Source organism: Peromyscus maniculatus, chromosome 1, assembly GCF_049852395.1.
Source record: "Peromyscus maniculatus bairdii isolate BWxNUB_F1_BW_parent chromosome 1, HU_Pman_BW_mat_3.1, whole genome shotgun sequence".
NCBI classification, from domain to species: domain Eukaryota; kingdom Metazoa; phylum Chordata; class Mammalia; order Rodentia; family Cricetidae; genus Peromyscus; species Peromyscus maniculatus.
In genome coordinates this window covers 19,311,474-19,383,562 of record NC_134852.1, presented here as the reverse complement: position 1 = coordinate 19,383,562, position 72,089 = coordinate 19,311,474, and the positions used below count along the sequence as shown (strand labels likewise).

Below are 72,089 nucleotides of genomic sequence, written 5' to 3'. Positions count from 1 at the left end.
TTTTCCTTGGCTGCTCTTAATATTCTTTCTTTATTCTGTACATTTAGTTGTTTAATTATTATGTGTCGAGGGGACTTTTTTGGGGGGTCTAGTCTGTTTGGTGTTCTATAGGCTTCTTGTATCTTCATAGGCATTTCCTTCTTTAAGTTGGGAAAGTTTTCTTCTATAATTTTGTTGAATATATTTTCTGTGCCTTTGAGTTGGTATTCTTCACCTTCTTCTATCCCTATAATTCATAGGTTTGGTCTTTTCATGGTGTCCCAAATTTCTTGGACATTTTGGTTCATGACTTTGTTGGCTTTACTGTTTCCTTCGACTGATTTCTTCTACTGTGTCTTCAATGCCAGAAATCCTCTCTTCCATCTCTTGCATTCTGTTGGTTATACTTGCATGTGAAGTTCCCGATCTTTTCCTCAGGTTTTCAATTTCCAGCATTCCCTCTGTTTGTGTCTTCTTTATTTTTTCAGTTTCCCTTTTCAGTTCTTGGACTGTTTCCTTTGTTTGTTTCATTCCTTTTTCATGATTTTCTTTCAGTGCTTTATTGTTTTCTTGCAGGACTTTATTGTTTTCTTCCAGGAGTTTATTGTTTTCTTGGAGGGCTTTATTGTTTTCTTGGAGGGCTTTATTGTTTTCTTCTAATTTGTTTGCCCTTTCCTCTAGTTGTTTACAGCGTTCTTCAAATTTTCTTGTCTTTTCCTCTACACAAACCTCTACCTTCTTCATGAAGTTACTCATAAGGCTACTTTCTTCTGCTTCTTCCAATTTTTGGTGTTCAGGTCTAGATGTTGGAGGGGGGCTAGGTTCTGGTGATGCTGTATTGCTCTTCATTTTGTTGTATGTACTTCTGCCTTGACGTCTGCCCATCTCCTCGTGGTTCCTTCTTGGTCTTATCAGTGTACTTGTTTCAGAAAGAGCTGACAGATTCAGGAAGTCTCTCTCTCTTGTCCAAAAGGGAGTTCTCTTGTCCAACTCTCTGGTCCAGAAGGGAAGTCGGGGGCAGGATGGGAGCTGGGGGCCGGTCTCTAAGTCTCAGGAAGTGGCTGGGGTCTCGGGCAGATGGGCGTGGGGCAGGGCGCGGAGATTGCAGGGGCTGCCGGGGGGCTTGGAGAAGGGGATCCCTCCCAGTGGGGCTAGAAGGGGACCCGCCCGGTGGCCAGAGCCTGTGGCCAAGTTGGGTAGGATTTCCCGGAGTGGCTGGTGCCCAGGGATGGGGTCCGGGTTGGAGCCGGATACTCACCTCTGGTCCAGAAGGGAAGTCGGGGACAGGATGGGAGCTGGGGGCTGGTCTCTAAGTCTCAGGAAGTGGCTGGGGTCTCGGGCAGATGGGAGTGGGGGCAGGGCGCGGAGATTGCAGGGGCTGCTGGGGGGCTTGGAGAAGGGGATCCCTCCCGGTGGGGCTAGAAGGGGACCCGCCCGGTGGCCAGAGCCTGTGGCCAAGTTGGGCAGGTCTTCCCGGAGTGGCTGGTGCCCAGGGATGGGGTCCGGGTTGGAGCCGGATACTCACCTCTGGTCCAGAAGGGAAGTCGGGGCAGATTTCAGAGTTTTTAATCACTGAACTTCTTGCCTTCTTTGGGATTATGGCATTTAGGGTTCTGTCTTTAGTGCTGAGGCCAAGGGGTTTTTGAAATCAAACCACAGTCTTTGTGGTTCAAATTTCAAGATATTAATTTCAAGGCATACAGTTCAAACTAACCAATAGAGTGCTTGTAGAAAACCAGTCAGGTGGCTGTGGTAGTTTGAATGTAAATGGCTTCCAAAAATCTCATGAGGAGTGGCACTATTAGGAGGTGTGGCTTTTTTGGACAGAATATGGCCTTGTTGGAGGAAGTGTGTCACTGTCGGCTGGGCAGCTTTGAGGTCTCCTGTACCATGAATCTTAAAAGGTCTTATTAATAAAAAACCCAGAGCCAGATATTGGGGTAAATTCTGAAAGATCAGAGAGGCAGAGAGCAAACCACTAGTTCTTACCTCTATGAAATCCCCCACCGAAAGAAAGCAAGTTACTATTTTATCACGCCTTATATGCCTTTCTGTGTCCTGACATATTACTTCCTCTTATGAAAGGCGTGTGTCCTTCCCAAGCAAAGTCGTGAGATCTTAAGTCCTGGGATTAAAGGTGTGTGCCACCATTGCCTGGCTCTTTTTGCAGTGTGGCCTTGAACTCACAGAGGTCCAAGTGGATCTCTACCTCCCAAATGATAGGATTAAGGGTGTATGCCACCACTATCTGGCCTCTATGTCTAATCTAGTGCCTGGCTCTGTCCTCTGATCCCCAGATAAGTTTATTAGGGTATAATATATCACCACAGTTTCCCATGCTGAATATACCACCCAGTGTCAGTTGACTTCCTGTTGCCGGGAAGATGTAGCACTCTCAGCCCCAACACCATGTCTGCATGCATGCCACAATGCTCCCTGCCATGATGATAATGAACAGAACTTCTAAAGCTGGAAGTGAACCTCCCCAGTTAGATATTTTCTTTATAAAAGTCATGGTGTCTCTTCACAACAATCAAAACACTAACTAAGACAGTAGTTGGTACCAGGGACTGGGGTATTGCTGTGATAGGCCTGACCTTGTGTTTATTTTTAGTAATATGGACTTTCGTCCAGTATTTCCTCACTATGCCCGCTTTCCTATGTTTTAGAATGGTAAAGTATATCCTGTGTCATTATACGTTTGAAGTATGTGATCTGTTTTTTTTTTAATGATGGTTTTATAGGGGATTAAATTTTAGAGCTTGTATGAATCTCAAGAGACTGAACTTTGGGCTTTTAACGTTGTTGAGACTGTGATAGACTATTGGGACTTTAGAAGATGGACTAAATGAATTTTACATTATGATATTGTTATGAGGTTATGGGGGCCAGGGAGTGCATTGTAGTAGATTGAATATGATTGTCCCCATAATCTCATAGGGATTGGTACTATTAGAAGGTTGGCTTAGTTGGAGTGAGTATGGCCATATTGGAGGAAGTGTGTCATTCTAGAGGAAAGCTTTGAGGTTTCCTATGCTCAGGATACCACCATTGTGTCAGTCAACTTCCTGTTGCCTGCAAGATGTAGCACTCTCAGCTCCAGTACCACATTTGCCTGCATGCCTCCATGCTCTCTGTAAAGGTGATAATGTAATGAACTTCTGAAAGGGTAAGCAAGCTATACCAATTAAACATTTTCTCTGTAACAGTTGCTGAGGTCATGGTGTCTCTTCATAGCAATAAAAAGTCTAACTAGGACAGTGGCACGGAATTTTAATTCCAGCACTTGGGGTACAGAGGCAGGTGAATCTCTGTAAGTATGAAGCTGGTCTGGTCTACATACAAGTTCCAGGAGAGCCAAGGCTATATAGAGAGAGACTGCATCAAAAAGACAAAATAAAACAAAATAGACCAACAAAAATGAGGTTGCTTGAAGTGGCAGAACAGCACTGGAATCCCAGAACTGGGGATGTAGAAGCCATAGAATTAGAGTCCAAGGTCATTCTCAATTACTTAGTGAGTTTGTATGCAGACTAGCTTCAAGACACCCTTATGCAAAAACAAGCGAACACCAAAAAATAGAAAAGGAAAGAAAAAGATGAAGGAACATAAAACCACCTATTTTTGGCCACAACACTTTAATTTCTCCCCAGAGTAGAGTCCTCAAATCATATCTATCAAACATTGTCTGTTCCCAAAATGAAATACAGTCACCTCTCTGTGCCTACACAGCTTAGCCTGGTCCAGGCTATCTTTTCAATGTAGGGCTGCAGACACCTCCTGGGAGCTGTCTTCTGTCTAATTCCACTGCCAGAGGTTTTCCCCTCTGGGAATCATTGCAGCATTTGGGATCCAAACTATGGAAATCAGGAACTTCTGACAGGTTTGGAATGAACACTATATGAGAGCACAGGATCAGAGTTCCTGGAGATGGAAGTCAGTCTTGATGCTCCCTCAGTGTGGTACTGTCCCCTTTCATTATCATGAGGTGCAATCCTTGCTTCGGATGCGATCTCCTTCCAGAGAAGCCTCAAGCATTGTATGTGAGACACAGAGCTGGGCCTGAGTTAGGATTCCATCTGTGACTGAACCATCTGGAAAGGTTAATTTCAGCTGTTATGTTTCCTTGCTTGTTTTTGCTGCTGTTATTTATGCATTTGTCAGGTAACAACGAAACCAGCTATAACTTTAATCACATGTCTCTTCTCTTTTTAATTCATAGATTTTATACATCCACAAATTGTTGAAACAGATCCTTAAGTCACAGATACAGAACTGCCATGGTTGACTTTTTCTGAGGATCCTCACTAGAATGGCTTCACTGTTCAGAAAATCTTTTAAGCCAGAGTCACTAGCACATGACCTTGAATTAGACAATGCAGAATTCTTTCCAAGCCAGTCTGGAGAAGAAATCTCTAACTCCTCAGGTACACAGCTCAACTTTCCCTCAAATAATTGTGCAAAGCAGGGGCTGCAAAGATCCTGGGAGATGTTTCCCTCATGGTTGCAGCCAGAAAAGCAGAGCAAGAAGCAGGTGATTTCTCAACTGGTCTTGGAGTTTTTTTTTTCTCAATACAGGAAACTGTAGCAGGAATCTTAAAGAGTCTTTATTAATAAAATCAAACCTGAGCCAGGTATTGGGGTGAACAGGTAGATCAGAGAACCAGAACAAGCCACAGCTACCTCACCTCACCAGAGGTCTTGTTTCCTCAGACTGGAGGCCTCTGAGCCCTTATCCAGAATGGGTCTCAGCTGAACTGCTGCTCAAAAGCCTGAATGCTTAACCAGGCCAAATGCTTCTAGTTACTGATCCTCACGCCTCATATACCTTTCTGCCTTTTACCACCACTCCCTGGGATTAAAGGCTCGCTTTCTGAGATTAAAGGCATGAGTCACCATGCTTGGCTGTATCCTTGAACCCATGGATTTCTGCCTAGCGCTGCCTCCCAATTGCTGGGATTAAAGGCGTGTGCTACCACTGCCTCTCTCTTTGTTTAATATTGTGGCTGTTCTGTCTCTGACCCCAGATGAGTTTATTAGGGTGAACAATAATTCTGGGAACACAATACCACAACAGTAAACTATAAGGACAAATTTGCCTTAAAGAGAAGTGGGAATCAAGTGGCAGGAACCCTGGGAGTTTCACAGAGGGCCTCTTTGTTGAGTGTTAGAGCCTCCTGTCAAGAGGAGTTCCTGGGGTGAGAGATGGCTAACTCAGGAAGACAGTCATTTTGAGAAGAAGTACTGAGAAGGTGTTGTAGTTTTTATTATTCATGAGAATGTACTGCCCCCAACAAAACCCTTACCAGGGAAAATATCCAGTGCCCTAAATTAGCATGAATAAAGCAAAATGAACCCTTTGCTATTTTGATGGACACACTTAAATGCAATTTATTTACATGGTGACAGAGAGACTGCGGAATTAATATTGGGGAACTTAATTCTTTAGAGGAGATACCCCGGTCTTAGAGATGGCTCAGTCAGGGAGGTGCTTACAATGTAATCATGAGGTCTGAGTTGCAACCTCAGCACACACTTAAAAATATGGCTTGAGACATGTGATATGACATGTGATCCCAATACATGGGATGCAGAAACTGGAGATCAAAGAAGTTACATATCTTTCCAAATTTGCTAGTACATTTCATTAAGGGACTCTGTCTACAAAGCTGAGTTGGCAGAATGACAGAGTAAGGTTTCTGCTGTTGAAATCTGGCTTTCCCATGCATACACAGCAGTGACACACACATAAGAAATGTCTTCAGGATTTCTGATTCATCAGTTCAAATTTTTGAATCTGGGGAGGCTAAATATAGAGGTAATTATATTGGATCCTTTTTCAGGGTCTAGATTTTTATAATTCTCAGTCAGTGACAGAAATGGCCAATGTAGTGAAAACTTTCAAACATCCAATATACACAATTCCAGATACTATTGTACAAATCACTTCTTAGGGTTTTAGGATGTTTGTTTAAATATTTGTTTGTTTTGTCAGTTTTTTGTTATTAGAAACTTGGTTTCATTGTGTAGCCCTAGATGGCCAGGAACTCAGTGAAATTATACATCCTCTGCTTTTCAAGTGCTGGAATTAACGATGCTGACCAGCATACACTACTATTTGTTTGAGTTTCTTGCTCTTCATTGTTCAAAAAAATCTTTTAAGCCAGAGTCAATAGCACATCACAAGTTGACATTTCACAGTTTGTTTAATTCCACATTTAACTCTTTTGAGCTTTGTTTTAAATTGAGAATTTCATAACTGGAACCAATTCCAAGTTCATTGCTGCCATATTGTCCTGTCATGTGCTTAAGAGCAGAGGCAGTATGCATCTGTGGAGACAATGTATGTGAGGAAGGATCAGATGAAGTTAGGCCCATGTGGTAAACAGAGGCTGGCCCCTTAAAGAAAGGCTCCCTCCTTCAATGACTTGACTAGTGGAAGACAGCATTGTGGCCAGGGCTCATAAGAAACTGACTTTGGATCTTGGGGGAGATTGATTCCCAATTTTCTAATAAAGTGCCATATTGATTTCCAAAGTGGTTGTACAAGCTTGCATTCCCACCAGCAGTGGAGGAGAGTTTCCCGAGTTCCACATCCTCTCCAGCATAAGGTGTCTTTAGTGTTTTTGATCTTAGCCATTCTGACAGGCATAAGGTGGTATCTCAGAGTTGTTTTGATTTGCATTTGCCTGATGACTAGGGATTTTGAGCAATTCCTTAAATGTCTTTCAGCCATTTGAGTTTCCTCTGTTGAGAATTCTCTGTTTAGTTCTATAGCCCATTTCTTAATTGGACTGTTGGTCGTTTTGATGTCTAATTTCTTGAGTTCCTTATATATTCTGGATATCAGTCCTCTGTCAGATGTGGAGTTGGTGAAGATCTTTTCCCATTCTGTAGGCTGTCGCTTTGCCTTGTTGACTGTATCCTTTGCTCTACAAAAGCTTCTCAGTTTCAAGAGGTCCCATTGATTGATTGTTTGTCTCAGTGCCTGTGCTACTGGTGTTATATTTAGGAAGTGATCTCCTATGCCAATGTGTTCAAGACTAATTCCTACTTTCTCTTCTAGCAGGTTCAGAGTAGCTGGATTTATGTTGAGGTCCTTTATCCACTTGGACTTAAGTTTTGTGCACAGTGACAGATATGGATCTACTTGCAGCCTTCTACATGTTGATATCAAGTTATGCCAGCACCATTTGTTGAAGATGCTTTCTTTGTTCCATTGTACACTTTTGGCTTCTTTGTCAAAAATTATATGTCCATAGGTGTGTGGGTTAATGTCAGGGTCTTCAATTCGATTCCATTGGTCCACATGTCGGTTTTTTTTGCCAATACCAATCTGTTTTTATTACTGAAGCTCTATAGTAGAGCTTGAAGTCAGGGATCGTGATGCCTCCAGAGGTTGTTTTATTGTACAAGATTCTTTTGGCTATCCTGGGTTTTTTGTTTTTCCATATGAAGTTGAGTATTATTCTTTCCAGGTCTGTGACTGATTGTGTTGGTATTTTGATGGGGATTGCATTGAATCTGTAGATTCCTTTTGGTAAAATTGCCATTTTTACTATGTGGGTCCTGCCTATCCATTAGCATGGGAGATCTTTCCATTTTCTGACATCTTCTTCAATTTCTTTTTTCAGGGACTTAAAGTTCTTGTCATACAGGTCCTTCACTTCCTTGGTTAGAGCTCAATCATACCACAAGAGCACTTGCTCAGCTATGTTTATATCAGCATTGTTTGTAATAGTCAAAACCTGGAAGCAACCTAGATGCCCTTCAACTGAAGAATGGATTAATAAATTGTGGCACATATACACAATGGAATACTACTCAGTAGAGAAAAACAATGACATCATGAGGTTTGCAGGCAAATGGATGGATCTAGAACAAATCATCCTGAGTGAGGTAACCCAGACTCAGAAAGACAAATATGGTATGTACTCACACATAGGAGGATACTAGATGTGGAACAAGGATGACTGGACTGCTACTCACATCACCAGTGAGGCTACCTAGCAAACAGGACACCAAGAAAGAGACAGGGATCACCCAATGATGGAGAAATGGATGAGATCTACATGAACAGCCTGGACATGAGTGGGAGCAATGAACGGTGAGGATTGAGGGAAAGAGAGCGGGAGATCCCACCTGGAACAAGAACAGAGAGGGAGAACAAGGAATAGGAGACCATGGTAAATGAAGTCCTCATGAGAAAAGGAAGAAACAAAGTTCTAAAGAGGCCCACAGAAATCCACAAAGAAGGCCCCACAAAAGACTGCTGGCAATGGCCAAGAGACAGCCGGGACTGACCTACTCTGGTGATGGGATGGCCAAACACCTTAATAGCTGTGCCAGAAACCCCATCCAAGGACTGAGGAATCTGGATGCAGACATCCATGGCTAGGCCCCGGGTGGAGTGCTGGGAGTCTAATTAGCGAGAAAGAGGAGGGTTTATATGAGCAAGAATTGTTGAAACCAAGGTTGGATAAAGCACAGGGACAAATAGCCAAACGAATGGAAACACATGAACTATGAACCAAAGGCTGAGGGGCCCCCAACTGGATCAGGCCCTCTGAATAGGTGAGACAGTTAATTGGCTTGATCTGTTTGGCAGGCATGTAGGCAGTGGTACCAGGTCCTGGGCTCGCTGCATGAGTTGGCCGTTTGAAACCTGGGACTTATACAGGGAAGCTTGGCTCAATCTGGGAGGAGGGGACTGGACCTGCCTGGACTGAGTCTATCAGGTCAAACTCAGTCCTCAGGGGTGGCCATGATCTGGAGGTGGTGGGAATGGGGGGTGGGCTGCGGGGAAGAGGAGGGGGGCAGTAAGGGAGAGAACAAGGGAATCTGTGGCTGTTATGTAGAACTGAATAGTATTGTAAAATAAAATAAAATAAAAAAGAAACTGACTTTGTTTTTGTTGTACCCAGAATCCCCCAAAGACCATCAAGAGCCCGAATCTGATGCAAAAGCATCTTTTTACTACGAGTTAACTCGGTACTCTCTATCCATCTGATGGAGTAGCAGAGCAGGAGAGACCCTGAGGAGCAGTGAGGCAGGGATTTTAAAGCAAAAGGGGCTTGGAGGTCTACAGACTACATAGGAACAGACTCAGGATGGTTTATGTGAGTAGCGATCATGTTAGGAAGTTTTAATTAGCTAGGGTTAATTGGGGGTTACAGTTACCATTGTTGGACAGCCTTATGCTGTCCTATGCCAGCATGGAGGCTGGCTGGCCTTTTCCGTACTGACTGTGGGGCTGACTCAGTGGCCCAGGCTCTGTCCATGATTCATGCACATAGCTCTAAGTTGGTGAGGGTTCCCAGTCATTAAACAATTGGCTTCATATTGAGCAGTCAGAGTAAGTGCAGAAAAGGAACTACATCAAGGACTATGTCTTTTGTTGATGGCCCTCCCAGAAACTGCTTGCTCCAGTCTCAGGAAACTGACATTGAAGCCTGATCTCTGAGAGAAGACTGAGCAGGCTGTTATGGTGTCTGCTTGGTCCCATCAGTTTTTTTCTTAGGAACGGTGATTCAACACTTGCAAACACAGTGTGAATAGTGACTTAGAAGAGAGAACCTGGGAATGCCAGGATGACATCTTTAGAGATGAGGGATAGACAGATAGATGAACCAACCCACCCTCTGGGGATCCTGTGCAAGCAGGTTGAGGGCAGTTTTTCTGTCTTCCATAGATTTATTGACAATGGTCATCTGATCTCCTCTAGAGGTCCATTTCTCCATGCAGGAACAGGAAGCTTGTAATTGTTTTTTTTCCTTTACTCTTTGGGGGCTAAGCACCAAGCTCCCAAATAAATACATGGAGACTTATTCTTACTTAAGAATGCTTGGCCTGAGTGTGGCTTGTATCGAGAATGTTTTCTAACTTAAATTATCCCATTTTTCTTTAACTATGTTTTGTTTCTCGGCTTTTTACTTTTCTTTATTCTATATATTTTGCTTCTCCTCTTACTCCCTGGCTCACTGTGTGGTTGTGTGGCTGACCCCTGGAATCCTCCTCTCCATTTACTTTTCTTGCTCCTCATTCTTTTCTTCTATCCAGCCTAGATTTCCCCGCCTATTTATTCTCTCTGCTGGCAATTATGCTTACCCCTCTCTCCTGCTTAGCTTCCTTCTGTTCAGCTCCATATTAGACTAATAGAGTGTTTTAGACAGGCAAAGCAAAACAGCTTTACAGAGTTAAACAAATGCAACATAAATGAGTGCTGTAGCATGAATTTAAATGGTCTTATTTAATAAAACAAACCCAGAGCCAAGTATTGGGGTGAACACTAGAAGATCAGAGAGACAGAACAAGCCACAGCCACCTCACCTTGCCAGTTCCTCAACTGGTCCTGTTTCCTCAGACTGGAAGCCTCTTTGTCCTCATATCTGAATGGCTCTCAGCTGAACTGTGCTTGTTAAAACATAAAAGCTTAACCATCCAAATGCTTCTAGTTACTGGTCTTCACGCCTTATATACCTTTCTGCTATCTGCCATCACTCCCTGGGATTAAAGGCTCCCTTTTTGCGGCTAAGGGCTCTCTTCTTGGGATTAAAAGAGTGTGTCACCATGCTTGGCTGTATCCTTGAATAGATGGATTTCTGCCTCTGGAATCCTAGGATTAAAGGCATGTGCTACCACTGCCTATCCTAAGTATCTAGTGGCTTTTCTGTTCTCTGATCCCTGATAAATTTATTAGGATACACAATATTTTGGGGAACACAATACCAACACAGAGTGCAACACATCTTTGCATCATTAAACAAATATTTCACAGCATAAAGGAATGTAACACATCTTCATCTAATATTCCCCAAGAGAAGTCTCTTTTCTCAGAACATGTCCTCAAACTAGTCAAGAGGCCTTTGAAACAGCAGAAATCAGCAACAACTCCAGCACAAGAGAATGCAAGGACACTCTTGCAGATCCCACAAGATACATTCTGGACAATGATCAGTACGGAACCTGGATGGCAGAGGGGTATCTTGTGGGGTTCCATTCCCAAACACAGTTTCATAGGCTCTCTTATTTCCACAGGGAATGAAATGAGAGACTATGACCACAACTCTCTCTGAAATGCTGAAGGAAATGGCTGTGTTAGTAGTCTCATACATGAGATGGATTCCCTTCTTGTTACCCAGAGAGGGCGGTATCTTATGCCTGAAAATGTGGGTGTTTCTTCTGGAGTCCCTCAGGAAGTTAGAAGGGCAAGTCAAAATTCATCCAGCTGTAAGAAGAGTCCCTCTGGGACCCTGTTTACCAAAATCATGAGATAATATGCACATATGCAGGTCAAAGGTCAAGAACCCAGCAAAACCTCAAAACTACAAATTCCAGGAATGTCCCCAAATCTTCATATATCCCTGTAATCTTTCAGCCTACCACAGAAGACACAGCAATGAGAGGCTATTTGTCACTCCCATTTGTTAGAAAGGCTTCTATCCAGTCTCAGACTTCCTAGTCATGAGGTCTGATATAGACCAGAGAAGCCACAAGACCAACCTGAAGGTTCATGAGAGAATTCACACAGGGGAGAAACCCTACACCTGATCCCTGTATAACTGTAGTTTCCACCAGTCATCCACATCCACTGTCAAATGTGGAATTGCCACAAGTCAGACTGAACCGTGTACTTCCTCACCAGAGGTCAGCAGGGTACCAGTTCAATGTCTCATCTGCTCATGAAGAAGCGTGTAGTTTCCAAACAGCAAACAGATGTGACATGTTAACTTCTGGATTGTTCCCTCTATGTGTTGTCATATTCCAGTGCCATGTGTGAGTAAAGAAGATGAGTCATTTGTGTGTTCACTAACATTTTTTAAATGTCTTAAGGTATCTTATAATTTGTGCCAGAGATGTATTAAATACATGGATGGAACTGTAATAGAATTGCCTCTTATGTACATTTTGTGTGGTGTGTGTTTGTGATTTTTGTGAGTTTTTATCTGTTTTTTTTCCTGCAGTCTTGCAGAATGAGTGACCAATGGAGGACTTATTAGTCAGTTTTTTATTTTTGAGACAGGGTCCTTCTTATTTGGAGCTTTGTACACCAGCATATCTGGTACTGCAGATTCCAAACATTCTCTGTTTTCCAGCTCTCATCATTACAGGGGTTCATGTCAGTGCCCTGCCATTCTATCGGACGTTTTTCTACCCTGTTATGGCCACAAATCCAAGTCTTAGGCTTGCATGGTAAATGCATCATTCTTTCAGCCATCTCCAATCCTGTGAGTGCTTGCAGCTCAAGAATATACCCCCATCTGTGTGGACAGGGTTCCAAAGTAGTATAAAAATATTCATTCGATTGCAGTGGTTCAGAGCAGCCTACCATACTTATGCCATTAACACTATACTCTTCATGGGTATAGCCACAACACCTAGAAATTAGGGAGTAGAGATGATTATATGGAAGCTGTCCAGAGAGGATGATAAATAGATTTCAAAATGCAGATTGTCCATGAATAAACACCAAAAACTGCAGTCAAGGAAGGAAAAGTGAATAATAGCTATATTGAGAAACTGGAACTCTGTATATAGTTGAACCCAGCATGCATAGGGTCACTGAGCTGTTGGCATCTTTATGTGGTTAATTTAATTGAGGAAGCTGAGCTGAGTTCCAGTGTCATGTAGAAATGTTGAGGATGAATTATGACTTTCCCCTGATGTCCCTGGTTCAGCCTTAGAGTAGGAAACCAGGAGGCTTTAATTGTTAAAATCCAGAATTTATTCAGCTGACATAAATTCCAACAGAATTTATACATTTTCACATTGAAGTTCTTTACTGTTGGTGTACTTATGGCTGATTTCTCCCCATCATTTGCCTTCAAACCCTCTGCTTATGGTGGTGTGCTCTCTAGTCTTTCTTTCCTTGTGAGATTTTGTAAGTTGGATTATTTATGCTGCAAGATTTCAACAGTAAAGTTTCATAGATTGTGGTTGGGCGAATATTTCAGTCTTTATAATCTTTCAAGATTCTAGCCTTCTGGTGATTACAGAATTTTGGATTAGGATCATAATGTACCTTATGTATCCAAATAAAGTCATAGCCTAAAGACGATGGTTAAGTCATGTACACCTGAACACCAGAGGACAGAACTCAGCTGATAGCAATGAGATATCCTGATGGCATGAAGCACTCCTGCCATCTCAGCACCTGGGAAGTGTGATCCGGGGCATCAGATGTTCAACCATTCTCTGCTACAAAGTGTGTTCAAGGCAACCCTGGTCTACCTTAGGGCATTTCTAGAGAACAACAAAATGTGGTTGGTTATTAAAGTAGAGGACATGCAGTCTCAAGGGCTTGGGAAAGTGAGGGTGGATTTAGAGGACTTTGAGGACAAGTAAATGGTGAACGTATTAAAAGTGCATTGTATTCATATATGGTACTCTCAAAGATTTCATAAAAATGCATTATTAAAAACTACAACAATACTCATTATTCTCCCTTAGTATGTGCAGAGAAAGGTGCAGACAAACAATTTAAAGGAGCTTCAGAGTAAAATAACACTAAATAGCCATGCATTGCCTATCCATTTAAATTACTTCATGCGTGAAATAGAGTACAGCATAGTTCAAAAGTGATGAATGACATTTGCATAGTGAAATTAATCTGACTTTTAGCAAAAGTCTCTTGAAGAGAGGGACATAAAGATTATCCACTGCATCTCCTTCTTTTACACCTATTCGTTCAGTTGTTCTTCAGAATTTAAAATGATCTGTTAAGGATGTCTGAACATCAGAAAAGGCTCTCAACTTGTCCTATTGAAAAGACCTGTTTGGGAGGCATCTAGGCAGTGGGAACGGGTCCTGTGCTCATTGCATGAGTGGGCTGTTTGAAACCTGGGGCTTATGCAGGGATGCTTGGCTCAGTCTGGGAGGAGGGGACTGGACCTGCCTGGACTGAGTCTACTAGGTGGATCTCAGTCCTCGTGGGAGGCTTTACCCTAGAGGAGGTGGGAATGGGGGTGAGCTGGGGTGAAGGGGAGGGTTGAAGGAGGGGGGAGAACAAGGTAATCCATGGCTGATAAGTACAACTGAATGGTATTGTGAAATAAAATTAAAGGGAAAAAAAGAGAAAAGAACAGGCAGGTGCCATAGCGAGGTGCTCAGTCTTCTGTAGCAGGATTCTTAAATGTTCTCGCCAGTTCTTTTGCTGATCCTGTTTCCTCAGACTGGAAGCCCCTGCGTCCTCATATCTGAATGGCTCTCAGCTGAACTGCTGCTCCAAAGCCTGAAAGCTTAACCAGCCAAATGCTTCTAGTTACTGCTCTTCATGCCTTATACACCTTTCTGCTATCTGCCATCACTCCCTGGGATTAAAGGCTCCCTTCTTGGGATTAAAGGTGGGAGTAACCATGCCTGCCTGTATCCTTGAACACATGGATTTCTGCTTTGGAATGCTAGGATTAAAGGTGTGTGTTACCTACCACTGCCTATCCTAAGTATCTAGTGGCTTATCTGTTGTGTATTGTGGGGAACACAATACCACCACATTTCTTCTTTTTTTTGTCTAAAATTAATTAAAAATATTTTCATTACTTATCCTATGTAAAACAATAGTTCCTTTTTAAAAGTGTTTTGCTTTTTATAATAGATTCAGTAATCTACCTTTTGTCATTTTTATATCTTCCCCCTTTCTTTTTAGAGTAGATTCAATTGTCTGCCCTTTTATCTTATTACTTCTTTATCTTTTTTCCTTAGGGTAGTTTCAGTGATTTTCCTTATATCTATATTCTCTTCTTTATTTTTCCTTTTTTTAAAAACAAAACCTCTGAATCTAATCTCCATAATTAGCTTTTTCCCTGACCATTAACAATTAACAACTTGTAACCAACTATCATAAACAATGACAATATTCATAACTCATAAACCAACCCAAAACCACCCATCCCACCGCTTGGGAATGTGGGCGTTGTTTTCTAAAAATTACTTTCTGCTTTCTAGGGGTGAAGATACCTTTAGGGAATCCTGAAAAGGAAATTTTTTGGTTAATTGTCAAGTACTGTATCATTTGTCCAGTCGCTGCATAGTGAGAAAGCTCAGGGCTTTTCTCACGTCCCTGCTCAAGTAGTCTGTCAGGCTGAATTATCTCAGCTAGCCATCTCAAAATTGTCCTGAGCAGTTTGTAGTCCAAAGTTGATTTTTCCTTGGTGTTAATCAGCTTAATGGCTTTACCATAGTCGATGTGGATTCATTATTGTGGGATCCTATCATCCTTTGAAGATTCCAAAGTCGCTGTTAGGTGTGGTCATGGTTCCCTTTAGAATGTTTTTTTTGTCCCTCCTCTGTGGTTCGGAGCAAACATAGTCTCATAAATGTCTGTTTCTCGGGACCATGAACGTTCCTCCATAGAAGAGAAAATCTTCACATCAATTTTCTTGCCAAACTTTCCCAAACTGACCTTTGTCAATGTTTTCTTGTAACACGATGGTCCTGGCAATTCTCTGAACAAGCATCAGTAAACCCTTCATCCCAGGTAGCAGCATCACCACAGTCACCAATAAGATGAGAAGGAGCCAGCAACTTAGAGCAACAGCCACTGCCTCTATGGTTCCACTACTGTTTGTGGCTCGGCCACAGCCAAAGCTTCTCCTAGGTTGGCCTCAAACTCAGGATCCTCCTGCCTCTGCCTTCTTCAGTAAATCCTACTGATGTGTGTCACCACAACCGGCCGGGTGTAGCTAGGGTCTGAGCTGGGGCCCACAAAGCCACAAACAAGTGGCTTGTTTGTGAATTTGTAGCACAAACATTGTGCACCAGATGTAGCAGGAATCTTAAAAGTTCTTGCCAGTTCCTTTGCTGATCCTGTTTCCTCAGACTGGAAGCCATATCTGAATGGCTCTCAGCTGAATTGTGCTGTTCCAAAGCCTGAAAGCTTAACCAGCCAAATGCTTCTAGTTTCTGGTCCTCAAGTCTTATGTACCTTTCTGCTTTCTGCCATTACTCCCTGGGATTAAAAGTTTGATTTCTGGGATTAAATGGGTGTGTCTCCATGCCTGCCTGTATCCTTGAATCATGAATTTCTGCCTCTGGAATGCTAGGATTAAAGGCGTGTGCTACCACTGCCTATCCTAAATATCTAATGGCTTTTCTGTTCTCTGACCCCAGATATGTTTATTAGGGTACACAATATTTTGGGGAACACAATACCACCATAGTCTTCTCTCTGAGATCTGGCCTCAATATCAGTTTCATAGATTTAGGTATTAGTTTCTGGGAGGGCCATGAAAAAAGACAGTTAATCACTGATGCCCCTGCCAGCAGGACCAGGACATAGGACACACCAAGTCTGTGCCACTGAGCCAGCCCCTACAGTCAGCACTTGCTAGGCCAGCCAGTCTCCACAGCAGCTCAGGGACAAAAAATGGGACTGGTCCATCCCCGCCAAAATGGGTAACTGTAACCCCAAACTAACCCTAGCGTATCAAGTTCCTAGCATAACTGTCACTCACATAAACCAATCCCAAGTCTGTTCCTATGTAGTCTGAAGACCAGAAGAACCCCTTGCTTAACCCCTATGAAATCCCTGCCCCATTGCTTCTCTGGGTCTCTCCTGCTCTGCTGCATCAGACAGACAGAGACACCAGGCATTTCTCAACAACAGTAAAAAGACTTTGCTCTTTTTAATTTTTTTAAATCAGATTTGGTCTCTTGGTGGTCTTTGAGGATTCTGGGTACAACACTATATTCAGCAACTTCATATTCTTAACATAGGCTCTTTGATATTCTGCATCCCTTCAGAAACTGCTGGCTCACAGAGATGTTTTCTTCCCAATTCCTCCTAATTGCTTCATTGGATTTGCTCTTTTGATTTGTTCACATTTGAACTGAAAGCTAATTGGTGGAGAGTCATTTAAAATTTCCTCATTTCTTTATTTACATGATATTATGGATTGAGAGTTGAGTTGAAATCCACTTCTGTAGTAGGAAAAGGGACCAGGGAATAAGAAAGCAATAAATCAGGGCCAGAGTGTCATCTCAACACAGGCCAGACTCAGCGTGTCAGCTCACCAATTGCTACTGTGGCATCACACAGGATGCAGGCGAGAATTACATTCATATGTCCATATAGATAAAGATAAACTTGATATTTTCCTGGGTAGGGTGAATTCACTATATTGCTGTGACTAGAATTGAGTTTAAAACTATTGTAACAGGAACTGTTGGGTATTTACTACTAGAGGTAAAATGAACTGTATCCATCCCTTCTGGTGAAAATCTAATTATTTCTACCAGGTCCCAAAAGTAATCCTTAATACCTTTGTACCTTAAAGTACAATCTTGTGATCTTCTCTGCATTTCTTTTTCTTTCCTTTTTTATTTATGTAATCCTTCATTATTCCTTCCATTTTCAATATACTTTTGATAAAAGTTGTTATATTTACATCAGTAACCAAGGAGCTATTTGTGAGTGATTGTTGCCATGAGAGGTCAAATCAATTGTCTTCAATCTAGGGGACAATTGGCACTGGAATGAGATAGAAGGCAGGAGGCAACTAAGAGAGTCTGAGACACAACATAAAAAACCAGAGGCTAAAGCAGGTTCATTTCTGTTGGCGGAGAGAGTGGCATGTATTTTCTCTTTGGAAAACATGAGGTTTGATAGACATGAAATGAAGACTGTGATCTGCACAGGAATTAAAATTGGGTGACCAAAAAGGGCAAGGTGATTTTTGGTCTCTCTTCATTTTTCCTATGATTACTTTTTTCTTTCCTTTGTTTACATTTCTATCTTTGATTTTGTTGTTGCAATATGTTTACTTTGAGTCCATTCTTCTTACAAATTCACAAAGTCCTTGTGGATGGCCTTGCAGTACAATTCTATGGCTTCTACTCCTTGGATCTGTGGTTGAAGATTGCCTACGTCCTTCCGGCATCCTTTGTGTTTGTTTTTCTCTTTAATTCTGTTTTGAGAGACTTTCTATCTCTGAAACCCCAGCTGGAATCCACTCTGTAGTCTGAGATGGCCTCAACTCAGATATGTACCTGCTTGTGTCTATTTAGTGCTAGGATTAAAGGTGAGTACAGGGATTAAAGGCACCTGACTTTCTCCAAGCATTAGAATTGTAAGGCCATATTGTGTCCCCTGCAATTCTCATGAAGGAAGTGCATAGTGAAACTAAGGGGTATGCTTATGATTTGCTGGAAAGAAATGTTTTCATAGGAATGTTTCTTCAGGCCAACATTGCTTTAATCGCTTAAAACTTAGATATCTTCAACAAACTGAAGATTCAATCATTTTCACACCTTTTGGCTAATCCATTTGCATACTTTGATCATTTTTCCCTATTATGTGGAATTTTTTATTCTTCCAGAAGAATTGAGGTTTGAGGATTAAACATTCAAAATTTTAGTATTATCGTTTTAAAGGACTTCAGACTTCAGAAATATTAGTCACTGAGTTTTGAGGCTTCTTTGGGATGATTGCATTTGGGGTTCTGTCAATTTGTTGGGATTAAACACATTTTGATAAAAGACCACAGTCTTTGGGCATAAGACCTCAACATGTGGCTATCAGGGGAAACAATTCAACCTAACAATCATCATGCTTGGAGAAATTCATTCATAGTAACACAAGCATTTAATCCCTGCACTTTAATCCCAGAGTCAGCATCTGTGAGATTGAAATTAAATCGGACTACATAATAGTTACAGTACAGCCAGGGATACATCCGGAGATAATGTTTTATAAAACAGAGGAGCAGCAACTTCAAGACAGTAAAGAATAGACAGAAAATGAAAATGGATTCTTGAAGTAGTGAGACAGCTCTGGGCCCCCAGAACTGAGTACTTTGAAGCCATAGAATTATAGTGCAAGATTATTGTCTACAACCTAATAAATTTGTGAGTAGACCTGGCTAACAAGGCAGCCATTTGCAAAAACAAGCAAACACCAAAAAAATTAAAAAGCAAAGAAAAAAAGACAGGAAAATGTAGACAAAATTCTAAACAGTCTTAATAAATAAGAAACACAAGCAAATTGAGGGGTAATAGCCAAAGAGAATAGAGAATTAGTAAAGAGCCACTGACCACTCTTTAGCTTACCATCAAGTTGTAGTTTCCTACACCAGAGAGCTTCATCCTGCCTAACCTGGGATTTTTATTAACCAGAACTTTCCTGTTCTGCTTTCTCATTGACTCTAAGACCAGCCACAACCTCTTAGTCACTGCCTGTCTATACATACATCCAGGTCTCTAAGGTTGGTACTGGGATTAAAGGCTTGTGTCACCAGGCTTGACTGTGTCCTTGACCACACAGAGACTCTGTCTGCCATGTCATCAGATTAAAGCCTTGGACTACTACTGCCTGATTTCTGTTCCAGGCTCCCTATGACCTCTGATCTCCATGCAAACTTTATCTATTAACATACAAATAAAATCACTTTTCAGCACAATTAAAATATCACCACAGGAAAATCCTCATTTTGTATATACATTTGAATTCCACCCTATACTACAATCCTCCTCACATATCTATCGTACCTCATGTAAAACAAGTCAAACACCTTCACTTTGACCCTAGAGATGAGCCCAGGAAAGACTGCAGTTTCTGTGTTGTGCTTCAGGCACCTCCTGAGCTCTTCTCTCTGTGTTTCATTCCACTGCCAAGAGCTTTACCTTGTTCACTGCAGCATTTGAATTCCAATCCCTATGGATATCTGAAAATTTTCACCAGTTTGGAATGAGCTATATGTCCGAAGTCATAGTAGATTAATGACAATCTTTATATTCCCTTTCAGATTGGTACTGTCCCCTTTCACTGCAGTGACTGACTATATGCTTTGGATGTGTTCTCCTTCCATGGTATAATCTAGGATTGCATAGAGATGACGGGCTGGGGGTTGAGGGAGGTTTCCAACTGTAATTCAATTAAAAGGACAAGTGTCTTTCCCCTGTTTATTTAGCTTGTTTTTTTTTTTTTCTGTTCTAGTGAGGTTTTGCACATTGGCTAGGCTGAACTTGGTCTTCCTAGGCTACTAGGCTGTTCTAGGACTGGAGACCCTCCTGCTGTACTCAGTGATTAATAGGATTAAAGTGTTGACTGCCACACCCACACACAAGAGGTGTGGTCCAATCTCATCAAATGATTGGCTTCTCAGATTGAATCACTGAAGCCAGGCACTATAAAAGGGAGACAACTTGAAGAGAACCTCAGATGAAGAAGAGCAGTGACCTGGAGACACATTAGATCCTAGTGCTTGCTGGAATCACTGGAGAAGTTCACTGTAGATGTAAGTAACTGTAGAATAGGAACATTTGACTTCTTTGTTGCCTAGTATGTGTGTTTTGTGAATATTTGTGGGGTTTGAGAGATGCTCTTTCACAATCTTGGGAGATCTCACAGATGGAGTGTGGTCCTTTGGACCTTTCTGATCAAGGGTTTAACCATTAAAATTCTGAAGGATAGCAATATGCTTTTTTTTATAGACTTGCCTTGGCTGTCCTGTGAGTTGAAGGCTGTTGGTCATTCAGTTTCAAAGTTTTTCTTATGAAAGTTTAGCTTTGTGGCTCTTTAGAATGGGAGACAAGGGTGAAACTTAATACTTCAGGTTCAGCAACTACAACTTCCCCTTTGATAAGGAGGGAACAGACAGCCTTGTGCTACTGAATGCCTTGCTGTTCTCTTCTTTCAGGTCATCCCATCCTCAACCCAGGATGTTTCTCTCTGATAAGTCATGTACTGTTACACTCACATCTCTCGTTCTGGTCTTTAGAATAAATTGTGTAGGACTCTGTTTAAGTATTTACTGTCAAGATATAATGGAACTGTGGTTATTGGAATGTATCTGGGCCCCATAACTCCTAGGGAGTGGCACTATGAGGAGGTGTGGCCTTGTTGAAGAAGACTGAATGAAACCTGCCTGGAATCCAGACCTTGATGTGGAGGGCACACCTTTAATGTGGCCCACACCAACTGGAGTAATTGAGTCACTATTGGAGTGGGATTTGAGGTCTTTTCCTCAAGCATCAATCAATGTGTAAGATTGTATCTGTTGATGTACCATGTATCAGTCTCAGCTCCAGCACCAAATCTGACTTTCTGAGGGCATGCTCCTCAAAATGAGGGACTGAACCTCTGAACTGTAAGTGAGACACCAAAATGAAATGTTTCCTTTTTTAGAGTTGCTGTGGTTATGGTGTCTTTCACAGCAATAGTAAATGCTCAATAAGATAGAAACCATCTGTGATAAGACTCTTAGTTGTTATTATTTAATTATGTCTGTTTTAATTTATAGCTTTAACATATTCACAAATTTCTTAAACAGATCTTCAAGTCACAAGACAGATACTTGACTGAACCAGTTGAATTTTTTGAGGATTCTCAACAGAATGGCCTCACAGCACAGCAACTCCTTGAAACCCCAGTCACCAGAATGTAGCCTGGTATTAGACAATAGGAAGTTTATTCCAACCCAGGATACTTCTCTACAGTGGGAAGAAGATATCTGTAACCCTTCCATTGCTCAGATCAACTTTCCCACAAATGACAATGGTTCCCGTGCAAAGCAGGAGCTGCAAGCAATCTTGGAGACGTTTACCTCCTGGTTGAAGCCAGAAAAGCATAGCAAGGAGGAGATGATTTATCAGGTGGTCTTGGCTCAGTTTCTCAAAATTGGGCACCACAAGGACCAGTCTGTCTTGAAAGAGAAGTGGGAATCAAGTGGCAGAAACATGTGGAGATTCATGGAGGATATGACTGATGAGTGCTTGAAGCCTCCTAGCATGGTGAGTACCTTGGTTGAGAGATGGTTAAGTTAGCAATCAAGACAGTCATTTATATTTGGGGAAAAGTAAGAAGATGGAGTTATTTTATATGTGAGCCTGTCCCACTCCAACAAAATATTTACAATGGGAGATTATCTACTACTATAAATGTGATATAAATTTAATGGGCTTAAAATACAAGAAGGCCATGGCTCTTTTAATGGATACATTTATATTTAAAATATTTACATGGTGATAGGGAGACTGGGAGATGATATTTGAGCAAAGCTTGTAAGGGTTTAGAATAGAGACCCTGGGATTGGAAGACTGCTCATTTATGTAGGTGATTTATTGTAATTTTGAGTATTTAGTTGGACTTGCAGTACACACTTAAAGGGCTGGCTCTCAGACCTAGTCTGTTATTCCAGGAACTGGGCTTTGGATACTGGGAATCTAATTGGCTTAATGGTTTTCTAAATTGTCTACTACATGTCATTAAATTCCTATGTATAAAACTGAATGTGCAGGAATGAAGAATATGGATTCTGATGCTGAAATATGGCTATTGAATGCACATTGAACAGTGCCATACCCCTAAGAAAAGCCCTGATGAATAATAGTGCTGCAACTCAAAGTTTTAGAACTGAAATTCTTAATTTAGATGTAATTACATTGAAACTTCTTTAAATGTCTAGGTTTGCATAATTCTCAGTTACTCTCAGAAATGGTCAAGGTGGTGACATTTTTCAAACACTCCATACATACATTTCTAAATGTCATGGTTGAAATAACTTCTTATTACATTAGACTTTTAAATTTGGATATTAGTTGGTTTGTTTGGTTGCTTGGTTAGGGTTTTTTTTTTTTTTTCAATTTGGGACTTGCTTTTGTTCAACTGGCTTAAGTAGGATTCAGAGGAATTATACTTTCCCTCATTTCAGGTACTGGATTAAAGCTGTCCACCCCCACACCCTAATGTTTATTTGACATTTTTACTCTATGCACTTGTTGTTATTTCAGTTTGTTTTACCCCACATTTCACTCCTTTGATTTTGTTTTAAACTGATCATTTCATGATTGAAACTGAATTCCAAATAAAATGCTGTCATGTTCTTAACTGCAGAGACAACATGTTTAGGTAGAGACAATATATGTGTTAGAAGTGTTTCAGTCAGATGTGAGTTGTATTAAGGACATAATAATAGAAAACAATACCCCTTCAAATATAGCTATGATACTAGGGACATCATCAACCAAGGGTTTTTATCTAGAGTTCGCAGATAAATTTAGCAGCCAAAAATATAAATATTGGAAGTACAACCCACTCACACAGCAAAGTGAAGTGACATTTTAAGAGATAGGGACCACTGACAGACTATTGGCTGGAAGTGGGGGATGGGAAATCTTCAGCTATATGGAATGAAAATGTCAGAGTCATGGGCATGAAAGCAGAAAGTTACAATTGCCAATGTGACACCAGGACACCAAAAGGACATCAATTACAAAGTTATGTTAGACATCCAAAGATTTTCAGAAAGAACTAACTATTACTAATCAAAGGCCGAATTAGGAGATTCTAGCATAGCAGCGATCTGTCAGACAAAGAATAGAGAAATGGTAAGGGTTCTGGGCCCTGAGTAATAACTATAGAACCTGGGTGCAAGAGAAGGAGGAAAAATAAGGAGGTACGAATTAAGAAGATACAGAGAAACTCTAGCCATACAACTCTTTGTTAAACAGAAAAAAAATTATTAGAACAGATAACTCCCATCAAATAACAGAAGAGGCCCCAGAGGTGCAAGACCCACAGGCAAGTCTATGTCAGAATTTTTCCAGGCTCCTTTGGGTCTTCTCGATCTTCAGAGTCCCTCCCACCTGATATGTCCTCCCTAGCCTTTGGGTCTTCTTAGTAAACCAGCGATTTCATTATGGTTGCCCTAGACTGGGTGGAATGGGGACAGTCCTGGAAAACAATGAGAAGCCTTTTTTTGATGGAGTAATTCTCTATTTTCTGGATTGGAACAAGAATTCCTTTCCTTGTTCAATGCATTGAGCAGGTGAAGAAAATGTTGTGGCTAGACATTGCATAAACCCATCCTTACTTTTCTATTGGAACAGTGACTCAACACTTGCAAATACATTGTGAATAAGGACTTTAGAGAATATAACTTGTGAATGACAGAGTAACACCATTAGAGATGAGAGATAGACAAATGACCTAAGTCACAGTTCAGTGATCCCATGCAATCAGTTAGAGGACAGGTTTTTCCTCATCCTCAAATGCACAGATTCATTGGCAATGGTCCTCTGGCTTTGTTTACAGGTTCACGTCTCCATGCAGGGGCAGGAAGCCCTCTTTTCTGAGAACATGTCCTACAAAGAATCCATGAACCTTCTGAAAGAGCAGCAATCAGCAAGAAGTTCAATACAAGATAGTGCAAGGACACCCTTGCCAATCTCCCAAGACATGTTATTGACAACAGGTAAGTGTCAGGAAGCTGCACGGAGGAAGGGTGTGGTGTCGGGATGTTTTCTTGGGCACAGTTTCATAGACTGTCTTATTTACATAGGACAAGAAGACTGTGAATATGGCCAAAACAATGCCTGGAGCACTAGTGATGTAAATGGTGGGGATAGTAGTCCTGCACATGAGATGGACTCCCTTTCCCTTACCCAACAAGGTCAGATTTATGATCCTAGAGACAGAAGTGTTCCTGATGGAAATCCTCTGGATTACAGCAGATCAAGTCAAGTCACCTCTAGGTACCAGGAAGATTTTGAGGGAGGAACTTCCTCTGAAGATGTCCCTATGGAGGTAAACCCAGAGATTATCTCCATGCCAGAGCAGACAGAAGACTGCCAGAATCATGATGCAAGCTCCACACGTGGGGGTCGCCAAAAGAGAAGCCTCAGAGTCCCAAAGACATACAAATGTGAGGAATGTCCCAGAACCTTTAAATATCCCTGTAGACTTTCCGCCCACCAGAGAATACACAAGAAGCAGAAGTCTTTTTTCTGTAACACGTGCCATAAGGGCTTCTATACTCACTCAGACCTGAGAGTACATAAAGTCATACACCAGAGAAATAAACCTTTCAAATGTAGTACATGTCGAAAGTCTTTCAGCAATCAAACAAATCTGAAAGCTCATGAGAGGATTCACACAGGAGAGAAGCCCTACACCTGCTCCCTGTGTAACCGTAGCTTCCGCCAGTCATCCACATACCATCGTCACCGGAGGAATTGCCACAAATCAGACTGAACTGTGTACTTCCTCACCAGAAGACAGCAGGGCTCCAGCTTCCTGTTTCATGTGTAGATGAAGAAGCATGCAGCTTCTAAACTGCAAGTAACCATTGAAGACATGACTTGTAACTTTTGAATTTTTCCATCTGTCTGTGTCAATAAAGAAGATGAGTCTCCTCTATGTTCAGTAATATTTTTCTAAGGCCTTAAATAGCTTATAATTTCTGCCTGATATACATTAAATAAATAAATGGAATTGTAATACAATTGCCTCTCATGTGTATTTTGTGTGGTCTGTGCTTGGAATGGTGTTAGTTTTTGTCTGCTTTTTTTTTGCCTCAGTTCCATAGCATGAGTGGACAATAGAGGTCTGCATTGTCAGTTCTTTATTTTTGCCTTGTTTGAGACAGTGTTTTTCTTGTTAGGAGCTTTGTACATAAGTTTGTCTGGTAGTACAGATTCCAAACATTCTCTGATCTGCAGCTTTTATCTCTGAAGGTTCATGTCTGTGCCCTGCCATTCTCTCTGACTTTTGGTACCCTGTTAAAGTTTCAATCCCAAGTCTCAGGCTTGCAATGTAAATGCATTGCCCTCTCAGCCATCTCCCATCCTATGAGCGATTACTGCTTAACATTCAAGAATGTGCCCCCACAGGTGTGACAGGGACTGATGTAGAGTAAAAGTGCCATATTCTGTAGATCTCTGAAGTATGAGGGGCATTCAGATGTCTGAATAGACAAACTTTGTTTCTAATTACTTTTTTCAAGCTCAACCCTGAAAACTTATGCAAGGGACTGAGTAAATTAGTAAACTTATCTCTGTAATATTATATCAGTACTTATTTACCCTGACTACATTTAAAAAGAAACTTGATTACTCATGAGTGACTATTAAAAACAATGCTTTTAAGTTGAATCTCTTTTAGCATCAAATACAGGTTCAGTAAAGAAACCAAAACAAAATGAGTACAAACAATCTCAAAGTTCAATATTTGGGACTTATTTGTAATCTTTTTGTTTCTTTTACTTAGATGATTGGATGATGTCCTTTGACCCCACCTTTGGCAGCACATACATAGCCTGTCTGTTTTATTTTATTATGTCTGGTGCTTTCGGTGATCATCACCTGACACTGGCAATTTTTAAAACTGCTAAGGTCCACCATTGCAACAAGACTCTTTTTGGACCTTTAGTCCTGCCATATATTTGCAAATCTCAGCTGTTTTCAATGATCCTTTTATGTCTTTAAAATTATTATCATTTTACATGGGTAAATCTTAAATTCCAAAGTTTAGCTGCCAGAGCAAGGTATATTCCTGTGTATAAAAGCATTGATGTGCAGCTTTAATATTTATCAAATATTTTATTTATTAAACCTATGTTGTTATCTATTTAAATTTTTTTAGCAACTTATTGTTGAACATCTGGAAAAGACATAAGTACTGAGGTGTTACATATATATTTTGTTAAAGCAATAATTACTTACACACATACATACAGTTGGACCCAAGTTACATATATACATACAAACAGTTAAAGCTTGCTTACATTTCCAAGTCACATACCTGTTTAATCATTAGCCATTTTTAACCAACCAGAATTAACTCTCACATTTAGTATTTGCAGGTATAAGAAATCATAAGAAACAGTTCACTGACCTTTTACAGTATAGCCTTATATAGGGAGTGACATTTTCTTCTTGGAGCCAGATCCTGATCAGGTTTTAGCCCCAGGGCAGGTCTTTGTAGTCTCACCCAACAGCACGGGAAGGCGTGTACCATGGGGGCAAAAGACTGCTGTTAATCTCAGGTTTTTAAGTACATGAGAGAGGCAGACTAAAAGTGACTCCATGCCCTGGCTGGGCCCACAGACCTGTCAGCTGTGACCCTGGAAGGGCAGTTAGTTCTCCACCAGTCCCCCCATTCTGAGCTCCTCAAGTCTCCAGCTGGCTCCTGTCCAGCTGTGCCCCTTGTCCATATGGGAGCCCAGCCATCACCTGCCAGCTGGCCTTGCTCACAGCGGTCCCTAGCACAAGGCAATGCCTAGTTCCCATGCAGCCAAGCCTCTATTCCATAGCTTTCTGAGCCAGCTGGGGCCCCGATCCTGTTGCATCCAGGCCCTGTGATGCTCACAGGTTGCCTAGCCCTCTCAGTGGTGCCCTGGGTCCCTGAAGCAGCCGCTGCCTGCAGGACTCATTGTAGAGCTTTCTGTTACCTGCTGCCTGTGCTCTCTTCCCTCCCCAGACCTATCACATGGCTCCTATCACAGCAGGAGCCATGGTGGCTGCTTAGGGGAAGTGGGGACCCCATCAGGGAGAGTGGTCTTGGCTGGGAGAGTTTGCCTCCAGAGGCATTTTGGAGGGTTTTTTTTTCCTGCACCGGCAGGTGGATCTGCCTGAGGGGGTTGGGGCTTGTGGTTTTATCATTAGTCTCACAGGTCCTCTGGAAGGTCCTCTGGAAGGACCCGTTTTTTTTTTTTTTTTTTTTTTTTTTTAACATGGAATTTCCTTAGGATAAAGGGAGGAAGTGGGAAACAGTCTGAGGGCAGTTGGGGTTGAAGGGACAAGGGAATAAGAGGACTTTGAGAAGGAAGAGGTGGGGGTTGGAGCCCCAACGTTACTGGGGCAGGCAAAGCAGTGAGGAATGGCTTCACCCAGGCACCTGCAAAATGACATCCATAAAGGCATTGTGAGCCCAGGTGAGGACATCCTTCCAGTTATCTAAAGTTTCCTTAGGGTAAAGGGAGGAAGCAGGAAACAGTCAGAGGGCAGTTGGGGCTGAAGGGACAAGGCCAGTAAGAGGAGTTTGAGGAGGAAGAGGTGGGGGTTGGAGCCCCAGCGTTACTGGGGCAGGCAAAGCAGTGAGGAAAGGCTTCACCCAGGCACCTGTGAAATGACATCAATCAATGTTATCCATTTTTTTCTTGTCTTCCAGACAGGCGTTGTGAGCCTGGGTGAGGACATCCTTTCAGTTATCTAAAGTCAAACTTAGGAGGGTAATCTGTTGATGCCCCATAGAGAGGGAAGGAATGTGGTAGACATAGACAAGGGCAGATAAAACACACACACAAACATGGATAGACACAATCCGCACGGTGGTTGATTCAGCCACAAACCCAAAGTATTGATTCAGATGTGAGTGGCTCATCAATGAATTTCTTCCATTCTGTAGGTTATATCTCCACATAGCTGGTAGTTTCCTTTAATGTTCAGAACATTTAAAGTCCTGCAATTCCATGTATTAATTCTTGGTGCATTTCCCGCACTCTTGAGCCTTGTTGCTTCTAACTATATCTTACATTACTAACATTTCCACTGAGAGTTTTAGCATTTCAGCTTTTGAGTAATTTATCACTATTTTTTTTTCTGCAGGGTGAGGGGATATAGACCTAGGCCTATTCTTTTACAGGTGGATATCAATTTACACATATTCATGCTGGGTCAGCATGTCTGACAACTAACTGAGTCACAAACATTCAAGAGAGAAGTGACTGTGTCTTTCTGAGATTCTTCATGAGAACAGCTGAGACTTAGCAGGGCAATGGTAGGGAATACCAGATCTCTCATTTGTCACTCTTGCTCAACCTGTGTTGCTTTGTATCCGCTCATGTCCCCAGATCCTTGAACAGCATTTGCCATTAAGAATAACAAATGTTGATGACACAACACGAGGGAGATGCAGTAACACTCCTGTGGTGATACTGTGTTTCCCAAAATATTGTGTACTCTAATAAATTTATCTGGGGTCAGAGAACAGACAGCCACTAGATACAAAGGCTAGGAAATGGTGGCACTCACACCTTTAATCCTAGCATTCCAGAGATAGAAATCCCTCTGGATCTCTGTGAGTTCAAGGCCACATTGGAAACAGCCAGGCCTGGTGACTCGCCTTTAATCCCAGGAAGCAAGGATTTAATCCTAGGGAGTGATGGTAGAAAGCATAAATGTATATAAGGCGTGAGGACCAGAAACTAGAGGCATTTGGCTGGTTAAGCATGTGGCTGGTTAAGCATGTGGCTGATTAAGCATTCAGGCTTTTAAGCAGCAGTTCAGCTGAGAGCTATTGGGATGAGGACACAGCAACTTCCAGTCTGAGGAAACAGGACCAGCTGAGGAATTGGCAAGGTGAGATAGCTGTGGCTTGTTCTGTCTCTCTGATCTACCAGCATTGACCCCGATAACTGGCCTTGGGTTTGATTTTATTAATAAGAACTTTTAAGATTCCTGCTACACACTCCAAATGGATATTGGTTATCACTTTTAAATTTTGTTGAAGAATAACAATACGAATTGTTTACTTACCTATGCATTCTGCACTAAGGTTTTTTTCCTCCATATGCTTAGCAGCTTTATCTCCTACTTTTATTTATGTTTACTTGTTTTAATTGTATCTGATTGTACAGTATGTGATGATCTCTCATTGCAATTTAGATGTGCATCCGGTCATTGTTTTTCCTTAATTACTGGTGATGTTGAGTCTCATTTTATACACATGTTGGACATTTTTGAAATGATTTTTAGGAATTTTAACAAAGTCTGGAACCCATCTCTTGTTTGTTTTATATTTTAGGTTTTTTCAAGTTTAGTTTCAAATATTCATTATATGCTAGAGTGAGTAAGCATTGGTTAAGAGTACATACTGTTGTTATTTTGGATCTGTGTTCAGTTCCTAGCTCCTGCAGTGGATCACAACCATATACAAATCCAGCTGTAGAAGATGGCAAGCTTCTGGCCTCTGTTGTCACTCACACTGATTTGGGATTCCCAAACACACACATAATTAAAAACAAGATAAATCTTAAAATAAAATATTCTTTAAATATTATGAATATTTAATCAATCATTGTAAATATGATTTTGAAATATTTTCTGTTGTTTCTCTTGGTGAAATTTCAAATCTGTTTCATCTGAGTTTCAAGAATAATGGTGTGTTTTAAAATTTTGTTCTTTGAAAATTAACCCAAAATCATTGTGTTTAGTCAAAAGGGATGAATACATTAATATTTTAATTAATTTATTTACTTTAGATTTTTAAGAATGGGTTTCTCTGTATGTTGAGTTCACTGTCTTGGAACTGCCTCTATAGATCAGAATAGCTGCAAATTTATAGATCTGTCTGCCTCTGTCTCTTGAGTCCTAAAATTCAAGGTGCTACCATCATGTCCAGAGAAAACATACATTTTTTAGTAAACATATCTAATATTTCCCCTTACAATAACAGAGAAAATCTCCTTTTATAAAGAAAACATTTTTAACATTCTTCTTCAGTGAGATAGCTATGTAAATCCAATAAAGTGGTGAATGTTGTATTTAAGCTAACTTCGTGAAATAATGTAAACTCATAACGTATTTCTAGAGTCTGTTGACTGGGATACATTTGTTTACCTTTTTCATAGGAATGAAAATGACTCCTGCAAACTTGGCAATGGGAATTTTCCTCTTCTCTCAGATTACAGTGGGCATGCTTGGCAATTCCTCAATACTATTTTACTATGTCGTTTTGATATTCACTGGAAAGCATTTAATGCCCAAAGACCTGATCCTAGAGCACTTGACTTTTGCCAACTGCTTGTCTCTCATCACAAAAGGCATTCCACAGACAATGGCACACTTTGGATTCAAGGATTTCCTGGATGACATTAGATGTAAATTCATATTGTATATTTACCAAACAATGAGAGGGATGTCCCTATATGTCATGTGCCTATTGAGTAGCTTCCAAGCAATCACAATCAGCCCCAACAACTCCAGGTGGCACAAGTTTAAACACAGAACCACCAAGTACATTGGTCCCTCCTGCTCTCCCATCTGGCTTGTGCACATGCTGTTAAACATCTTGACTCCAGCAAGAGTATTAGGCCCCATTTACAAGAAAAATATGACTAACTTGGGGAGTAATGGATACTGCTCATGGTTTGTGTCTGGCAATGTGGCAGTTGCACTGTACATGTTCTTACTGTGCTTCTCTGATGGCCTGTGTCTGGGTCTCATGGCCTGCTCGAGTGTCTTCATGGTGAGTCTCCTCTACCAACATAAGAGACAAGTCAAGCATATCCGCAGTGCTCACCACTTTCTGAAAGTCTCACCTGAGGACAGAGCCACCCAAACTATCCTCATCCTGGTGTGCACATTTACCATCTCTTACTCGGTGTCATCCATCCGGCTTGTCTTTAGGACTTCCTCCAACGGTCCAATGCTATGGGGAGTAAGTGTATTCCTATATCTAGAAATTTGCTTTCCCATAGTTTGCCCCTTTGTTCTCATCAGCAATGTCAAGTCTATTTCTAGCCTGTTTTCACCCTGCTGTGGTAAGAGATAGCTCTCTCCAAGTCTGACATGAGCCCTGTTTGTCCTTTCATATGTATTGGCATAGTGTTTTTAATCTTTTGTATAATGCTAAGACTGAATTTTGAAGATATTCTGCATCCTGTACCTGTTTCCTGTGTCTGATGGTCTGATCAATAGTCATTTTATTATAGCTTTTTCTTACAGAGTTTCTTATCCAATAATGAGAATTGTTCATATATGTGAAATCATCATATTATACAAATTAGTAGATAACAATTGGCAAAGTATAAGTCAACATGAAAAAATATGTATGTGAGTCCTGATCTTATCTGAAGTATCAGTGAAAGATTTTCGGCTCTTATTGGTGTGAATGAGGTGTTTTTATTTTGCATGCATGCATATTTTTTCCTACATGTGTGTCTATGTACCACATGCAAACCTGCAGAGGTCAGAAGAGGATGTTCAACCTTTAAGGACTGGAGTTACAGGTGATTTGAGCCACCATTGAGTGCTGGACAGAGAGCCTGTGTCCTCTGGAAGAGCAATCAGTGCTCTTAAGCACCAAGCCATTTCCCCAGCCCTGAGAAGTTTCATTACATTTTGTTTTGTTTTAATTTTGTGTAGCTGTTTGTGCTACGTATGTTATCATGAGAATCCTGCTGTCCACAGAGGTAAGGAGAGCATTCTGGATTCTCTGGAACTTGAATTACAGGTAGTAGGAGTCACTTAATGTGATTGGTGGAAACTAAACTCAGTTCCTCTAGAAGTTCACTAAATGCTTTTTAACCACTGAACCAGCTCTTCAGCTTCATAGTGTTTTTTTTTTGCTTCTCATATGTAGAGACTATAATCCTTCAAGTATCATCATCACTAGTCTGAAAGTGTTGTAGAAAAATGGAGGGATCAGAAATCAGCTTAAGAAAATTAGCCTCCGAAATGCAAATATTACATTTTCTTTCATGTGAAATTAAGGAACATAAAAGAGTCAGAGTGAAAAATGAACTACTGAGAAGAGGAAAAGAACTAGAGAGCAGGAAACAGGGACACAGATGAGACAGTGAAGAATGAATAGGACACAAACAACTAATGCACATGTGTGAAAATATCATGATGCAATCCATTGCTATGTACAATTAAGACATGCTTTAAAATAAAAGAATAATTAAAGCCTGTCTCCACTACCCCGTGTCACATTTGGTTCATTTTATCTCCATGACTCTAGCTGCTCCATGCCATGTTCTATAACATCCACTTTCTAGAAGGTTCATCAAAATGTTTTATTTGTGTATAATTCTATTTGTTACACTAACTCTTTTCTTCATGAAAATATTCCCCTAACCTCTGGCTTTTCCCTGAGGAGTAAAATTAATAATATACTTTATTTATAATAATTTTCCTTAGAGGAAATTTCTCTTTTTCTGCAAAGGAAAGATGGGTGTACCTTGGGTCTTCTGGTTCCTAGAGAATGTACACCCCAATCACCCAAGTCCTTCCCACTGGGGGATAAAAGCTTCATCTTCTCCATGGTGTAGGAAGCAGAGGCAGGCAGATCTTTGTGAGTTCAAGGCCAGCCTGATCCCAGAGAGAGATTCAGGAAAGGCTCAAAGCTACATAGAGAAACCCTGTCTCCAAAAAACCAAAAATCAAAACAAAACAACAACAAACACATGCACAGGGGGCAGAGACTTTCAATCCTGAGTTTTAGCACCATTGTTAACAGGCATTGACATATTATTTCTAAGTAACAGTGACACTACCAAACCTTGAGTGCCCTCCTTGAGTCTGTCTAGACAGTCTGTTTCTACACATTTAAGTTTCTTTCATTCAGATAGCTCATCTTTAGTTTTTCTTCCATTTCTCTTTTTCAAGAAAGAGGACAATTTCTTTGGAAGTATTGCAATACCATTAGAAATTTAGAGGAAGCATTTTCAAAATATGGAATTGGAAAAAAATGTTACTTTCAAAAGCACACACACACACACACACACACACACACACACACACACACACACACACCATACTCTACAAAGCAGCAAAGACAAAGGAACCTAGGACACAAGGGAGAGTATTTGATGGATGTGTTATTTCTCTTTCTTGTTACTGTGACAAAATGCCAGACAAAGGGCAAATCAAATAAGGAAAGCTTTGTTCCCAGCAGTCTGAAGGCAGAGTCCATCACGGTAAGGGAGCAGCAGTGAGGGAAGCTGGAGTTGTGGTGAGAGAGCTGAACGTGTATGTCACTGTTGAGTTCACAGTCAGGCAGCAGTGATAGGAATGCCTGTGCACACTTCATTTTTTCCCTTTGTCCCTTGTTATTAAACCTCTACATCAGCCTATGGCATGGTATCACTCCAATTCAAAGTGGGTTTTTCTTCCTTAAATTGAACCTCTCTGAAACGTTCTCACACTTACATGGGCAAAGAAGAATAATCTCACTAGTCCTTATTGTTAACTTCACTCCCCAAAACAAGACTTTAATTATACAATTTTGAATGGGCAAATGTTACCCACCTTTTAAATGCATTGTTTACCATATTTTAATAATTGACATAAAACTCCAAGAGAATATTAATCCTTGACTGACATAGTAAGATATATCCTTAGGTACAAAGGTAGCACAACTGTTATTGGGGTCATCTATCAAGGGCTGGATTTAGGACTTATTCTTCAAGAAGAAACACATTCTGGATGCTGCAATTTTGGTCAGAACTCACAGGCCCCATGGATGAAATTACTGCTATTATTTTTGTAAGTGGACACAGTGTCAAACTGCCCTTTAAATTTATGTATCTATACCCGTAGAACTTGCCAGAGAAGTTTCTTTGTACCGTGAAGGTGGCTATCACACTGACCAAAGAGCAGAGACTAAATGACTCTGTAATCATTTGTCACAAATGGGATATATGTATGATCCTCCTCACTGCAAAGTTCAGGTAACATCATGGAAAAGGGAGTGGAAAGACTGCATGCAAGAGGCAGATATCATGGGGTCAATCAGAGAAAAACAGTACCTACTGTCTATGACAGGACCATGGCACTCATGATCTCACAATTAATTGGTTACCTGCATGAGATCTGTACAAGATCAGATTAGTCAATATTTTCAAATAGGAAGGGGTTCCTGAGAGCCCAGCCATGACTGAGTAGCTATAGACAGTTCATGGCTTCTGAGATGGGAAGATTAGGTTTCCTTAAGGGTGTGGCCCCTAGTAGGTCAAGCAAGCTCCAGTGGATGGACTTGTACACCTATGAGTATATGGAGGGCAGAAATTTAATTTGGTGGGTTATATAACATAAAGGACATAAAATTGGGGGAGGTTGAGAATGTAGGGCTAAATCTAGAGGACTTAGGAGTGAAAGTAAGGTGGTGAACATGATCAAAGTGCATTGTATGTATATATGATATTCAAAGAATTAATAAAATTTGCTTCAATAACCATAATCTGTTTTGAAGTTTGTACCAGCCAACATATACATATGTGCACTGTATTCCACTTATGAGGAATTTCAGAGCAAAAACTCTAAAGGAGAGCTTATACATTTAACTATTCATATAAATTATTTTATAAACATGGAAATGAATAAAATATAGTTTGTAAAAAAAAAGGAATGACAACAGCATTAATCTATCTAGGTAGATTAATCTGTCTTTTAGAAAATGTAATTTAAAGAATGAGAGAGAAAGGTTATCTACTGCATCTTCTTTTTTAAGATTATTAATTCTGTTACTCTTCAGAGTTAAAAAATCTCCAAGGATGTCTGGGCATTGGGAAAAGCTCTCAACCTGTCCCATAGGCATCAAGGTCATGCAACCAACTTCATAGTCTTAGTATTGGCCCTTTGTGTCGTCTGCATTCCTTGTAGCACTGGAGGCTCACTGTGATGTTTTCTTCCTAATTACTCCTAATTGCTTCATTGGATTTGCTCTGGTGATGTGGACACCTTTGCACTGACATGTAATTGGTGGAAAGTCATTTAAAAGTTTTCTCTGCCCCCTATGTAGATGGTGTTATGGATCTAGAGTTGAGCTGGAAATCATTCCTGTAGTAGAAATGGAGACCCAGGAGTCATAAACCTATAACTGAGGGCCCAGAATCTCATCTCAACACAGGACAGACTCAGCCTTTCAGCTCGGCACATGCTGTTCTGTCATCACACAGCATGCAGATGACAATTGTTTTCATGTCACAACACTGATAAATACAAAGAAGACTGACATGGGTGGACGACTTGACTATATTGCTATGATTAGAATTCAGACTTGAATTATTTAACAAGAATTGTAGATTGTATAATACTGGGTACAAAAGAGCCGATTGTCCACCCCTTCCTATAAAAATCTAATCACTTCTACAAGATCTCAAAGATTATCCCTCATTAAGTTGGAATTCTTTTCCTTCTTTATTCATTCTTTCCTTTATTCATTTATTCATTGCTTCCTTTCATCTTGAGGTTTCATTCCAAACTTTATGAAAATGTGTTAAATTTCTACCCCTAACCAAGAAGCTATTTACAATTGAAACATGCTAGGAGAAAAAAAATCAGTTTTCTTCAATGGATTGACACTGTGTATATTAACCATATTCAAGAGCAGGCTTTATATCAGGAAAAGTTGGCCAACACAAATTGTACACTATATTAATCCAGTGATTTTTTTCCATTCCCTTGTGTCTTTCCTTTTGTTGTTCATAAGAAGGAGAAAGAAAGTAATTTCAATGAGTAGGATATAGGAGAGGATTAGAAAGGATTTGAGGAATGTTGAAGATTATAAGTGAAGCCTTCTGGAAAGTTGGGAGTCAGTATACCTGAAGATCCAGGTATGCCACTCTTGGGCATATACTCACAGGATTATCCATTCAACATAAAGAACACTTGTTCTACTATATTTATTGTGGCTTTATTTATATCAGCTAGTGACTGAAAAGAACCTTCTTCTCCATCAACATAAGAGTGGGTACAGAAAATGTAATGCATTTACAGAATTGTTAATTTCTCAGCTGTTAAAAATGACATAAAAAGTTGCAAGAAAATGGATGTGTGGTGGTATTGTGTTCCCCCAAATATGTGTACCCTAATAAACATATCTGGGGGCAGAGAACAAAACAGCCACTAGATACTTTGGATAGGCAGTGGTAACAAACACCTTTAATCCTAGCATTCCAGAGACAGAAATCCATCTGTTCAAGGATACAGGCAAGCATGTTGACTCACGCTTATTCCCAGAAATGGAGCCTTTAATCCCAGGGAGTGATGGTAGAAAGTAGAAAGGTATATAAGGCGTGAGGACCAGAAACTAGAAGCATTTGGCTAGTTAAGCTTTTAAGTTTTGAGCAGCACAGTTCAGCTGAGAGCCTTTCGGGTATGAGGACACAGAGGCTTCCAATCTGATGAAACAAGATCAGCAGAGAAGTTGGCCAGATGAGGTGGCTGTGGCTTGTTCTGTCTCTCTGATCATCCCGTGTTCACCCCAATACTTGGCTCTGGGTTTGTTTTATTAATAAAGACTCTTTAAGATTCCTGCTACATCTGGCGCCCAAGTTCGTGGTATATATTCATGAAAAAGCTGCTTGCCTGTGGCCTTCTGTGCCCCAGCTCAGGCCCAAGCTACACTCTGCCAGTAGGAGGATCCTGAGTTTGAGGCTGGCCTAGGAGGCTTGTGAGAAACTTTGGCCCATATCGAACCTCAAACAGTGGTGGTACTTTGGAGGCAGAGGCTCCTGCTCCAAATTGCTGACTTCTTCTCATTGTGTTGGTGACCGCGGTGATGATGCTCCCTGGGACAAATGGTTTACTGCTGCTTGTTCATAGAAGAATTGCCAGGACCATTGTGTTACCAGAAAGCATTGACAAAGGTTAGTTTGGAAAAGTTTGTTAAGACAAATAATGGAGAGAAATTGCTGTGAAGATTTTCTCTTCTAGGGAAGAACATTCTTGGTTTCAAGAGACAGACATTTATCAGACTGTGATTACTCCAAACCACAGATGAGGAACCAAAAGAAAAAATGTCTGCAGGGAACCATTACCACGACCCTGCCTAACAGCGATTTTCAAATATTCAAAAGGAAGACAGGACTCCACAAAGATGATTCCAAATGGACTATGTTATAGTCATTAAGCTGATTAACACCAAGGAAAGATCGACTTTGGACTACAAACTGGTCAGGACAATTTCGAGATGACTAGCTGAGATGATCCACCCCGACAGACTACTTGAACTTGTGACAAGCCCTAAACTTTCCTGTTATGCAGAGATTGGACAAATGATAAAGGACTTGACAATTAACCCAAAAAATTTCTTTTCAGGATCCCCTAAAGATGTCTTCACCCCTAGAATGAGGAAGTAATTTTAAGAAAACAACACCCATATTCCCAAGAGGTGGGATGGGAGGTTTTTGGTTGTTTTATGAGTTATGAATATTGTCATTGTTTATGATGGTTGGTTACAAGTTGTTAATTGTTGATGGTTAGGAAAAGAGCTGAACAAGGAGATTAGATTCAGAGTATTTGTTTAAAAAAAGATAAAGAAATAATAGGATAAATAGGTAGATCCCTGAATCTACACTAAAAAGAAAAAGGGGAAGATATAAAAATGAGAAAAGGTAGATTACTGAATCAATTATGAAAAGAAAAAATACTTTTAAAAAGGAACTACTTGTTTTAAAAAAGATAAGTAACGAAAAAATTTGTCTGAGTTTATCACATGTTACTGGACATTGTTAATATATATAATGGATCTGAATCTGACAAATTTTAATGGACTTGACATCATTAATGTAATTCTTGACTGTATATACTATATATACTTATTGGATATTTTTTCTTGTATTAGTTATAAGGTTTTTTTAATTTTAGACAAAAAGAGAGGCAATGTGGTGGTATTGTGTTCCCCAAAATATTGTGTACCCTAATAAATTTCTATGGGGTCAGAGAACTGAAAAGCCACTAGATACTTAGGATAGGCAGTGGTAGCACACACCTTTAATCCTAGCATTCCAGAGGCAGAAATCCATCGGTTCAAAAATACAGCCAAGCATGTTGTCTCAGGCCTTTAATCCAAGAAAGCAAGCTTTTAGTCCCAGGCAGTGATGGCAGCAAGCAGAAAGGTATATTAGGTGTGAGGACCAGAAACTAGAAGCATTTGGCTGGTTAAGCTTTTAGGTTTTGAGCAGCACAGTTGATCAGAGAGACATTCAGATATGAGGAAACAGAGGCTTCCAGTCAAAGGAAACAAGATCAGCTGAGAAGTTGGCCAGATGAGGTGGCTGTGGCTTGTTCTGTCTCTCTGATCTTCCAGTGTTCACCCCAATACTTGTCCCCGGGTGTGTTTTATTAATAGAGACTCTTTAAGATTCCTGCTACATGGATGGAACTAGAAAAAATTATCATGAGTGATGTAACCCTGAACCAAAATGATAAATATGATATGCATTCCCTTATAAGCAGAGATTAGTCAATAAGTAAAAAATAACCAAGTTCCAATTTATATACATAGAGATATTAGGGAAAAAAGAGGAATCTAGGGGTGAAACATGTATCTCCCTGGGAGGGAGAAATAAAATGGACATTACATGCAGACTGGGTAGATAGGAACAAGAGTGGAGTAATGAGGTGGTGAGGAAGATGGGGTGCAAGGAGAGAGTGCAAGGAGAGACTGTTGGAATTCTGGGCATTTTGAGGTGGTATGGAAAACTAGTACAGTAGAAAAATACTGGAATTGATGTGGGAAACCCTTTGATAACTTCTACTAATGGGGGATTCAGAGACTCAACTGGCCATCTCTTGTCACAATGTGGGGCTCCCCGAAGCAGGACTAGGTTGTATTTAATTGACTTTTGGCCAATGGGGTTCCATGGAAATCCCCAAACAACCTAGGCTGTTGCTGACAGAAAGGTTGTTTTCCTCAAAGTGGCTGTGGGGTCCCAATACTGAAGATAACACTCAAACAAATCATTGAACATGGAGAAGGAGAACTGCTGTGTACATGGAGCCTTTACCCCTACATTCTAGTCTCTTTGGTGCAGGATGGTACTCTGCAGAATCCCAACAGAGAAATGTAAACACCAACACAGTCACAAAATTTTTGACCTGTAATCTTTTCTGGCTGCAAAATACTCTAGGCCATTGGGGTACAAACTTGTGAGAGTAGCCAACCAACACCTGATATGACATAATGCACACTCCATGAGAAAGAAGATCATAGCCAATAGTGCTTGAGTAATCAAGAAGAAGAGACTAAGTGGCGAGAGAACGAGGGTAAATCTGTTTAAGAAAAAAAAATGTATCAGTACAAATGACTCCTAAGTATATTCTGCTATTCTCATAGAGATTTTTGCACTCAAAAATTTCAGCATTGTGGTTTTAGAGGACTTTAGATATCAGAATTTTTAATCCCTGAACTTTATGCTTTTTTTCGGATTATGACATTTAGGGTTCTGGCTTTTTTCCTGAGGTCAAGAAGTTTTTTGAATTGATACCATAGTCTTTATGATGAAAACCTCAACATATTAATTTCACAGCATATAATTCAACCAAACAAAGAGAGTGCTTTTAGAAAACCAGTCATTGTGGCTGTGGTAGTGTGAATGTAATTGGCTGTCATAATACTATAAGGAGTGGCAGTATTAGGAGGTATGGCTTTGCTGGAATGGGTTTGGTCTTGTTAAAGGAAGTGTGTAACCGTGGGTGCAGCCTTTGAGATTTCCTATGCTCAGGATACTGCCCAGTGTGTCAGTTGATTTCCTATTGCCTGCAAGATGTAGCACTCTGAGCTCCAGTACCATGTCTGCATGCATGCCACCATGCTCTCTGCAATGATGATGATGGACAGAACCTCTGTATTTTTAAGTGAACCATCCCAATGAAATGTTTTCTTTATAAGAGATGCCATAGTCATGTTGTCCCTTCACAGCAATGAAATCTCTAAGACAGAAGTTAGTACCAGTGACTGGGGTATTGTGATAAGCCTGTGTTTATTTAGAGTAATATGGACCTGGGGACTGTGGATTAGAAAAGCAGTTGAACATTTTAAGTGCTGTTTGATGGGCCATACTTGTAGGAGTGTGGAAAAAAAGTGCTACTGACTGTGATTTAATGGACTATGGGGTGTGGTGAGGGCTATATCAAGAGTTTTCAGAGGAGAAGTATTTTATTATGTTACCCAATGTTCATTCTTGTGATATTTTGGTAGAGAAAGTGGATGCCTTTTCACTTTATTCAAAGAATCTTCCTGAGACTGAATTGAAGAGTTTGGAATTAATTCTGTTGGCAGAAGAAATCTCAAAACAGCCTAGTAGACTCTGGTATCTATAATGAAGATTTATAATGAAAAGGAACAAACTGAGCAGGGTAAAATACAAATGTAAATTTCAAGAAAAAAGAACAGCAAGAAGTGGAATGGAGCTTAATCCTGTGTTCAAGAGATAAATGCATAGAGAAATGGAATAAAGATAATGGTGACCTCTAGGCAAGACCTCATGCCAGATAAGTTTCCAACTTGGGAAACGGAACTGAAGAAAAGCTTAGAGTCAGTTGTGGTGGGGCCCACCTTTATTCCCAGCACTGGGAGGGCAGAGGCGGGCAGATCATTGTATTTGGGGTCAACCTAGTTTACAGAGCAAGTTTCAGGACAGCTAAGCCCATTCATTGAAAGACAGAAACCTGATGAAGATGTTGCTTAAAGTGGGTGCGCGGTGGAATGTTCCAACCTAGTGAGGAGCAGAACTTGGCAGCTTCAACCATTGGGTTCTGGCTTTAGAGTTAATGATAGAAGAAATAGAAAATGGAATTAGCCTCTGAGCCAAAGGAAAGCTGCTGAGACCAAGCATGTGTGTGTGTGAAGGAATTTAACAGAGTCCTAGAAAGGTCATTTAGTGAAGGTTTGAAGTGAAATTCCAAATTGCCTAGGACTACCCAAGATATTAGAGATGCTGGAGTTGTGGGATGCCCACAGAAAGAGCTGCTAAAAGAGAGTGGAACCAGCCCAAAGGTAGGAAGTGTGTTGTAGTCAACAAAGGTGAACTGAGTTGGACATCTGAAGATCAACATGAGACATGAAGGTGCAGTTTGGAGTTTGCCCAGCTGGATTGTAGTCTTGCTTTGGTCCAGTATTATTTCACTATGCTCCCTTTCCTATGTTTGGAATGGTAATATATATTCTGTGCCATTGTATTTTGAAAGTATGTGATGTGTTTTTTTCTTTTGATTTTATAGAGGATTACATTTAAGTGATTGTATAAATCTCAGAAGAGACTTTGAACTTTGGACTTTTTATCATTGCTAGAACTGTGGCAGACTATGAGGACTTTTAAAGTCTGACTAAGTGCATTTTGCATTTTGATATTATTATGATGCAATGGGGGCCAGAGAGTGAAATGTGGTAGTTTTAATATAATTGTACCCTATAATCTCATAGGGAGTGGTACTACTAGGAGGTATTGCAAGGTTGGAGTACATGTGGCATTGTTTGAGAAAGTGTGTCATTGTGGGGGAAGGTTTTGAATTTTCCTATGCTCAGGATACTTACTGCCCAGTGTGTCAGTCAACTTCCTGTTGCCTGCCAGATGCCTGCACTCTCAGCTCCAGTACTACACCTGCCTGCTTGCCTCCATGCTCCCTGTCATGATGATAATAGACTGAACCTCTGAAACTGTAAATGAGCCACCCTAATTAAATGTTTTCTCTGTATGAGTTGCTGAAGTCATGGTGTCTCTTCACAGCATTAAAAATTCTAACTAGGACAGTGGCACACATCTTTAATCTGAACACTCAGGGTACAGAGGCAGGTGAATTTCTGTGAGTATGAAGCCAGTGTGCTCTACTTAGCAAGTTCCAGAACAGCCAGGACTGTACAGGGAGATACTGCTTCAAAAAGACAAAATAAACAAACCAGAGCGCACAAAAGAGGTTACTTGAAGGAGTGGAACAGCTCTGAAACTCCAGAACTGGGGAAGTAGAAGCCATAGAATTAGAGTCCAAGGTCATTCTCAATTACTTAGTGAGTTTGTATGCAGACTGGCTTACACAGCACCCTTAAGCAAAAACAAGCAAACACCAAAAAAAAAAAAAAGAAAAAAGAAAAGGAAAGAAAAAGACGAAGGAATAAAAAAATCTATTCATTTTGACCACACAGTTTTATTTTCTCCTCCAGAGTAGAGTCTTGAAATCATGTCTATCAAACATTATGTTTTCCAAAATGAAACAGTCACCTCTCTGTGCCTACACAACTGAGCCTGGTCCAGCCTGTCTTTTCTATATAGGACTGCAGACACCTCCTGGGAACTGCCTTCTGTCTAATTCCACTGCCAGAGGTTTCCCCCTATGATCTGCAGCCTTTGGGATCCAAACTATGGAAATTAGGAACTTCTGACAGGTTTGGAATGAACACTATATGAGAGCACAGGATCAGAGTTCCTGGAGATGGAAGTCAGTCTTGATGCTCCCTCAGAGTGGTACTGTCCCCTTTCATTATCATGAGGTGCAATCCTTGCTTCGGATGCGATCTCCTTCCAGAGAAGCCTCAAGCATTGTATGTGAGACACAGAGCTGGGCCTGAGTTAGGATTCCATCTGTGACTGAACCATCTGGAAAGGTTAATTTCCCTTGTTTTATTTCCTTGATTCTTTTTTCTCTCTTCTTTATGCATCTGTCAGGCAACAACGAAACCAACTGTAACGGCTAATTTTTAGTGTTTTTTCTTTAATCACGTGTCTCATCTCTTTTAAATTCATAGCTTTTATACAACACCAAATTGTTGAAACAGATCCTTAAGTCACAAGGCAGATTCGGAACTGTCAGAGTTGACTTTTCTGAGGATCCTCACCAGCATGGCTTCACTGTTCAAAAAATCTTTTAAGCCAGAGTCACTAGCACATGACCTTGAATTAGACAATGCAGAATTCTTTCCAAGCCAGTCTGGAGAAGAAATCTCTAACTCCTCATGTACACAGCTCAACTTTCCCCCAAATAATTTTGCAAAGCAGGGGCTGCAAAGATCCTGGGAGATGTTTTCCTCATGGTTGCAGCCAGAAAAGCAGAGCAAGCAGCAGGTGATTTCTCAACTGGTCTTGGAGTTTTTTTTCTCAATACAGGAAATTGTAGCAGGAATCTTAAAGAGTCTTTATTAATAAAATCAAACCAGAGCCAAGTATTGGGGTGAACTGGAAGATCAGAGAACCAGAACAAGCCACAGCTACCTCACCTCACCAGATCCTCTGCTGGTTTGTTTCCTCAGACTGGAGGCCTCTGAGTCCTTATCCAGAATGGATCTCAGCTGAACTGCTGCTCAAAAGCCTGAATGCTTAACCAGGCCAAATGCTTCTAGTTACTGATCCTCACACCTTATATATCATTCTGTCTTCTACCACTACTCCCTGGGATTGAAGACTCCCTTTCTGAGATTAAAGGCGTGAGTCACCATGCTTGGCTGTATCCTTGAACCCATGGATTTCTGCCTACCTCTACCTCCCAAGTGCTGGGATTAAAGGCATGTTCTACTACTGCCTCTCCTCTATGTTTAATATTGTGGCTGTTCTGTCTCTGACCCCAGATAAGTTTATTAGGGTGAACAATAATTCTGGGAACACAATACCACCACAGTAAACTATAAGGACAAATTTACCTTAAAGAGAAGTGGGAATCAAGTGGCAGGAACCCTGGGAGTTTCACGGAGAGCCTCTTTGATGAGTGTCAGAGCCTCCTGTCAAGAGGAGTTCCTGGGGTGAGAGATGGCTAACTCAGGAAGGCAGTCATTTCAAGAAGAAGTACTGAGAAGGTGTTGTAGTTTTCATTATTCATGAGAATGTACTGCCCGAAACAAAACCATTACCAGGGAGGATATCCATTGGCCTAAATTAGCATGAATATAGCAAAATAAACCTTTTGCTGGTTTGAGGGACACACTTAAATGTAATTTATTTACATGGTGACAGAGAGACTGGGGAATTAATATTTGGGAACTTAAGGCTTTAGAGGAGATACCCCGGTCTTAGAGATGGCTCAGTCAGGGAGGTGCTTACAATGTAATCATGAGGTCTGAGTTGGAGCCTCAGCACACACTTAAAAATATGGCTTGAGACATGTGATATGGCATGTGATCCCAATACATGATATGCAGAAACTGGGGATCAAAGAAGTTACATGTCGTTCCAAATTTGGTAGTACATGTCATTAAGGCACTCTGTCTACAAAGCTGAGTTGGCAGAATGACAGAGTAAGGTTTCTGCTGTTGAAATCTGGCTTTCCCATGCATACACAGCAGTGACACACACATAAGAAATGTCTTCAGGATTCCTGATTCATCAGTTCAAATTTTTGAATCTGGGGAGGCTTAATATAGAGGTAATTATATTGGATCCTTTTTCAGGGTCTAGATTTTTATAATTCTCAGTCAGTGACAGAATTGGCCAATATAGTGAAAACTTTCAAACACCCCCTATACACAATTCCAGATACTATTGTACAAATCACTTCTTAGGGTTTTAGGATGTTTGTTTAAATATTTGTTTGTTTTGTCAGATTTTTGTTATTAGAAACTTGGTTTCATTGTGTAGCCCTGGATGGCCAGGAACTCAGTGAAATTATACATCCTCTGCTTTTCAAGTGCTGGAATTAACGATGCTGACCAGCATACACTACTATTTGTTTGAGTTTCTTGCTCTTCACTGTTCAAAAAAATCTTTTAAGCCAGAGTCAATAGCACATCACAAGTTGACATTTCACAGTTTGTTTAATTCCACATTTAACTCTTTTGAGCTTTGTTTTAAATTGAGAATTTCATAACTGGAACCAATTCCAAGTTCATTGCTGCCATATTGTCCTGTCATGTGCTTAAGAGCAGAGGCAGTATGCATCTGTGGAGACAATGTATGTGAGGAAGGATCAGATGAAGTTAGGCCCATGTGGTAAACAGAGGCTGGCCCCTTAAAGAAAGGCTCCCTCCTTCAATGACTTGACTAGTCGAAGACAGCATTGTGGCCAGAGCTCATAAGAAACTGACTTTGGATCTTGGGGGAGATTGATTCCCAATTTTCTAATAAAGTGCCATATTGATTTGCAAAGTGGTTGTACAAGCTTGCATTCCCACCAGCAGTGGAGGAGAGTTCCCCGAGTTCCACATCCTCTCCAGCATAAAGTGTCCTCAGTGTTTTTGATCTTAGCCATTCTGACAGGCATAAGGTGGTATCTCAGAGTTGTTTTGATTTGCATTTGCCTGATGACTAGGGATTTTGAGCAATTCCTTAAATGTCTTTCAGCCATTTGGGTTTCCTCTGTTGAGAATTCTCTGTTTAGTTCTATAGCCCATTTCTTAATTGGACTGTTGGTCGTTTTGATGTCTAATTTGTTGAGTTCCTTATATATTCTGGATATCAGTCCTCTGTCAGATGTGGAGTTGGTGAAGATCTTTTCCCATTCTGTAGGCTGTCGCTTTGCCTTGTTGACCATATCCTTTGCTCTACAAAAGCTTCTCAGTTTCAAGAGGTCCCATTGATTGTTTGTCTCAGTGCCTGTGCTACTGGTGTTATATTTAGGAAGTGATCTCCTATGCCAATGTGTTCAAGACTAATTCCTACTTTCTCTTCTAGCAGGTTCAGAGTAGCTGGATTTATGTTGAGGTCCTTGATCCAGTTGGACTTAAGTTTTGTGCACAGTGACAGATATGGATCTATTTGCAGCCTTCTACATGTTGATATCAAGTTATGCCAGCACCATTTGTTGAAGATGCTTTCTTTGTTCCATTGTACACTTTTGGCTTCTTTGTCAAAAATTATATGTCTATAGGTGGGTGGGTTAATGTCAGGGTCTTCAATTCGATTCCATTGGTCCACATGTCAGGTTTTTTGCCAATACCAATCTGTTTTTATTACTGAAGCTCTATAATAGAGCTTGAAGTCAGGGATTGTGATGCCTCCAGAGGTTGTTTTATTTTACAGGATTCTTTTGGCTATCCTGGTTTTTTTGTTTTTCCATATGAAGTTGAGTATTATTCTTTCCAGGTCTGTGACTAATTGTGTTGGTATTTTGATGGGGATTGCATTGAATCTGTAGATTCCTTTTGGTAAAATTGCCATTTTTACTATGTGGGTCCTGCCTATCCATTAGCATGGGAGATCTTTCCATTTTCTGACATCTTCTTCAATTTCTTTTTTCAGGGACCTAAAGTTCTTGTCATACAGGTCCTTCACTTGCTTGGTTAGAGCTCAATCATACCACAAGAGCACTTGCTCAGCTATGTTTATATCAGCATTGTTTGTAATAGTCAAAACCTGGAAGCAACCTAGATGCCCTTCAACTGAAGAATGGATTAATAAATTGTGGCACATATACACAATGGAATACTACTCAGCAGAGAAAAACAATGACATCATGAGTTTTGCAGGCAAATGGATGGATCTAGAACAAATCATCCTGAGTGAGGTAACCCAGACTCAGAAAGACAAATATGGTATGTACTCACTCATAGGAGGATACTAGATGTGGAACAAGGATGACTGGACTGCTACTCACATCACCAGTGAGGCTACCTAGCAAACAGGACCCCAAGAAAGAGACAGGGATCACCCAATGATGGAGAAATGGATGAGATCTACATGAACAGCCTGGACATGAGTGGGAGCAATGAAGGGTGAGGATCGAGGGAAAGAGAGCAGGAGATCCCACCTGGAACAAGAACAGAGAGGGAGAACAAGGAATAGGAGACCATGGTAAATGAAGACTACATGAGAAAAGGAAGAAACAAAGTTCTAAAGAGGCCCACAGAAATCCACAAAGAATGCCCCAGAAAAGACTGCTGGCAGTGACCGAGAGACAGCCGGGACTGACCTACTCTGGTGATGGGATGGCCAAACACCTTAACAGCTGTGCCAGAAACCCCATCCAAGGACTGAGGAATCTGTATGCAGACATCCACGGCAAGGCCCCGGGTGGAGTGCTGGGAGTCTAATTAGCGAGAAAGAGGAGGGTTTATATGAGCAAGAATTGTTGAAACCAAGGTTGGATAAAGCACAGGGACAAATAGCCAAACGAATGGAAACACATGAACTATGAACCAAAGGCTGAGGGGCCCCCAACTGGATCAGGCCCTCTGAATAGGTGAGACAGTTAATTGGCTTGATCTGTTTGGCAGGCATGTAGGCAGTGGTACCAGGTCCTGGGCTCGCTGCATGAGTTGGCCGTTTGAAACCTGGGACTTATACAGGGAAGCTTGGCTCAATCTGGGAGGAGGGGACTGGACCTGCCTGGACTGAGTCTATTAGGTCGAACTCAGTCCTCGGGGGTGGCCTTGATCTGGAGGTGGTGGGAATGGGGGGTGGGCTGGGGAGAAGGGAAGGGGGACAGGAAGGGGGAGAACAAGGGAAACTGTGGCTGTTATGTAGAACTGAATAGTATTGTAAAATAAAATAAAATAAAAAAGAAACTGACTTTGTTTTTGTTGTACCCAGAATCCCCCAAAGACCATCAAGAGCCCGAATCTGATGCAGAAGCATCTTTTTACTGCGAGTTAACTCGGTACTCTCTATCCATCTGATGGAGCAGCAGAGCAGGAGAGACCCTGAGGAGCAGTGAGGCAGGGATTTTAAAGCAAAAGGGGCTTGGAGGTCTACAGACTACATAGGAACAGACTCAGGATGGTTTATGTGAGTGGCGATCATGTTAGGAAGTTTTAATTGGCTAGGGTTAATTGGGGGTTACAGTTACCATTGTTGGGCAGCCTTATGCTGTCCTATGCCAGCATGGAGGCTGGCTGGCCTTTTCCGTACTGACTGTGGGGCTGACTCAGTGGCCCAGGCTCTGTCCATGAATCATGCACATAGCTCTAAGTTGGTGAGGGTTCCCAGTCTTTAAACAATTGGCTTCATCTTGAGCAGTCAGAGTAAGTGCAGAAAAGGAGCTACATCAAGGACTATGTCTTTTGTTAATGGCCCTCCCAGAAACTGCTTCTCCAGTCTCAGGAAACTGATATTGAAGCCTGATCTCTGAGAGAAGACTGAGCAGGCTGTTATGGTGTCTGCTTGGTCCCATCAGTTTTTTTCTTAGGAACAGTGACTCAACACTTGCAAACACAGTCTGAATAGTGACTTAGGAGAGAGAACCTGGGAATGCCAGGATGACATCTTTAGAGATGAGGGATAGACAGATAGATGAACCAACCCACCCTCTGGGGATCCTGTGCAAGCAGGTTGAGGGCAGTTTTTCTGTCTTCCATAGATTTATTGACAATGGTCATCTGATCTCCTCTAGAGGTCCATTTCTCCATGCAGGAACAGGAAGCTTGTAATTGTTTTTTTTTCCTTTACTCTTTGGGGGCTAAGCACCAAGCTCCCAAATAAATACATGGAGACTTATTCTTACTTAAGAATGCTTGGCCTGAGTGTGGCTTGTATCGAGAATGTTTTCTAACTTAAATTATCCCATTTCTCTTTAACTATGTTTTGTTTCTCGGCTTTTTACTTTTCTTTATTCTATATATTTTGCTTTTCTTCTTACTCCCTGGCTCACTGTGTGGCTGTGTGGCTGACCCCTGGAATCCTCCTCTCCATTTCCTTTTCTTGCTCCTCATTCTTTTCTTCTATCCAGCCTAGATTTCCCTGCCTATTTATTCTCTCTGCTGGCAATTATGCTTACCCCTCTCTCCTGCTTAGCTTCCTTCTGTTCAGCTCCATATTAGACTAATAGAGTGTTTTAGACAGGCAAAGCAAAACAGCTTTACAGAGTTAAACAAATGCAACATAAATGAGTGCTGTAGCATGAATTTAAATGGTCTTATTTAATAAAACAAACCCAGAGCCAAGTATTGGGGTGAACACTAGAAGATCAGAGAGACAGAACAAGCCACAGCCACCTCACCTTGCCAGTTCCTCAACTGGTCCTGTTTCCTCAGACTGGAAGCCTCTTTGTCCTCATATGTGAATGGCTCTCAGCTGAACTGTGCTTGTTAAAACATAAAAGCTTAACCATCCAAATGCTTCTAGCTACTGGTCTTCACGCCTTATATACCTTTCTGCTATCTGCCATAACTCCCTGGGATTAAAGGCTCCCTTTTTGCAGCTAAGGGCTCCCTTCTTGGGATTAAAAGAGTGTGTCACCATGCTTGGCTGTATCCTTGAATAGATGGATTTCTGCCTCTGGAATCCTAGGATTAAAGGCGTGTGCTACCACTGCCTATCCTAAGTATCTAGTGGCTTTTCTGTTTTCTGATCCCTGATAAATTTATTAGGGTACACAATATTTTGGGGAACACAATACCACCACAGAGTGCAACACATCTTTGCATCATTAAACAAATATTTCACAGCATAAAGGAATGTAATACATCTTCATCTAATATTCCCCAAGAGAAGCCTCTTTTCTCAGAACATGTCCTCAAACTAGTCAAGAGGCCTTTGAAACAGCAGAAATCAGCAACAACTCCAGCACAAGAGAATGCAAGGACACTCTTGCAGATCCCACAAGATACATTCTGGACAATGATCAGTACGGAACCTGGATGGCAGAGGGGTATCTTGTGGGGTTCCATTCCCAAACACAGTTTCATAGGCTCTCTTATTTCCACAGGGAATGAAAAGAGAGACTATGACCACAACTCTCTCTGAAATGCTGAAGGAAATGGCTGTGTTAGTAGTCTCATACATGAGATGGATTCCCTTCTTGTTATCCAGAGAGGGCAGTATCCTATGCATGAAAATGTAGGTGTTTCTTCTGGAGTCCCTCAGGAAGTTAGAAGGGCAAGTCAAAATTCATCCAGCTGTAAGAAGAGTCCCTCTGGGACCCTGTTTACCAAAATCATGAGATAATATCCACATATGCAGGTCAAAGGTCAAAAACCCAGCAAAACCTCAAAACTACAAATTCCAGGAATGTCCCCAAATCTTCATATATCCCTGTAATCTTTCAGCCTACCACAGAAGACACAGCAATGAGAGGCTATTTGTCACTCCCATGTGTTAGAAAGGCTTCTATCCAGTCTCAGACTTCCTAGTCATGAGGTCTGATATAGACCAGAGAAGCCACAAGACCAACCTGAAGGTTCATGTGAGAATTCACACAGGGGAGAAACCCTACACTGATCCCTGTATAACTGTAGTTTCCACCAGTCATCCACATCCACTGTCAAATGAGGAATTGCCACAAGTCAGACTGAACTGTGTACTTCCTCACCAGAGGTCAGCAGGGTACCAGTTCAATGTCTCATCTGCTCATGAAGAAGCGTGTAGTTTCCAAACAGCAAACAGACGTGACATGTAAACTTCTGGATTGTTCCTTCTATGTGTTGTCATATTCCAGTGCCATGTGTGAGTAAAGAAGATGAGTCATTTGTGTGTTCACTAACATTTTTTAAATGTCTTAAGGTATCTTATAATTTGTGCCAGAGATGTATTAAATACATGGATGGAACTGTAATAGAATTGCCTCTTATGTACATTTTGTGTGGTGTGTGTTTGTGATTTTGTGAGTTTTTATCTGTTTTTTTTTTCCTGCAGTCTTGCAGAATGAGTGACCAATGGAGGACTTATTAGTCAGTTTTTTATTTTTGAGACAGGGTCCTTCTTATTTGGAGCTTTGTACACCAGCATATCTGGTACTGCAGATTCCAAACATTCTCTGTTTTCCAGGTTTCATCATTACAGGGGTTCATGTCAGTGCCCTGCCATTCTATCGGACTTTTTTCTACCCTGTTATGGCCACAAATCCAAGTCTTAGGCTTGCATGGTAAATGCATCATTCTTTCAGCCATCTCCAATCCTGTGAGTGCTTACAGCTCAAGAATATACCCCCATCTGTGTGGACAGGGTTCCAAAGTAGTACAAAAATATTCATTCAATTGCAGTGGTTCAGAGCAGCCTACCATACTTATTCCATTAACACTATACTCTTCATGGGTATAGCCACAACACCTAGAAATTAGGGAGTAGAGATGATTATATGGAAGCTGGCCAGAGAGGATGATAAATAGATTACAAAATGCAGATTGTCCATGAATAAACACCAAAAACTGCAGTCAAGGAAGGAAAAGTGAATAATAGCTATATTGAGAAACTAGAACTCTGTGTATAGTTGAACCCAGCATGCATAGGGTCACTGAGCTGTTGGCATCTTTATGTGTTTAATTTAATTGAGGAAGCTGAGCTGAGTTCCAGTGTCATGTAGAAATGTTGAGGATGAATTATGACTTTCCCCTGATGTCCCTGGTTCAGCCTTAGAGTAGGAAAACAGGAGGCTTTAATTGTTAAAATCCAGAATTTATTCAGCTGACATAAATTCCAACAGAATTTATACATTTTCACATTGAAGTTTTTTACTGTTGGTGTACTTATGGCTGATTTCTCCCCAGCATTTGCCTTCAAACCCTCTGCTTATGGTGGTGTGTTCTCTAGTCTTTCTTTCCTTGTGAGATTTTGTAAGTTGGATGATTTATGCTGCAAGATTTCAACAGTAAAGTTTCATAGATTGTGGTTGGGTGAATATTTCAGTCTTTATAATCTTTCAAGATTCTAGCCTTCTGGTGATTACAGAATTTTGGATTAGGATCATAATGTACCTTATGTATCCAAGTAAAGTCATAGCCTAAAGACGATGGTTAAGTCCTGTACACCTGAACACCAGAGGACAGAACTCAGCTGATAGCAATGAGATATCCTGATGGCATGAAGCACTCCTGCCATCTCAGCACCTGGGAAGTGTGATCCGGGGCATCAGATGTTCAACCATTCTCTGCTACAAAGTGTGTTCAAGGCAACCCTGGCCTACCTTAGGGCATTTCTAGAGAACAACAAAATGTGGTTGGTTATTAAAGTAGAGGACATGCAGTCTCAAGGGCTTGGGAAAGTGAGGGTGGATTTAGAGGACTTTGAGGACAAGTAAATGGTGAACGTATTAAAAGTGCATTGTATTCATATATGGTAGTCTCAAAGATTTCATAACAATGCATTATTAAAAACTACAATACTCATTATTCTCCCTTAGTATGTGCAGAGAAAGGTGCAGACAAACAATTTAAAGGAGCTTCAGAGTAAAATAACACTAAATAAAGTGCCATGCATTGCCTATCCATTTAAACTACTTCATGTGTGAAATAGAGTACAGCATAGTTCAAAAGTGATGAATGACATTTGCATAGTGAAATTAATCTGACTTTTAGCAAAAGTCTCTTGAAGAGAGGGACATAAAGATTATCCACTGCATCTCCTCCTTTTACACCTATTCGTTCAGTTGTTCTTCAGAGTTTAAAATGATCTGTTAAGGATGTCTGAACATCAGAAAAGGCTCTCAACTTGTCCTATTGAAAAGACCTGTTTGGGAGGCATCTAGGCAGTGGGAACAGGTCCTGTGCTCATTGCATGAGTTGGCTGTTTGAAACCTGGGGCTTATGCAGGGATGCTTGGCTCAGTCTGGGAGGAGGGGACTGGACCTGCCTGGACTGAGTCTACTAGGTGGATCCTAGTCCTCGTGGGAGGCTTTACCCTAGAGGAGGTGGGAATGGGGGTGAGCTGGGGTGAAGGGGAGGGTTGCAGGAGGGGGGAGAACAAGGTAATCCATGGCTGATAAGTACAACTGAATGGTATTGTGAAATAAAATTAAAGGAAAAGAAAAGAGAAAAGAACAAGCAGGTGCCATAGCGAGGTGCTCAGTCTTCTGTAGCAGGACTCTTAAATGTTCTCGCCAGTTCTTTTGCTGATCCTGTTTCCTCAGACTGGAAGCCCCTGAGTCCTCATATCTGAATGGCTCTCAGCTGAACTGCTGCTCCAAAGCCTGAAAGCTTAACCAGCCAAATGCTTCTAGTTACTGCTCTTCATGCCTTATACACCTTTCTGCTATCTGCCATCACTCCCTGGGATTAAAGGCTCACTTCTTGGGATTAAAGGTGGGAGTAACCATGCCTGCCTGTATCCTTGAACACAAGGATTTCTGCTTTGGAATGCTAGGATTAAAGGTGTGTGTTACCTACCACTGCCTATCCTAAGTATCTAGTGGCTTATCTGTTGTGACCACAGATAAGCTTATTAGGGTACACAATATTGTGGGGAACACAATACCACCACATTTCTTCTTTTTCTTTTGTCTAAAATTAATTTAAAAAATTTTCATTACTTATCCTATGTAAAACAATAGTTCCTTTTTAAAAGTGTTTTGCTTTTTTTTTTCAAAGATAGTTTATTTATTTTTTATTTTTTTAAGATTTATTTATTATGTATAGTGTTCCGCCTGCACGTATCCCTGCAGGCCAGAAGAGGGCACCAGATCTCATTACAGATGGTTGTGAGCCACCATGTGGTTGCTGGGAACTGAACTCAGGACCTCTGGAAGAGCAGCCAGTGCTCTTAACCTCTGAGCCATCTCTCCAGCCCCGTGTTTTGCTTTTTATAATAGATTCAGTAATCTACCTTTTGTCATTTTTATATCTTCCCCCTTTCTTTTTAGAGTAGATTCAATTGTCTGCCCTTTTATCTTATTACTTCTTTATCTTTTTTCCTTAGGGTAGTTTCAGTGATTTTCCTTATATCCATATTCTCTTCTTTATTTTCCTTTTTTTAAAAACAAAACCTCTGAATCTAATCTCCATAATTAGCTTTTTCCCTGACCATTAACAATTAACAACTTGTAACCAACTATCATAAACAATGACAATATTCATAACTCATAAACCAACCCAAAACCTCCCATCCCACCGCTTGAAAATGTGGGCGTTGTTTTCTAAAAATTACTTTCTGCTTTCTAGGGGTGAAGATACCTTTAGGGAATCCTGAAAAGAATTTTTTTGGTTAATTGTCAAGTCCTGTATCATTTGTCCAGTCGCTGCATAGTGAGAAAGCTGAGGGCTTTTCTCACGTCCTTGCTCAAGTAGTCTGTCAGGCTGAATCATCTCAGCTAGCCATCTCAAAATTGTCCTGAGCAGTTTGTAGTCCAACGTTGATCTTTCCTTGGTGTTAATCAGCTTAATGGCTTTACCATAGTCGATGTGGATTCATTATTGTGGGATCCTATCATCCTTTGAAGATTCCAAAGTCGCTGTTAGGTGTGGTCATGGTTCCCTTTAGAATGTTTTTTTGTCCTTCCTCTGTGGTTTGGAGCAAACATAGTCTCATAAATGTCTGTTTCTCGGAACCATGAACGTTCCTCCATAGAAGAGAAAATCTTCACATCAATTTTCTTGCCAAACTTTCCCAAACTGACCTTTGTCAATGTTTTCTTGTAACACGATGGTCCTGGCAATTCTCTGAACAAGCATCAGTAAACCCTTCATCCCAGGTGGCAGCATCACCACAGTCACCAATAAGATGAGAAGGAGCCAGCAACTTAGAGCAACAGCCACTGCCTCTATGGTTCCACTACTGTTTGTGGCTCGGCCACAGCCAAAGCTTCTCCTAGGTTGGCCTCAAACTCAGGATCCTCCTGCCTCTGCCTTCTTCAGTAAATCCTACTGATGTACGCCACCGCAACCAGCCGGGTGTAGCTAGGGTCTGAGCTGAGGCCCACAAAGCCACAAACAAGTGGCTTGTTCGTGAATTCGTAGCACAAACATTGTGCACCAGATGTAGCAGGAATCTTAAAAGTTCTTGCCAGTTCCTTTGCTGATCCTGTTTCCTCAGACTGGAAGCCTCTGAGTCACCATATCTGAATGGCTCTCAGCTGAATTGTGCTGTTCCAAAGCCTGAAAGCTTAACCAGTCAAATGCTTCTAGTTTCTGGTCCTCAAGTCTTATGTACCTTTCTGCTTTCTGCCATTACTCCCTAGGATTAAAAGTTTGATTTCTGGGATTAAATGGGTGTGTCTCCATGCTTGCCTGTATCCTTGACTCATGAATTTCTGCCTCTGGAATGCTAGGATTAAAGGCGTGTGCTACCACTGCCTATCCTAAATATCTAATGGCTTTTCTGTTCTCTGACCCCAGATATGTTTATTAGGGTACACAATATTTTGGGGAACACAATACCACCATAGTCTTCTCTCTGAGATCTGGCCTCAATATCAGTTTCATAGATTTAGGTATTAGTTTCTGGGAGGGCCATGAAAAAAGACAGTTAATCACTGATGCCCCTGCCAGCAGGACCAGGACATAGGACACACCAAGTCTGTGCCACTGAGCCAGCCCCTACAGTCAGCACTTGCTAGGCCAGCCAGTCTCCACAGCAGCTCAGGGACAAAATATGGGACTGGTCCATCCCCGCCAAAATGGGTAACTGTAACCCCAAACTAACCCTAGCCAATTCAAGTTCCTAGCATAACTGTCACTCACATAAACCAATCCCAAGTCTGTTCCTATGTAGTCTGAAGACCAGAAGAACCACTTGCTTAACACCTATGAAATCCCTGCCCCCATTGCTTCTATGGGTCTCTCCTGCTCTGCTGCATCAGACAGACAGAGACACAAGGGATTTCCCAACAACAGTAAAAAGACTTTGCTCTTTTTAATTTTTTTTAATCAGATTTGGTCTCTTGGTGGTCTTTGAGGATTCTGGGTACAACACTATATTCAACAAATTCATATTCTTAACATAGGCTCTTTGCATATTCTGCATCCCTTCAGAAACTGCTGGCTCACAGAGATGTTTTCTTCCCAATTCCTCCTAATTGCTTCATTGGATTTGCTCTTTTGATTTGTTCACATTTGAACTGAAAGCTAATTGGTGGAGAGTCATTTAAAATTTCCTCATTTCTTTACGTACACGATATTATGGATCAAGAGTTGAGTGGAAATCCACTTCTGTAGTAGGAAAGGGGACCAGGGAATAAGAAAGCAATAAATCAGGGCCAGAGTGTCATCTCAACACAGGCCAGACTCAGCCGTTCAGCTCACCAATTGCTACTGTGGCATCACACAGGATGCAGGCGAGAATTACTTTTATATGTCCATATAGATAAAGATAAACTTGAGATTTTTCTGGGTAGGGTGAATTCACTATATTGCTGTGACTAGAATTGAGTTTAAAACTATTTTAACAGGAACTGTTGGGTATTTACTACTAGAGGTAAAATGAACTGTATCCATCCCTTCTGGTGAAAATCTAATTATTTCTACCAGATCCCAAAAGTAATCCTTAATACTTTTGTACCTTAAAGTACAATCTTGTGATCTTCTCTGCATTTCTTTTTCTTTCCTTTTTATTTATGTAATCTTTCATTCTTCCTTCCATTTTCAATATACTTTTGATAAAAGTTGTTATATTTACATCAGTAACCAAGGAGCTATTTGTGAGTGATTGTTGCCATGAGAGGTCAAATCAATTGTCTTCAATCTAGGGGACAATTGGCACTGGAATGAGATAGAAGGCAGGAGGGAACTAGGAGAGTCTGAGACACAACATAAAAAACCAGAGGCTAAAGCAGGTTCATTTCTGTTGGCGGAGAGAGTGGTATGTATTTTCTCTTTGGAAAACATGAGGTTTGATAGACATGAAATGAAGACTGTGATCTGCAGAGGAATTAAAATTGGGTGGCCAAAAAGAGCAAGGTGATTTTTGGTCTCTCTTCATTTTTCCTTTGATTACTTTTTTCTTTCCTTTGTTTACATTTCTATCTTTGATTTTGTTGTTGCAATATGTTTACTTTGAGTCCATTCTTCTTACAAATTCACAAAGTCCTTGTGGATGGCCTTGCACTACAATTCTATGGCTTCTACTCCTTGGATCTGTGGTTGAAGATTGCCTCCCTCCTTCCGGCATCCTTTGTGTTTGTTTTTCTCTTTAATTCTGTTTTGAGAGACTTTCAATCTCTGAAACCCCAGCTGGAATCCACTCTGTAGTCTGAGATGGCCTCAACTCAGATATGTACCTGCTTGTGTCTATTTAGTGCTAGGATTAAAGGTGAGTACAGGGATTAAAGGCACCTGACTTTCTCCAAGCATTAGAATTATAAGGTGGAATTGTTTCCCCTGCAATTCTCATGAAGGAAATGCATAGTGAGACTAAGGGGTATGCTTATGATTTGCTGGAAAGAAATGTTTTCATAGGAATGTTTCTTCAGGCCAACATTGCTTTAATCGCTTAAAACTTAGATATCATCAACAAACTGAAGATTCAATCATTTTCACACCTTTTGGCTAATCCATTTGCAAACTTTGATCATTTTTCCCTATTATGTGGATTTTTTTATTCTCCCAGAAGAATTGAGGTTTGAGGATTAAACATTCAAAATTTTAGTATTATGGTTTTAAAGGACTTCAGACTTCAGAAATATTAGTCACTGAGTTTGAGGCTTCTTTGGGATGATTGCATTTGGGGTTCTGTCAATTTGTTGGGATTAAGCACATTTTGATAAAGACCACAGTCCTTGAGCATAAGACTTCAACATGTGGCTATCAGGGGAAACAATTCAACCTAACAATCATCATGCTTGCAGAAATTCATTCATAGTAACACAAGCATTTAATCCCTGCACTTTTAACACAAAGCCAGCATCTGTGAGATTGAAATTAAATCGGACTACATAATAGTTACAGTACAGCCAGGGATACATCCGGAGACAATGTTTAATTAAACAGAGGAGCAGCAACTTCAAGACAGTAAAGAATAGACAGAAAATCAAAATAGATTCTTGAAGTAGTGAGACAGCTCTGGGCCCCCAGCACTGAGTACTTTGAAGCCATAGAACTATAGTGTAAGATCATTGTCTACAACCTAATGAATTTGTTAGTAGACCTGGCTAACAAGGCAGCCAATTTCAAAAACAAGCAAACACCAAAAAATTAAAAAGCAAAGAAAAAAAGACAGGAAAATGTAGACAAAATTCTAAACAGTCTTAATAAATAAGAAACACAGAAGCAAATAGAGGGGTAATAGCCAACGAGAATAGAGAATTAGTAAAGAGCCACTGACTACCCTTTAGCTTACCATCAAGTTGTAGTTTCCTACACCAGAGAGCTTCATCCTGCCTAACCTGGGAATTTTATTAACCAGAACTTTCCTGTTCTGCTTTCTCATTGACTCTAAGACCAGCCACATGTCTTAGTCACTGCCTGTCTATACATACATCCAGGTCTCTAAGGTTGGTACTGGGATTAAATGCTTGTGTCACCAGGCTTGACTGTGTCCTTGACCACACAGAGACTCTGCCTGCCATGTCACAGATTAAAGCCTTGGACTACTACTGCCTGATTTCTGTTCCAGGCTCCCTATGACCTCTGATCTCCATGTAAACTTTATCTATTAACATACAAATAAAATCACTTTTCAGCACAATTAAAATATCACCACAGGAAAATCCTCATTTTGTATATACATTTGAATTCCACCCTATACTACAATCCTCCTCACATATCTATCGTACGTCTTGTAAAACAAGTCAAACACCTTCACTTTGACCCTAGAGATGAGCCCAGGAAAGACTGCACTTTCTGTGTTGTGCTTCAGGCACCTCCTGAGCTCTTCTCTCTGTGTTTCATTCCACTGCCAAGAGCTTTACCTTGTTCACTGCAGCATTTGAATTCCAATCCCTATGGATATCTGAAATTTTTCACCAGTTTGGAATGAGCTACATGTCCGAAGTCATAGTAGATTAATGACAATCTTTATATTCCCTTTCAGATTGGTACTGTCCCCTTTCACTACAGTGACTGACTATATGCTTTGGATGTGTTCTCCTTCCATGGTATAATCTAGGATTGCATAGAGATGAGGGGCTGGGGGTTGAGGGAGGATTCCATCTGTAATTCAATTAAAAGGACAAGTGTCTTTCCCCTGTTGACTTAGCTTGTTTTTTTTTCTGCTCTAGTGAGGCTTTGCACATTGGCCAGGCTGAACTTGGTCTTCCTAGGCTACTAGACTGTTCTGGGACTGGAGACCCTCCTGCTCTACTCACTGATTAATAGGATTAAAGTGTTGACTGCCACACCCACACACAAGAAAGAGGTGTGGTCCAATCTCATCAAATGATTGGCTTCTCAGATTGAATCACTGAAGCCAGGCACTATAAAAGGGAGTTAACTTGAAGAGAACCTCAGATGAAGAAGAGCAGTGTCCTGGAGACGCATTAGATCCTAGTGCTTGCTGGAATCACCGGAGAAATTCACTGTAGATGCAAGTAACTGTAGAATAGGAACATTTGACTTCTTTGTTGCCTAGTATGTGTGTTTTGTGAATATTTGTGGGGTTTGGGAGATGCTGCTTCACAATCTTGGGAGATCTCACAGATGGAGTGTGGTTCCCTTGGACCTTTCTGATCAAGGGTTTAACCATTAAAATTCTGAAGGATAGCAATATGCTTTTTTTTTATAGACTTGTCTTGGCTGTCCTGTGAGTTGAAGGCTGTTGGTCATTCAGTTTCAAAGTTTTTCTTATGAAAGTTTAGCTTTGTGGCTCTACAGAATGGGAGACAAGGGTGAAACTTAATACTTCAGGTTCAGCAACTACAACTTCCCCTTTGATAAGGAGGGAACAGACAGCCTTGTGCTACTGAATGCCTTGCTGTTCTCTTCTTTCAGGTCATCCCATCCTCAACCCAGGATGTTTCTCTCTGATAAGTCATGTACTGTTACACTCACATCTCTCTTTCTGGTCTCTAGAATAAATTGTGTAGGACTCTGTTTAAGTATTTACTGTCAAGATATAATGGAACTGTGGTTATTGGAATGTATCTGGGCCCCATAACTCCTAGGGAGTGGCACTATGAGGAGGTGTGGCCTTGTTGAAGAAAACTGAATGAAACCTGCCTGGAATCCAGACCTTGATGTGGAGGGCACACCTTTAATGTGGCCCACACCAACTGGAGAAATTGAGTCACTATTGGAGTGGGATTTGAGGTCTTTTCCTCAAGCATCAATCAATGTGTAAGATTGTATCTGTTGATGTACCATGTATCAGTCTCAGCTCCAGCACCAAATCTGACTTTCTGAGGGCATGCTCCTCAAAATGAGGGACTGAACCTCTGAACTGTAAGTGAGACACCAAAATGAAATGTTTCCTTTATTAGAGTTGCTCTGGTTATGGTGTCTTTCACAGCAATAGTAAATGCTCAATAAGATAGAAAACATCTGTGATAAGACTCTTAGTTGTTATTATTTAATTATGTCTGTTTTAATTTATAGCTTTAACATATTCACAAATTTCTTAAACAGATCTTCAAGTCACAAGACAGATACTTGACTGAACAAGTTGAATTTTTTGAGGATTCTCAACAGAATGGCTTCACAGCACAGCAACTCCTTGAAACCCCCGTCACCAGAACATAGCCTGGTATTAGACAATAGGAAGTTTATTCCAACCCAGGATACTTCTCTACAGTGGGAAGAAGATATCTGTAACCCTTCCATTGCTCAGATCAACTTTCCCACAAATGACAATGGTTCCCGTGCAAAGCAGGAGCTGCAAGCAATCTTGGAGACTGTTACCTCCTGGTTGAAGCCAGAAAAGCATAGCAAGGAGGAGATGATTTATCAGGTGGTCTTGGCTCAGTTTCTCAAAATTGGGCACCACAAGGACCAGTCTGTCTTGAAAGAGAAGTGGGAATCAAGTGGCAGAAACATGTGGAGATTCATGGAGGGTATGACTGATGAGTGCTTGAGGCCTCCTATCATGGTGAGTACCTTGGTTGAGAGATGGTTAAGTTAGCAATCAAGACAGTCATTTATATTTGGGGAAAAGTAAGAAGATGGAGTTATTTTATATGTGAGCCTGTCCCACTCCAACAAAATATTTACAATGTGAGATTATCTACTACTATAAATGTGATATAAATTTAATGGGCTTAAATTACAAGAAGGCCATGGCTCTTTTAATGGATACATTTATATTTAAAATATTTACATGGTGATAGGGAGACTGGGAGATGATATTTGAGCAAAGCTTGTAAGGGTTTAGAATAGAGACCCTGGGATTGGAAGACTGTCCATTTATGTAGGTGATTTATTGTAATTTTGAGTATTTAGTTGGACTTGTAGTACACACTTAAAGGGCTGGCTCTCAGACCTAGTCTGTTATTCCAGGAACTGGGCTTTGGAAACTGGGGATCTAATTGGCTTAAAGGTTTTCTAAATTGTCTACTACATGTCATTAAGTTCCTATGTATAAAACTGAATGTGCAGAAATGTAGAATATGGATTCTGATGCTGAAATATGGCTATTAAATGCACATTCAACAGTGCCATACCCCTAAGAAAAGCCCTGATGAATAATAGTGCTGCAATTCAAAGTTTTGGAACTGAAATTCTTAATTTAGATGTAATTACATTGAAACTTCTTTAAATGTCTAGGTTTGCATAATTCTCAGTTACTCTCAGAAATGGTCAAGGTGGTGACATTTTTCAAACACTCCATACATACATTTCTAAATGTCATGGTTGAAATAACTTCTTATTGCATTAGAGTTTTAAATTTGGATATTAGTTGGTGTGTTTGGTTGCTTGGTTAGGGTTTTTTTCCAATTTGGGACTTGCTTTTGTTCAACTGGCTTGAGTAGGATTCAGAGGAGTTATACTTTCCCAGAATTTCAGGTACTGGATTAAACTGTACACCCCCACACCCTAATGTTTATTTGATGTTTTTACTCTATGCACTTGTTGTTATTTCAGTTTGTTTTACCCCACATTTCACTCCTTTGATTTTGTTTTAAACTGATCATTTCATGATTGAAACTGAATTCCAAATAAAATGCTGTCATGTTCTTAACTGCAGAGACAACATGTTTAGGTAGAGACAATATATGTGTTAGAAGTGTTTCAGTCAAATGTGAGTTGTATTAAGGACATAATAATAGAAAACAATACCCCTTCAAATATAGCTATGATACTAGGGACATCATCAACCAAGGGTTTTTATCTAGAGTTCGCAGATAAATTTAGCAGCCAAAAATATAAGTATTGGAAGTACAACCCACTCCCACAGCATAGTGAAGTGACATTTTAAGAGATAGGGCCCACTGACAGACTAATGGCTGGAAGTGGGGGATGGGAAATCTTCAGCTATATGGAATGAAAATGTCAGAGTCATGGGCATGAAAGCAGAAAGTTACAATTGCCAATGTGACACCAGGACACCAAAAGGACATCAATTACAAAGTTACGTTAGACATCCAAAGATTTTCAGAAAGAACTAACTATTACTAATCAAAGGCCGAATTAGGAGATTCTAGCATAGCAGCCATCTGTCAGACAAAGAATAGAGAAATGGTAAGGGTTCTGGGCCCTGAGTAATAACTATAGAACCTGGGTGCAAGAGAAGGAGGAAAAATAAGGAGGTACGAATTAAGAAGATACAGAGAAACTCTAGCCATACAACTCTTTGTTAAACAGAAAAATAATTATTAGAACAGATAACTCCCATAAAATAACAGAAGAGGCCCCAGAGGTGCAAGACCCACAGTCAAGTCTATGTCAGAATTTTTCCAGGCTCCTTTGGGTCTTCTCGATCTTCAGACTCCCTCCTACCTGATATGTTCTCCCTAGCCTTTGGGTCTTCTTAGTAAACCAGCGATTTCATTATGGTTGCCCTAGACTGGGTGGAATGGGGACAGTCCTGGAAAACAATGAGAAGCCTTTTTTTGATGGAGTAATTCTCTATTTTCTGGATTGGAACAAGAATTCCTTTCCTTGTTCAATGCATTGAGCAGGTGAAGAAAACATTGTGGCTAGACATTGCATAAACCCATCCTTACTTTTCTATTGGAACAGTGATTCAACACTTTCAAATACATTGTGAATAAGGACTTTAGAGAATATAACTTGTGAATGACAGAGTAACACCATTAGAGATGAGAGATAGACAAATGACCTAAGTCACAGTTCAGTGATCCCATGCAATCAGTTAGAGGACAGGTTTTCCCTCATCCTCAAATGCACAGATTCATTGGCAATGGTCCTCTGGCTTTGTTTACAGGTTCACGTCTCCATGCAGGGGCAGGAAGCCTTCTTTTCTGAGAACATGTCCTACAAAGAATCCATGAACCTTCTGAAAGAGCAGCAATCAGCAAGAAGTTCAATACAAGATAGTGCAAGGACACCCTTGCCAATCTCCCAAGACATGTTATTGACAACAGGTAAGTGTCAGGAAGCTGCACGGAGGAAGGGTGTGGTGTCGGGATGTTTTCTTGGGCACAGTTTCATAGACTGTCTTATTTACATAGGACAAGAAGACTGTGAATATGGCCAAAACAATGCCTGGAGCACTAGTGATGTAAATGGTGGGGATAGTAGTCCTGGACATGAGATGGACTCCCTTTCCCTTACCCAACAAGGTCAGATTTATGATCCTAGAGACAGAAGTGTTTCTGATGGAAATCCTCTGGATTACAGCAGATCAAGTCAAGTCACCTCTAGGTACCAGGAAGATTTTGAGGGAGGAACTTCCTCTGAAGATGTCCCTATGGAGGTAAACCCAGAGATTATCTCCATGCCAGAGCAGACAGAAGACTGCCAGAATCATGATGCAAGCTCCACACGTGGGGGTCGCCAAAAGAGACGCCTCAGAGTCCCAAAGACATACAAATGTGAGGAATGTCCCAGAACCTTTAAATATCCCTGTAGACTTTCAGCCCACCAGAGAATACACAAGAAGCAGAAGTCTTTTTTCTGTAACACGTGCCATAAGGGCTTCTATACTCACTCAGACCTGAGAGTACATAAAGTCATACACCAGAGAAATAAACCTTTCAAATGTAGTACATGTCGAAAGTCTTTCAGCAATCAAACAAATCTGAAAGCTCATGAGAGGATTCACACAGGAGAGAAGCCCTACACCTGCTCCCTGTGTAACCGTAGCTTCCGCCAGTCATCCACATACCATCGTCACCGGAGGAATTGCCACAAATCAGACTGAACTGTGTACCTTCCTCACCAGAAGACAGCAGGGCTCTAGGTTACTGTTTCATCTGTAGATGAAGAAGCATGTAGTTTTGAAATAGCAAGTAACCATTGAAGACAGGACTTGTAACTTCTGGATTGTTCCATCTGTCTGTATGGATAAAGAAGATGAGTCTCTTTTATGTTTAGTAATATTTTTCTAAGGCCTTAAATAGCTTATAATTTCTTCCTGAAATATATTAAATAAATGATTGGAATTATAATACAATTGCATCTCATATATATTTTGTGTGGCCTGTGCTTGTGATTTTGTGAACTGTTGTCTGCTTTTTTTTTTGCCTCAGTTCCACAGTACGAGTGGACAATAGAGGTCTGCTTTGTCAGTTCTTTATTTTTGCCTTGTTTGAGACTGGGACTTTCTTGTTAGGAGCTTTGTACATAAGTATGTCTGGTACTACAGATTCCAAACATTCTCTGATCTGCAGCTCTTATATCTACAGGTTCATGTCAGTGCCCTGCCATTCCCTCTGACTTTTGGTACCCTGTTAAAGTTTCAACCCCAAGTCTCAGGCTTGCAATGTAAATGCATTGCCCTCTCAGCCATCTCCCATCCTATGAGTGATTACTGCTTAACGTTCAAGAATGTGCCCCCACAGGTGGGACAGGGTCTGATGTAGCGTAAAAAGCTTCAGTGGCTCACAGTGGCTCTAATGAGCTTTCTTTATCAGTTCATTATAGTCCCACTGTAATCTTCATAGCTCTATCCACAGGTCCCTAGAAACTTATGGAAAAGAGGGTGCTGTGTGGATGCTGACCTCATGTAATGACAAATAGAAGGCATTTGGCATATGCTTTTAATGAATGAACTCTAAAAAGTGTCTTACAAAAAGGAAAAAGGAACAATATGCATATTGTAAAACAGGATTCTGTGCAAAGTTGAAGACAAGCATAGGCTGATTAAGATGTTGTCTTCTGTGTATGTGTTGGTGATTTCCATGTGGAAGCTGAGCTGAGTTCAAGAAACCTGTAGACATGTTGTGGCAAACCATGATATCCCCCTGATGTATGTAGTACAGCCTTACAGCTAGCCACCAGGAGCATTCAATTTATTAAAATACAGAATGAGCTGACATGAATATCAATATAATTTATACATTTTGACATTGAAGTTCTTTTTTGTTTTGTTTTGTTTTTTAAAGACAGGGTTTCTCCATGTAGTTTTAGTGCCTGTCCTGGATCTTGCTCTATAGACCAGGCTGGCCTCAAACTCAAAGGGATTTCCCAGGCTCTGCCTCCCACTGTGCTGGGGTTAAAAAGTTATGCCATCTCCACTTGGCCACTTTGAAGTTCTTATTGTTGGCCTACCTTGCGGCTGATCCAGCATTTGGCTTTCTATTCCCTTTCCTTATGATATGTTCTCCAGTCTCTTTTTTTTAATCATGAGACTTGTAGATTGGGGGGATTTAGTCTCTCAAGATTTCAGTATTAAAGATTCCTGGATTGTAATGGTGGGGATTTCTTAGCCTTTTTATCTTTAGAGATTGTAGCCTTTGTGGGATTAGAGAATTTTGGAATAGAACCACAATTTTCCATATGTTTCTAAATGAGGTCATATCCTAGGTTTGGGGGTTGAGACATGTGAGTGTCAGAAAAGAGAATTCAGCTGATAACAATGAGATATCCTGATGGCATGGAGCATTCCTGCATCCTAGCACCTGGGAAACATGGTCAGGAGGATCATAAGTTCAGTCCTTCTCTGCTACATAGTGCGTTCCAGGCCACGCTTGCCTACATGAGAGCTTTTCTAAAGACAACAAAATGAAAACACACACACACACACACACACACACACACACACACACACACACAAGTAAAATCAAAGCTTCAGTTTTTGATGCCCATGGTGGCATATGCTTGTAATCCCAGCACTTGGTAGGCCGAGCTAGGTAAGTTTCTGTGTGTTCAGGGATACAGCCAGTATTGGATACACATGCCTTTAATCTCAATACCAATCATAGAAAACCTGGGGGTCTATACAGACAGGCCATGTGGTGGTCATGTGTTTGGGTTTACAACCAATGAGAAGGCAGAACAGAAACACTATAAAAAGACAGACACACAGGAAGTAGCCCTGGTTTGAAGAGGTAGGACCACTGCAGAAGGAAGGGTAAGATTTTAGCTCTTAGCTCTGACCTCTTGGCTTTCTTCTTTGCATTGGTTCGTGTTTATTTAATAAGACAGTTGGTTACATCTACATTTGGTGCCCAGCGTGACAAGAATCCATTAAAAACTGTTTGGTTTGGCTTGGAGGCAGGTCCAGTTTCCGGCCTGGGTGACCCGGCTCCCTAGCTCAGGCCCAGGTCTGATTGACCCGCAGCTGCTTCTACTTGCTTAAAGCTGACGCTACAAACAACTCAGGCCTGCCCTGTGGAACAGTGCCCCTGCCTGTAAAGCTAAGGCTTGACTAGGCTTAAGGGGCTATGCTTTCTTGCTCTCTCTCTCTCTGGATTCACACCTCAAACAATAGGTGGCTGTTTTGAAATTCCCTCGTATTTCTACTGCTCTACACAGACTTGGTAAGTCAATTAACATATCTATTTAAAAGAGAATTTTTTCCTACACAAAAAATGGGCTTTATGTGTACATTGGACGAAAATTGGGCTTTATTTGAAATTTTAGGCTCTCTGACAATGAAACAACTATGTGAGAAGATTAATATTGATCAAATAATTCAGTTTATTACTTTTCATAACCTCATTTTACTATTTAAAAAGATAGTCAATTTAAGTGCCAGGATAACAGTCTTAGAAAAATCTGTTAAACCTGTAAAAATGAATTATAGAGAAATTCAAATTCAGACAGAAGAAATTAACAGTAAAGTTGTTTCAAAATTGATCATAAGGTTACAGAAACAAAGCCTGTTTTCACACAATCACCCTTAATTTATCCTGTAGTCATACAGCAGCTACCTGGTGAAGAGAATGAACAAAATACTTGGTTTCCAATTGAAATGTTAGACTTATGAAGGTTTAAGGAGGCAATAGCATCTTATGGCATGCACTCCCCATATGTAAAGCAAATGTTAAACACCTGGTCAACTTGTAATAGGATTCTACCAAAGGACTGGCAGGAGCTGGCACAGGCTGTTCTTGAACCCAGACAAAATCTCCAGTGGAAAATGTGGTTTAATAATGAGGCTAACAATATAGAAAAACAATGGAGGAATAATGGAATACAAATCTGCCAGGATCAGCTTCTTGGAGAAGGCCAATATGTTTCAGTACAAACACAATGTGTATATGATGTCCAAACCCTAGTTCTATGTTTGAACGGCAGCCTTGAATGCATGGGACAGAGTTGAGGAACCAGGAAAAAAAAAACTGAGTCATTTACAAAGGTTATACACGCCCAAAAGATTCTTTCACAGATTTCCTAAAAAGATTGACTCCAGCAGTACAGAAAATGGTCCCGATTTCAGAGGCTAGTCAGATAATAATTGAATCTTTGGCCTTTGAGAGTGCAAATGCAGCATGCAAAAGAATAATCAGGCCATTAAAGGCAAGATCTGCACCTTTAGAAGAATGGATTAGAGATACGGTTAATGTTGAGGCTTATGACCATGATGATATATGGGTAGGAGAAGCAATTTCAAAAGGTTTGAAAAATGTTAGATGTTTTGTATGTGGAAAGCAAGGACATCTGAAAAGGGACAGTAAACAGGTCATTCCTAGAAACAATGTTTCTTCAAGAAACACTGGCAACAGAATGCCCCTTCCTTCTGGAGTATGCGGAAGTTGTGGTAAGGAAAAACACTGGACAAATGAATGTAGATCAACAAGGGATAGACAGGGTAATCATTTGCCTCAGGCTTCGGGAAACTCCCAGAGGGGCCTCAGGCAGGCCCCCACAGTAAATACAGCTCAAACCTTTTCTGCAGTTGTAGAGGAAACCCCTACTCAAAGCAACTAAATAACCAAATGCCTATTGGATTAAATCATGTTGGTCGGGATGATGAAACAGAGAGAATAGGAAATTAAGAAACATTAAGAAAAATTTTTGGCAAACTTCTATTAATGAACAAAGACCAAAACTAACAATAAAAATAAATGGTGTTTTTTTGTCTTGTCTGGTAGACACAGGTGCGGACATTACCATAATTGCACCAGAATTTTGGCATCCAACATGGCCCCTTCAGGAGGTAAACGTTCAACTGTTAGGAATTGGGACATTATCTCGAGTGAAACAGAGTGCAAGATGGCTCGAAAATATAGGTCCAGAAGGACAGAAAGGAAAATTAAAATCATATATGTCTAACATAGCTATGAATCTGTGGGGTCGAGACTTGTTACAACAATGGAATACTGAGATTAATATCCATCCAATCTCAGAAACAAATCATAAACTAGTATATGTTTCTGAGAGAAATATTAGAAGATATTATTTTAATGGGTGCTCACCTGCCATCCATGTCATACAAGAACAGTGCACAACAACTGATAATCTTCCAAAACACCAACAGCTCTACCTTTAAAATGCTCAACAGACAAGCCTGTATGGGTCCAACAATGGCCTTTAACAACAGAGAAACTCCAGGCTTTAGAAGAGCTGGTAGAAGAACAGTTAAATGCTCAGCATATTGAAGAATCAACCAGCCCTTGGAATTCTCCTGTATTTGTTATTAAAAAGAAATCTGGTAAATGGAGAATGGTAACAGACCTTAGAGCAATTAACAAAGTAATTCAGCCAATGGGCTCTCTACAGTCTGGAATTCCTTTGCCTACTCTGTTACCAAAAGGATGGTAGTTATACCATCCTTATAACTCTCATAGTTATTGATTTAAAAGACTGTTTCTTTTCAATACCCTTATAAGAAAAAGACAGAGAAAGGTTTGCTTTCACAGTGCCTACGTATAATAATTCTCAACCGGTTAAAAGATTTCAACGGAGGGTTCTCCCACAGGGAATGTTGAATAGCCCAACTCTGTGCCAATATTTTGTACAACAGCCATTGGGAGTGGTAGGTAAAAAATTTCCTAAATCTATAATTTATCATTATATGGATGATATTTTATTAGCTGACTCAAATGCAGATACTTTAGAAAGAATGTTTGAAGAAGTACAGAAAATTTTGTCTTGCTGAGGATTATAAATTGCTCCTGAAAACATACAAAGAGGAGATTTTATTAATTACTTAGGATATAAAATAGAGCTACAAAAAATTAGACCCCAAAAGGTGCAAATTAGGAGAGATCAACTACAGACTCTTAAAGACTTTCAAAGATTATTTGGAGTCATTTCTCATCTACGAACTATTGTTGGGGTAAAAAATGATGAACTAAATGATTTGTTCAAAACCTTAGAAGGTGACAAGGACTTTAATAGCACAAGAGAATTATCACCTGAAGCTGAGAGAGAATTGGCCTTGGTAGAAAGGAAAGTACATAAAGGGCACGTAGATTGTATTGATCCAAAGCTGGATTACATTTTGGTTATTTTACATCCTAGGCATTCTCCAATGGGAATATTAATGCAGAGGGAATATATTGTATTGGAATGGATATTTTTACCAAATAAACCAAATGAAAAATTAAAAACTTATGTGGAAAAAAATCTCTGACTTGATTTGGAAAGGAAAATTGAGACTTCATCAATTAACAGGAATAGACCCAGCAGAAATTGCCATACCTTTAACTAAGGAGGACATTGAAAAATTATGGATAGAAAGTGAACCTTGGCAAAAAGCTCGCTGTAATTTTTTGGGAGAAATTAACAGCAAAAAACCCAAAAGTGATAGAGTTGATCTTATAAAGAGAGCTGATTGGATCTTGCCTCGAATTGTGCAGAAAAAACCCATATCTGGAGTTCGTACATTTTATACAGATGTCAACAAACAAGGAAAGGCAGGTTATAAATCTGAAAATTTAAGTACAGTGGTTCAAAGTCCTCATAATTCAGAGCAAAAATCAGAGTTGTATGCTATTCTGTTGGTATTAATGGATTTTTCAGAACCTCTCAACGTAGTAACTGACTCTCAGTATGCTGAAAGAGTGGTATTACATATTGAGACTGCAGAATTTATCCCTGATGCTTCAGAATTAACTTCACTATTCATTCAATTACATGATGCAATCAGGAAAAGGAGGCATCCTTTATATATAACTCACATTCCATCCCATACTGGTCTGCCAGGCCCTCTAGCACAAGGCAATGATGAGATTGATAAATTATTGATAGGAAATGTGCTGGAGGCCTCAGAATTTCATAAAAAACATCATGTCAATAGTAAAGATTTAAAAAAGGATTTTCCATAACCTGGCAACAAGCCAAAGAAATAGTAAAGAAATATCCTACTTGTTCCTTCTACAATCAAACGCCATTACCAGCAGGCTGTAACCCAACGGGTATTCAGAGGAATGAAATCTGGCAGATAGACGAGTTTCACTTTGCAGAATTTGGAAAATTGAAATATGTACACCACACCATTGATACTTATTCAATGGGCAACTGCTTTGAGTTCTGAAAAAGCTGATTCTGTAATCACTCATTTGCTAGAAGTTATGGCCATCATGGGTATACCTGCACAAATTAAAACTGACAATGCTCCATCATATGTCTCTGTTAAAATAAAACAGTTTTTTGCTCATTATAATATAAATCATATTCCAGGTATACCACATAATCCTACAGATCAAGCAGTTATAGAAAGATCAAACAGAACTCTAAAGGAAATGATAAATAAACAGAAAGGGGTAACAAAACCCCCCAGAAATAGACTACATAATGCTCTATTAACTTTGAATTTTCTCAATGCCAATGAGAAAGGAACAACAGCTGTAGAGAGACATTGGCTAATAGAAAAGACTACAGAATTAAATCAGCCTATATACTTTAAGGATGTGCTAACCTCAGAATGGAAACCAGGATATGTGTTACATTGGGAACAAGGTTTTGCTTTTATTTCTACAGGAGAAGATAAGCTGTGGGTACCATCAAAATTGATAAAGGTTTGATTTGAACAAGAGAGACCTCTTAATTAGAGGAGGTGATACTTTATCAACTAGCATGAACATCCAATTTAAACTAACTTATACCAGTAACACTTGCCCTTTCATTTAATTAGATAATAACTTGCCAAAAGGGAACATCCCCAAAAAACCTCGGGGAAAGGCTTTTGTTTTTTCTTTTAGGAGAATGAAGGTTAAGGAATTTGAAGAACACTGGACAAATGAGACAACTGAAGAAAAGGGACAAATCATCTATCCCAAGAAACAGAGTGAAATCGTGTATGGTATATCATCTAAAAAGTTTTATGTCTTCCTAAATGTTTGTTTCTGCTTTTCTTTAAAGATTTAACACTATTGGTCTTCTAATAGTCCCAGTTCAATTAAAATTTAAAGCTGACTTTGGAGTTGGAGAATGGCTCTCTCCTTCTTTAAATTCAAGCAAGTTGTTAAAAGGAAAATGCAAACTCCCTATATCATGCCAGAATAAAAGAGCCATCTTCTGCTATGGGACAGGAGAAAAGCCAAATTAATTAAGGGACTATTCTATTACTAATCTCAACTCTTTGATTCTATTATTATTCTTTAAACTTTTCTTAAAGTATGAATATTATATCAAAATTTACAAGATTAATATATAGAGAGATATATAGATATATACATTTTAAACTTTGTTAAGATATGAATGGTCATATAGAGTATTAACTAATTCTAAAAAGAAAAAAGGCTTCAATTAGTTGCATATATATGTCTTTGTGTTTGAGTCTCTTATCAGTTTTTTTTGTAGGAAATCACGGCCAGGCCTAACATCAACTGAAGTCTTGAGGAAGAAGATGGGGCCCCACAACAACAACAATTACATGTGGACAATAATAACATCACTAAGCTGACAAACATCATCTACAGATCAGCTTTGAACTACAAAGTGCCCAGAGCAATTTTGAGAGAGCTAGCTGAGATGATCGAGTCTCAAAGACTACTTGAATAAGGATTTGAGATGAACCCTGAACTTTGGCATTATACACAGACTGGATAATGACGGATATAGTTACCTTTCCTAGAATTTGACAATTAACCTAAATTTTTTCTTTTCAGGATAAAGATACCTACGCCCATACCCAGCAGGATGCAATTTCAAGAATATGATGCCC

The 72,089-nt window shown here is 40.4% G+C and overlaps 2 protein-coding genes across 2 annotated transcripts; both read left to right on the top strand.

Annotated features, from left to right (window-relative positions):
* Nucleotides 1-21,309: 21,309 nt before the first annotated feature.
* LOC143274394 (zinc finger and SCAN domain containing protein 4D-like) lies at nt 21,310-24,946 on the top strand. Its single transcript, XM_076577463.1, has 3 exons — nt 21,310-21,705; nt 24,008-24,167; nt 24,255-24,946. Exons 1-3 carry the CDS (start codon nt 21,310-21,312, stop codon nt 24,944-24,946), a joined length of 1,248 nt encoding a protein of 415 aa, XP_076433578.1.
* Nucleotides 24,947-30,304: 5,358 nt separating this feature from the next.
* On the top strand, nt 30,305-31,246 carry LOC102904539 (vomeronasal type-1 receptor 2-like). The gene has a single exon (XM_076565106.1). The coding sequence runs from the start codon at nt 30,326-30,328 to the stop codon at nt 31,244-31,246; it is 921 nt and encodes a 306-aa protein (XP_076421221.1). The 5' UTR covers nt 30,305-30,325.
* Nucleotides 31,247-72,089: the final 40,843 nt, after the last annotated feature.

What these genes read in the sequence shown, in the direction of transcription:
- LOC143274394 (XM_076577463.1), top strand. Translation starts at nt 21,310, where the DNA reads ATGGCCTCACAGCACAGCAACTCCTTGAAACCCCAGTCACCAGAATGT. An exon ending in GCTTGAAGCCTCCTAGCATG is followed by an intron (nt 21,706 to 24,007) that starts GTGAGTACCTTG and finishes CTTTGTTTACAG; the next exon opens with GTTCACGTCTCCATGCAGGG. An exon ending in AGACATGTTATTGACAACAG is followed by an intron (nt 24,168 to 24,254) that starts GTAAGTGTCAGG and finishes TTATTTACATAG; the next exon opens with GACAAGAAGACTGTGAATAT.
- LOC102904539 (XM_076565106.1), top strand. Translation starts at nt 30,326, where the DNA reads ATGAAAATGACTCCTGCAAACTTGGCAATGGGAATTTTCCTCTTCTCT.